This window comes from Neoarius graeffei, chromosome 16, assembly GCF_027579695.1.
Source record: "Neoarius graeffei isolate fNeoGra1 chromosome 16, fNeoGra1.pri, whole genome shotgun sequence".
Classification (NCBI taxonomy): Eukaryota; Metazoa; Chordata; class Actinopteri; order Siluriformes; family Ariidae; genus Neoarius; species Neoarius graeffei.
In genome coordinates this window covers 13895711-13967799 of record NC_083584.1, presented here as the reverse complement: position 1 = coordinate 13967799, position 72089 = coordinate 13895711, and the positions used below count along the sequence as shown (strand labels likewise).

Sequence of the window (72089 nt, the reverse complement as noted above, 5' to 3'; positions counted from 1 at the left end):
AGCGAGAACCTGACGAGCACAAAGACCAAGAAGTTGTTCTTGAGTTTGAACTCAAGAAAGATGGGAGGAGCTCCGTGCCTAGAACAGAAGCACTGCAGTTGGAGTCCAGACTTTGTGAGAAAAATGCATCAAAGTCTGAACGAAATGCAAGCTTCTATCTTCTACAGCATACATCAGTGGTGCTTTGAACTTGTGTGGGGTCGCGATGTCGAGCCATTTTATTACTTTTTGACAGGGGGAGCTGGCTGTGGTAAATCGCACATAATCAAGTGCATTCACCAGGAGGCAACGAGGATTCTGCGTGAGCTCCCCAGATTCCGGGACCAAGCAGACATGTCCCAGCCTGCGGTGCTGCTGACTGCCTTCACTGGCACAGCAGACTTCAACATCTCTGGCGCTACGTTGCACTCCATCCTCAAACACCCAAGATCCTTGAAGCCACCATATCAAGGTCTTGGAAACACCTTTGATGAGGTCAGAGCGACGCTGTCCAACACAGATTCTCATCATTGATGAGATCTCCATGGATTCCAAAGAGCTGTTTGCTTACGTCAACTGGCGTTTTCAACAGATCAGAGGAAACAGGAAGCCGTTCGGAGGAATTGCTGTCCTTGCTGTAGGTGACTTATCAGTTGCCGTCTCTCGGTAGAGCCAAGCCACTGTGTGTGTATGAGGAGATAGAGTTTGATCTCTGGAAGGATCACTTCAAAATGGTCATCCTTACAGAGATCATGCGACAGAAGGATGATTGAGCTTTTGCTGAGCTCTTGAACCACCTTAGAGTGAAGCAAAAGCTTGATCCTTTGAGCGATGAAGACAGAGGGTTGCTCACACAGGCAGTGGCTGATATCAAGGATTGTCCAGTGGATAGGCTACACACGTATGCTACCAACAAAGAAGTTGACCGTCACAACTCTGACACTCTAGCCTCCCTCCACGAGGATGCCAGACATTGCAGCTCAGGATTACAGGAAAATGCCTACAACTGGCTGCGTGACGATGGCGTTCGCCGTTAAAGGTAACAAGCGAGACTTGCCTGACAACATGATGACTGCTCAAGGAGTACGCGTTATGTTGACCAGGAATTTTGACGTGCAGGACGGAATTGTTAATGGAACATTTGGAACCATCTCGCACATTGTAATGACTGAGAGCGAGCCAAAATTTGTAAAAGTTGATTGGACTCCAGCTGGACAATCCCACAGCAGGACAGATTCCGCAAAAAGATCTTGGGTCCCTCAGATCTTGGGTCCCTCTGGCCTATATTGAAAGACCTGAGGAGAACCTGAGCAGCAAAAAAGGGGTTGTTCATCACCAGTTCCCCATGAAGTTGGCTTTTGCGTGTACGGCCCACAAAGTACAAGGCATGACGATGGCGTCAGCGGTTGTGTGCCTGAAACGCGTCTTTGAACCAGGCATGGCTTATGTAGCTCTCAGCCGCACAACTTCGCTGGGAGGTCTGACCGTCTGCTACTTCGACGAGAAAAAGATATCAGGGTTCTCCACGAGGGGTTTTAAAGGGGTGGGTCGCCCCCCCTTCCTGTGATTCCCGCCCCCCCTTTAATTTCTGCCACCCCTTGACAAAAGGAAGAGACGTCCCTTTGTTTTCTTTGTGACAGATAGCCTCTCTCTGTTGGAGTACCGACAAAGTACACTACAGACCAAAAAAAAAAAAAAATTACATAACTCTGTTCAGGAGAGCATTGTGGCACTCAATGTGAAAGAATTTTGTGAATATCTCCTTCCGTTCTCGTGTAAATCCCCATTGTTTGGAGCAAGCACTGAGCAAAAAGTGCGCTTTCTGTGTGATACTCTCCTCGCAGCACACGGGTGGGGGAGGGGCTGCTCGCCCTCTCTCTTACACACACAAGAGGGAGGGGCTGCTGAGCCATTGATCAACCTTTTTTTTTTTTTTTTTATGTCTGATATGTTGTAGATGGGAAAAGTAAAAGAAGCAAAAGTTTACTGAAGAAAGATGGCTCTTATTTTAAGTTATTATAACTTGTTCCTCAGGCACTCCATGTTAATAAACAGGCCTACATTTGAAATCTGTTGACCTCAGTTTTCATTCTTGCATTAGCTTTATGGAATTCATTGTATTAATTTGCACTGAAGTGTGCAAATTAATTAATACAAGTGTGTAATGTTTGATGTATGATGTGTTTTGTACCAGTCCAATTGATTCCTCTATTCTAAATGATTACTATGTGAGTATTTTATGCAAATTTTATGGAAATTTGTTTCAAGGTCATCCGATTGACCCCCACCCCCCTATATTTTCAATCCGTGGAGAACCCTGTATATGCCGACCCCGAAATCAAGACCGCTCTGAAAAGTACGACTCAAGGGTCTTTCCAGAGCTGTAGACCATTGTTAAGTCCCCCCCCCATCTGTACAACAAACTCCAAAGGTTTTGACAATCGTCCACCACAACACACAGGGTCTGCCATGTCACATGGTGGACCTGAGAGCACATCATGAGCTCCAACGAGCAGATGTGCTTTGCCTTACAGAGACACATTTGTCGGCGTCTTCTGTAGCCAAAATTTTTCAATTGGAGGGGTACACCATGCTCCCACGTAGCAGACCGCTGTCTTACAACAGTTGTGTAGACATGGCTAAAAAAGATGGAGGTGGAGTTGCAGTGTACTGTTGAGACAATGTGCAAACAGAGCCTTGCAGGTACATGCAACAGGTCACTGATTTGGAGTTTGTTGTTAAAATTGAGGCTCCAGTCAAAGTACTATTAGCGACTGTTTACAAACCACCAAATTTTCAATTGGGAATCTTTCTCCAAAATTTGAAAAACCTCTTGGACTCATTGGCCATTTTAAATCACCAGCCCATCATTGTTTGTGGCGATTTTAATGAGGATCTCCTCTCAAAAGGAAAAAAAAAAAAAAAAAAAAAGTATCAAAGATTTGTTTCAGTCCAGAGGTTACACTCAATTAAAGAATCCACCACTGAGAAGAACACACTGATTATAGCCGACTCCCAACTTTTTTCTTAAGGTTAAATAAAAGTGCCACGCTCCGACTGATGATTCAAGTTTATTACAACAAGCAAACGCTGAAACCACCGTGAAAACTGAAAGAAATACACGGTGGCAAATACACATCAGTAAAACCATCATGAAATGTTTCACTTAATACCCATAATATTAATGCCTTCAGGAAATATGACACAAATGTGTCAAAAATACCGTGTACGCCTTCAACCCGAAGGTTAGGAGCGGCTAGCAGTCTTTGTCTCCATATTGCAGTCTCTCATACATCATACCACTCGAGCACACTGAACATGTGAAGAAATGAAACTCGCGCTTCTCCCCATAGCATCACATGACCAAATGACATGGTAACATGACGTGATTAATTGAACAATTTTCAGATTAAGTATGCAAATAAGTATGAGCAAAAACACATTTAATATTAAATATGAAACAAATACACAAAAATACTATTACAGTGTTCGCTACACTGATTGACCACATTTATATATTTCACATCCTGATAAATGTCTTCAATCAGGTGTTCTCCAAACATACTACAGTTACCACAGTCCAGTTTATTGTATTTTGACTGACTAAGCCTCTCCAGCTAATACATGGTCCATAGAAAAGTTTGAGTTTCTGTATCCTGTAAGGTAGGGAGATTATATATATATATATATATATATATATATATATATATATATATATATATATGTGTGTGTGTGTGTGTGTGTGTGTGTGTAACGTATAATATGTAGTTTCTAGGCACTCCTTGAGCCTGTTCAATGAGTAGTTTATTCTGAATGTTTATTATTGTACTCTCTGTAATGTAAAGTGTTAATTGACCTTAAATAATTTTTGTAAAAAACTTCACATTGTGTTTCATTTTGTAATAACTTGTCTGCATGGGTGTTTTTTCTTATTTAATTGTTTTTCATACATGTGTTTCAGGTCACTCATTCAGTTTGTTCAACAAGTGCCCAGCTTTTCAATTGTGTAATATTTCAATGTTTAAGTTATTGTCAAGACTAATCATTGTAATGGCATGTGTTGGCTGGAAATAGTTGATTATTATGTAAAATGTAGTGTAATTGTATTTATGTAATAAAGGGCTCAGCATTATCTTGTGTCCTCATTTATTGAGCTGATGAGAACTGTCAATGTAAAATATTATGTAATTAGCTTAGCTAATGTAATTAGCTACATTACATTAAGCTAAGCCAATGTAAACCATGTATTGTAATGTGGGTTTATGTAAAATCAAGCTGCATGTCAACCAGGTCCATTACAAGTCAAGTATCTCTCTTCCTTTGAATTATTCACCTGCATTGAGTAATGGAACTAAATCCCCCTCCCATTCTCTTCTCCAGTCTCTGTTCTCTCTTTACTGTCCATTCATGTTCAACAGGAGGAGTATCTCACAGCAGAGTGAGGAAGAAATCAAGAGGACCACAGCTGATCTCACACCAGTGTCAGCAACCAATCACAAAAAAGGGAAGAAATTTAATAACTTTTGAGCAATGTTTTAACACAATGCTTTGAAACCTGTAACTTATGTCTGGGTTTTTTTTTAAAACTGGGAACAAGATCTAGGATGAAGACCTCCAGAAGACTACAGCAGCTCACTCTTCAGTGAAGACAGCAACCCAGCAGAAGAACATAAGGGACATTTAGCATTGTATCTTCATTGATTTGTATATCAAACAACACTTTGAAAACTGCACCTGACTAATGAATACTGTTTTAATATTACAGGAAGAACAGACTCAGGAAGAAAACCTCCAGAAGACTACAGCAGCTCACTCTCCAGTGAAGACAGCAACCCAGCAGAAGAACGTAAGGGACATAACGCCAGTCGCCAAAATTTCATCATACCATCATGCTATGATGCTACAATGCTAAAATAATGCTAAGGTGATGGCATGATCAAAATTTGGCGATGCCAGTCACCAAAATTTCATCATAGCTTCATATTAGCATTGTAGCATCATAGCAAGTCACCAACAGTTCATTATGGAAGAAAGAATGAGGTGAAAAACTTCATAGCATCATGCTGTGATGCTACAATGCATCATCATTGCATCGTTACATCATAGCACTGTAGCATCATAGCAAGTCACAAACAGTTCGTCACGGAAAAAAGGCAGGATGAGGTGAAGTGAAATTTTGGCAACGCTAGTCGCGAATAATTTCATTATGAAATAAGGACAAGACAAGATAAAAAAAGGAAGTAATTTGCAATGTTGGTGGCAAATATCAAATTTCATCATTTCATCTTTTGTGATGCATATAAAATGATAATAATGAAACTGCTGTTCTATGTTCACAGCATTATAGATGAGCACAAGAGCTCTAACCTGTACCTGTGTTTATGATGGGAGAGATTGTGTACGCGCATACGCGTGTCTCTATCACATCATGAAGCCCGCAAATTAATCAGCCATCTGATTTGACAATACACCTTTGAAAACAGATGTCCAGATGTTAACTGATAAGTCAGCAGGCAATGCTCTGTGCGCGCGCTCTCTCACACACACACACAATGAAAAGTAAACACGTTTAACATGTGTTATGCTGTTGGCTTGTTGCTCACACTGACTCCAAGTAACAGGAGGACTTTTTTTTATTGCAGGTTTTCTTTGATTGTGATGAGGTTTATAAAGTACTTATTCACAGCTGAGACTGATCATCGCCCTCAAGACTCCTCGCACTCAACTCATCCTCAAGACTCCCGGAGCAGATTTGTTCACTCACACACCATCACATTTTATATATAATATAGCTGCAAGCAGCAATGTGGGGGCCAAGCAGAATATGAGCATAGTATTATGAAAATCAAAAATCCCTTGGATAACTTGTGTGGCTTACTCCAAAGATGTTATGCAATGAGTTTGGGAAAAAAAATGGTCCAAAATTGAGGGAGGAGTAGCAATTTAATTTTTTTTTACAAAATTCAAAATGGTGGAAAATCTACCAGGTGGAATATGACGCCATAGGGCGCGTTGGATTCGTTTTGACCGAAGGATTCCAGCGATACTAAGATTGACGATCAGACGTACGGTTCAAAAGTAACAAGCAGAAATGTACTTCCAACTTTGACCTGTTGGTGGCGTTAGAGAGTTTGAGGTGGTGAGCTGAAATTTGCTGACAAGAACCTTGAGGAAGCCTAGAATCAGTGTGCCAAATTTCACAACCTCTCGTCAGACAGTTCGATGGGTTGCCATAGAATTTCATTGATTTTAACAAAATTCAAAATGGCGGAAAATCCTCAAGGCAGAATATGACGTCATAGGGTGTGACGGATTCGTCTTGACCCTAGGATTACAGAGATAGTGGAATTTTGTTTCTACCCAAAAGGCATCATGAGATGAGCCAAAAAACATTTTTCCTAGTTATAGCGCCCCCTAGCGGCCAATTTATTCCAATTTTTTGGTAGGCCTTTTTGGAGGGGTGGGGCATAATGCCACCAAGTTTCGTTAAGATACGCCAAAGGGCGGCCGAGATATGAGCACACTTCCTGTTTCACGTCTGCGCAGCCAATTTTGATTGGCTGCCACGGCCAAACGCTTATGAAATTCAAAATACCGGGTAAGTTTCTTGTGCAGCTTAGTCCACAGTTGCCATGTACCAAGTTTGAGAGAAATTGGTCAAAAATTGAGGGAGAAGCATTTTAATTTATTTTCACAAAATTCAAAATGGCGGAAAATATACCAGGTGGAATATGACTGCGTAGGGCATGTTGGATTCGTTTTGACTGAAAGATTCCAGCGATACTAAGATTTTGACAATCAGACAGTTCAAAAGTAACAAGCAGAAACATACCTGCAACTTTGACCTGTTGGTGGCAATAGAGAGTTTGAGGTAGAGGCCTGAAATTTGCTGAGAGGAATGTTGAGACTGTCTAGAATCAGTGTGCAAAATTTCACAACTTTTTACCAGACGGTTCTATGGGCTGCCATAGACTTGCAGAGAGGTCTCGTGTGACTCCCAAAATAGAATAGCCTAATGAATGAACGAAAAAGTAGGCTACACGAACCAGCACGTTCGCACCTGGATCTCCAAGTGATAACTGTAAGCTTGGCAATAAGTTTTGAATATAAAGGATATTGCTGTTTTAATGTAACCAGTGCATAAACAATTTGAATGAATCACACGGACCTATAACACTAGCAAGTAAAGAAGCCATATCCCACAATGTTCAGAATTCGGGCAACAGCGCTGATCGCTGACTGCTCACTCGGCAAAAAGCTGTCAATCATCGGTCACGCGTTGCGGTCATGGCGCCAGAGTATCAGACACTCAAGACTAGGATCGTTTGCAACCGAGCAGCAGATTCAGCTAGATGGCTGCATATCAGGGCACATTACTGACAACATGGAGGATGCCCCATGCCAGTGCACCAAGGCGAGAGCTGCTGCATAACACAGAAGAAAGCTGTTCCCGCTATGACTTGATGTGAGATCAATGCAGAGCAGAAGTCAAATCCCATAAACAGCGATCGTGGACAATTTCAATTCAGAATGCTTCACGGAGTCGCAGTGCGCATATCCTACGCTGCACAGAATACGTCGTCGAGAACTCGACTCATGCATGCCTCAATCATGTTCTCATCACCTTCTGATCACGCCGTTAGCAGCATAGTTTTTCACGCCACAGTCTTTTTAAGAACAGCGTCGGAGCTGTGGTAGTCAGAGCGCAACATCAGACGAGGATTCTATCCCGGACCGGAAAATGCAGCAGCATGGCAACTCCAAAGAAGCAGTCGCGCTTTAGCCAGAACGAAAGAGAGAGTGTAGTTGGATATTTGCACAGCGCGTCACTGGTAAAAGTATAGCATAAAAACAGTCGCTACTTTGAGGCCAGCATACAGACTGGCCAAGAAGAATATAGAAGACTCGTTTGTTTTTCTCCTGAGAAGCAAGCAGTGTGCGTGCAGGCTTCTGACAATCACCAGGTGGTCAAATTGATTGCCTGCCGTAAGGCCATCAGTAAGTTATTCATCCAGCGCCTTCCTTGAATAAAGTGTAGCCCAGGCTGTAAAGTGTCAATTTTGTTAAGACTAATCCTCTTAAAATAATCCATTTTATTTGTGGGAAAAAAAAAAAATTTCATTGAAAGTAATTGATCAGTCATTAAAATTCTAAAAGCAATTCATTTTATTTTGAAATAAATAGGATGCTTTATAAATAATTCATTGAAATTGATTATATGCACTAAAAACTATTGAAAAGTGCTTAAAATGGAGAAAAGGAAAAAAAGCTCGTTCTGCAGAAGGCTATGCAGAACGAGCTTCCCAAATAGCCAATTAGTGCATCTTGTGCGCCCCAGGTGATCAACCTCGTAGGTTACATCTGGTCGTAACTTCCTGTTTTGTAGCCATGTTTACGGTTGCTGCCTCGTGCGTTGTCTGATCCAAACGCAGATAAAACCTGTTTTCACCCACGGGGTAAGACCTGAAAATAATGTTTTGAACTGAGTTGGAATAATTTTAATGATGTTAAACACTGGTTGACCAGTATATTGTTAATATTTAAACTTTATAGAGCAGTGTGAGACCGGACGATTTCTGCCGATCGGGCGAGGGTAATTGCTGGAACGCTCGTTCCTAAATTGATCACTCGGTGAGTGGGGGGGGGAGACTAACTTGTTTGGTTGATTTGTAAAGCATCTGAAAGTTATGTTAATCAGCGCAGCAGCCATGAAAAAGGTGCTAATGGGGCTATAGCCGCCTGAGACTGTGTTGTGATGCTAATGGGCCATTGACCTGAACTTAGCAGCTTAGGCCAAGTTTACATTAGACCGTAATGGGCCATTGACCTGAACTTAGCAGCTTAGGCCAAGTTTACATTAGACCGTATCTGGCTCGTTTTCTTCGCGGATGCACTGTCCGTTTACATTAAAACGCCTGGAAACGGGAATCTGCCAGGGTCCACGTATTCAATCCAGATCGTGTCTGGTCCAGTGCTGTGTAAACATTGAGAATACGCGGATACACTGTGCTGAGCTCTAGCTGACGTCGTCATTGGACAACGTCACTGACATCCACCTTCCTGATTCGCTGGCGTTGGTCATGTGACGCGACTGCTGAAAAACGGCGCGGACTTCCGCCTTGTATCACCTTTCATTAAAGAGTATAAAAGTATGAATACTGCAAATACTGATGCAAATACTGCCCATTGTGTAGTTATGATTGTCTTTAGGCTTGCCATCCTTCCACTTGCAAGTGGTAAGTGACGCGCATGCCCAACATGCACTGAGATCACACACACAGCGGCTCAGTCCCAAATCACTGCTCGTGCGCTATACTCGCGTGCTCTGTGAGCTGCGCAGGGCCGGAGTGCGCACCCTCCAGAGGCCACTCGCTGTTCAGGGCGGAGTGATTTGGAGCACAGGATGCCTGCGGAGCCGAGCGTATCCGTGTATTGGCGTTGCTGTGTGCAGGTGAATCGTGTATTGGCGTTGCTGTGTGCACACTAATCGTTTTAAAAACGTTAATCTGATGATCCGCTGATACGGTCTAATGTAAACCCCACCTTAGCTTGTTGGTGTCATCTAAATAATCATTTCAGTGTTTGTTATTTACGAAGGAATATTTTTCTAAGCTGTTCACTGCGTATGTAAAAAAAATAAATAAATAAGATATTGGTGAGACTGCTTGATGAAAGTGCGCGCTTGTGGTACTTAAAGAGGTATATATTTAGTGCAGTTTCTCATTGTTACTGGTGCAAGGAGAGACAATTAAGCACGTTAGGCCTTAATGCCTCTAACTACCATGGGGTTTCTGAATTTAATGCAGCTTTCTACCAAATTAAAGGGTACTATGCAATATATATTTTTATTTTAATTTTGAAAAATTATATATGTTACTAATGTAACAAACTATTTCAGCTCTTGAAACAGTTAATGCAACTACAGTACTTGAATTAAAAAAAAAAGCACTTCGAATGTATTTAGTTTCACAACTACAAATTAATACTTGAACTCGAACTAGAGATAGATTTGATTTGTTGTACAACTAAACCTTTTGAGAGCATGATATAAACTGGTTAATGCAAATCAGTATTATTGATTAATGATAATCAACATGCTATTTGGATCTGCTTTGACCTCTCTGTAGGTCAGGTTTTTTTTTTTTTCTGTGACTTCATTTGATGAGGTCCCAGCCAAGGTCCACCGTCTATCGGGGAGTTTCCAGCTGGGTTCGTGTGAAGTTTCCAGAGATCCAGAGAGATTGTTTCTAGAGTCCATGATCCATAGATTCCCAGTGTGAGCTGGGTGGCGAGCCACATTGAAACCACCAATATTGAACTGAGAGTGGTGAAGGATTCCTTCATTCCCCCTTCCTCACGGACTCTGTGGTAGGACAGAATACACATACACTGATACACCTGACACAGATCTGAAGAAAAAGGGCCCCAACGCTAACTTTGGGACAGTGTTTTATTTTGCCGGCTTATTATTTTTAGTTATTTTTCATTGAATGCCTTGCAACAAATTGTTTTTTTTATTTTTCTTGTTATTGATTAACAACAAGTGCACACAAAGAAAACCTCAAACCATTGTTTCTTGTGTTTTTCCAACTACTCAACAACAAAGGCTCTCACAAGCTTATAGTCTTCTGTTACTGGTCCATCTATTAATATTGACTATTTACCTGTGCCCTGTTGCTACAATCTGTAACAAGGGGGTTACAAAAGCAACGGTTGATGGCTAATGAAATTGATGTTAGTAAACTGATGTTTTTCTTTTGTCTGGTTGCAGGTCAAACCGATGATGGCAGTTTCGACGTGTTGGTTACAAGCAGCACCCGAGTAGAAGCAGCGGACAATCCACCGTTCGGTTGCCGGGAGCTTCGCTCCTCTGACAAAAAGACGATTGCGGAGATTTTGTCCATGGGTCCTCGCCAGAAAGTAAGTACTCTAAGAAGTACTCAGAAATGACACAAATAGTGTTGAATTTCAACGCATGTGCTGTGTTTGCTCAGGAACACACGGTGTCCATTGTTGTGTCATCTAGGCTGTGTAAGCAAGGGGTAATAGTGTAATAAGGAAAATGAAATATAAACAGAGTCATATTCAAGCCACATTCCTGGTTTGTGATGAGTAAATGTTAGTATATGCAGCTACGTTGTAAATTTAAAATACATTTTAAATAAGAAAAATTAATGTGTAATTTAACACAAAATGTGTCAGATATTTTAACTGAATAATACCCCTGTGTCATATTCTGCACAGTATATATAAAACTATCCTAACACAATGCATGTCAGAAAAATGACGCATTCGGGGCGTTTGACGGTGCAAGGCATATTATTAAAAAAAAAAAAAAAAAAAAACAGAAAAAGGTTCACACAGCTTAAACTTATGCCCTGTGTTTTTTTGCAGGTCGGCAGCGTTGACGCGAAGGTCCTGCAGGCCACAGGCAGCTGTGTGGTGCCCCTTAACAGTGAGGAGATGGAGGTCAAGGACTTCCCTGTGTGCGACCCAACTGGACAGACATCCCTCAGTGTGTGAGGCGGCCAGATCGTCTCCTTGCAAGAGGGAAGGTCCTATTGCTTTGAGGGCCTGGCCACCAGGAAGAGTTCAGACTTGACAGTGCTCACCACCACTACCTCGACTGCGATTTCGGGGATACCGGCTGTCGGACAGCCCTCGATGGCGCCACTGTCTGCCAACGTGGAGCAGACGATCCATGGACAAGTCACCGGTGTCCAAATATCAGCGAAGCCCTGTTGTCGCAGATGCCACACCCCCCAGGATACCATGGCCCGGAGGAGCACCATGCACCTGTGCGAGAAATGCCAAGTTCTGCAGCTGACCCCGTCCTATTCCTTCACGCACAACGAGAACACCAGTGTACAGCAGGGTGATGGCATGGAGTTCTCTGGCACCCTCACCAACTCTGCAGTTTTTAAATATGTGCATGACAACTTTTTGGCTGCATCATCTCACGACGGCTCGGTGCTGGAGGAGCACGTAATTGGCCAGGGTGAGGCAACAACCAACGGAGAGGGTCTGGTTTTGGGTTTCCTGCCTGCGCGCTCAGGGAAGCCCGCTCTGCCATCGCTTGGAGCAGAGGGCAGTCAGGATGACTCAGCTCTGGGGGAACTGCTTGACAACTCTGAGGACATTGATGAGGAAAACCTTGATGGGTGAAGCAGGCAACAGACTTTGCGGTTTGTTCATCTTTTTATTGTGTGGTTATGCCGTTTCCTGGTTGACTGTTCTGAAGAGGTCTTGTATTTCAGTGTTGTTCAGTTTTGTTTGTTTTTTGCAAATTTGTTTAAAAAAAAACCTGATGCTCTTGTAGATTCTGGCTATTATTTGTGATGTTAATGTTATTGCTAATTAAACTGCCGTTTGTCTGCAGACTGGTTTTTGGTGTTTTGTGTCAGGTGCAATCCATGACTTAACCACTGAAAACAAATGCTTTTGCAAAGGGACATGGGAACAGTGAAACTTTTGAATCTGAAGTGGTGTGAGTATTTAGCAAGTCAAACTGTCATATGCTGTGACTTAACCACTGAAAACAAATGCTCTTGCAAAGAAATTATGTCTTCAATCTTTGACATTGGGAAAAGTTTAACTTTTGAATTTGAACTGGTGTGAGCAATGAGCAAATCAAACTGACAACTAATGCAATGGCTCTCGCAAAGAAATAAATTTGCCTTCAGCCTTTGACTTGGGAAAAGTGAAACTTTTGAATCTGAACTGGTGTGAGAAACTAGCAATAACAATAATAAATATAGCTGCAAGCAGCAATGTGGGGGCCAAGCAGAAATTTTGCTAATTGCAGCACCCCCTATGGGACAAATCTCACCAACTTCAATTTGCATGCTTTGGAGAGGGTACTGGTCATATGTACCAAGTTGGGTTCCAATCCGTCAAAGGGCTGCCGAGATATGACCTCACTTCCTGTTTGGCGACTTTTAAGACGCGTTTGATTGGCTGTCACAGCCAAACAATGAAAGATATCAAAAATCCATTCACATTTTTTGTGAGGCTCAGTCCAAAGATGCTATATACCGAATTAGAGAAAAGTTGGTCAAAAATTGAGGGAGGAGTAGCATTTTTATTGTTTTTCACAAAGTTCAAAATGGCGGGAAACTATTCTGGCAGAAAATGACGTCATGTCAGTCAAATGGCTCGTCATGGCCCAAAGATTCCAGTGATACCAAGTTTTTGAAAATCGAACATGAGCAATTCCAGCGTTATGGACGTGACACTTGAACTCAAAATGGCAACAAATGACCCAGTGCGTGTTTTATTGTCTCCCAGTATTTAAAGTGTTGCATATTTTAAGGCTGTACCATACTGGAGAAGTGACAGAACAAGAACAATTCCCATAGTACATCTAGGGCATGCCAGAAAATGCCAATAAAAGATGCGTTATGGATGTGACAGAAAAAGTATCACTTTTCTTGGGTGACTAGATTTCTATCAAACTCTGAAATCGTAAACCTAATGTCGAAATGGAGATATCCGTTTGATAGAGGGGTCCAAGGTGAATATTAAAAAAATCTTTGTTTAAAATATTTTGTATTTCATGCAGAGTTTCGGAAGGAAAAGTCAGCGTTATGGATGTGACGAAATTCCGTTATGGATGTGACGCGTCTGAAATAGACATGGCATATGTTTAGAAAATCAGCAATTTAACCACCATAACCCTTTGAAAAACTCTAAATATCAGCTAAAACTATCAAAGTTCTTAAATAATATTTAGGATGGCTATTGTTTTGCTGTTTTGTGGATTTTAGCATACATTTCTGTGGCTTGTGGCAATAATATAGAATTGTACATGATCAAAGTTGATTTTAGCTTGGGTTTTACATTATAAGAAAGACTGACAGTGACTTATTAGGTTGGTTACAAATTGGTTACAAATTGGTTCAGCTTGTTCACATCTGTAAAATACAGGCCTAGGTGATCTCTGGGAGTGGTTTTGATGTATTACATGTTGCTTTATTTTTGCATGGTGAGGTTGACATTTACATGGAATTGCCCACATACAGTTCAAAAGTTACAAGCAGAAAATGTACTTGAAACTTTTCACCTGCTAGTGGCGCTAGAGGGTTGGGGTGGGGACCTAAAATTTCTTGAAGGCAGTCATGAGACTGTCTAGAATGTGGGTGCAAACTAGCCTAGTAAACTAGACCCACCCGCCTAACAGCCAAAAATATTTTTGCCTAGCGAATGGGTCTAGCCTCGCACCATATAAACAAACACCCCAGGCATCAAATTGTGCCCGCCAATCACAACGCAAGGTTTTTGTTTGGATTCTTTGGGCGGGCTTTTGCAGGAGTGATGACAAGGCTGCGTGACTTTGGAGAAAGCGCAACAGGAAAAATGGCTACCGCTAGTGAACAGCGCTCGTTTGACTAAGCTTTGGAATCAGTTTTAGAAGAATTAGACTTGGAGTTTTCATTGAAACATGAGCAGGAAGAGGCTCTCCGCTCATTCCTTTTCAAGAAGGACGTTTTCGCTGTTTTGCCGACCAGCTATGGCAAAAGTCTGATCTACCAGCTGGCTCCGCTCGTAGCCAAAAGGATGGGGCTAGTTTGTGCAGTACGAAGAATTAATAAACAGCTTTGAAACATTACTTTGTTTCTTATTTTCCCGTTATTTTAAATTTAAGGGAAATTATTTCACCAAACACCACTAAATAAAAACTCAAACAGTTTAAGCAAACCCTTGAAAAACATTTGAAAAAAAAATACGAGTATGTTAAGTATGTGGTACAGACTCCAAACTTGTGGTCATTATCTCCAAACTTCTTAATATCTAGAACCTGTTTATTAATACGCATTTTGAAAAATTATTTCAAGGTCTCTGCCACTGCACGCTCTGTCACAGTTGCGCTGATTGGTCAGAGCGTTGGCCTATATGCACAGTTTGAAAGACAGCAGGTTGTCCCTCCCCACCCCCGTCGGAAATGTCTACAGATTGAGGCCAGACTAAATATTCACATTTAGTCTGGCTTGCCAGGCTAGGTGCAAACCACTTTTTGGGAAAATCCGACTAAACTTGCAGGAGAAGCATTTTATTGATTTTCACAAAATCCAAAATGGTGGACATTCTATTCTGGTGGACATGACGTCATAGGGTGCATTGGATTCGTCTTGGACCAAGGATTCTAGGGATACCAAGTTTTTGACAATCGGGCGTAAGGTTCAAAAGTTACAAGCAGAAATGTACCTCAAATTGACCTGTTGGAGGCGCTAGAAGGGTTGAGCTGGGGATCTGGATTTTTTTGTGGGGAGTCCTGGGATAGACTAGAATCTGTGAGAAAAATTTGAAAAAACATTCCTATGAAGGGTTACCGAGATATGAGCTCACTTCCTGTTTGGCGACTTTTAGGACGCGTTTGATTGGCTGTCACGGCCAAACAATAAGAGATATCAAAAATCTTTTCATGTTTTGTGTGAGGCTCAGTCCAAAGATGTTATATACCAAATTAGAGAAAAATTGGTCAAGAATTGAGAGAGGAATAGCATTTTTAGTGTTGGACAAAATTCAAAATGGCGGGAAGACTATCCTGGCGGAAAATGACGTTGGATTCGTCTTGGCCCAAGGATTCCAGGGATACCAAGTTTTTGAAAATTGGACATACGGTTCAAAAGTTACAAGCAGAAATGTACCTGCAACTTTGACCTGCTGGTGGCGCTAGAGGGTTGGGGTGGGGACCTAAAATTTGTTGTGGAGAATCATGAGACTGTGTGTGCCAAATTTGAGCATTTTCCTACATATGGTTCTATGGGCTGCCATAGACATCCCTAAGGAAAAAGTTGAGTTGTGAAAAATAAGAAAACCTACAAACACATTAGGGGCCTTCGCCAGCTTCGCTGCTTGGCCCCTAATTAACCTTTTAACATCTTTACAGGCGAGCGTCAAGGTAAGTGCAATGGTAAGTGGGGGTCAGTCTGTCGCTGTTAGGGCTAGCCACAGTCAGAGAGACATGAGGTACAGTGAATTCTCTAGGAATCAGTGTATCTGCATGTCCCTGACTTTTCTTGCTTTTGAGAATAAGGGCTGTCACTTTAACACAGCTGCCCTCGATAGAGTGCTGGCACAGGGAGATTCACTCTACGTAGCAGTGAAACAGCTGATCCTGGAGAGAAGATACAATGATAACCATCTTAGCATTGATGAAATGCCAAAACAAGTCCTGACAGACACAAATATGTATGATGTCCCCATGGTCCGACGCTAAATGTGGACTCAAAGCCAGCAGCAACGGAAACCAGGGTCTCATTTCCCTTGCTGAAGAGCTTCAGTGTCTGTCACGTCATGTTAGACATGCGTTTATCATTGTATCTCCAGAGTGTATTGCAGTTTTCCATGACAAATCAGGGAGGTATGGTGTGTTTGATTCACACGCCAGAAATTGGTCAGGTCTACCACACCACTACGGAACTGCAATCATGAAGACCTTCACTGAAATCAGTGACCTGGCTGAGCACCTGCTCAAACTCTTTGCAGGTCGTGGACCTTCCGCCACCTACGAGTTTGTGCTTGTGTCATTTGAAGCCGTCGGTTCCAGTGAATGTCTTCAGCAATCGTCGGTAGAAAAAGTCTCCAGGACAGCTCTCCCTCCAACAAATGAAAAGATCGTAAAACTAGGTAAAAACCAGCGACAAAAGGCCAGAAGAAAAAGTAGCAGCAAAGACCAACATGCACCAGTGTGCCACGTCAAAAAAAGGAAGATCAGTATATGAAAAAAATAAGTACGACAATTGCCCGGAATTTAGAATGGAAAAAATAGAAGCAGACAAAATATTCACAAGACAGTAATCATAGGAAACAACAGTTACTGTCTTTCAGACATTATTCAAAAGCTCAAAGAAAGGAGAGAGAATTCATTATCCAAAAGATATAAGGAAGATCCCACATTCCAGAATAGACAAAAAAAATTACATTAAAAGACAAGTATAAGGCGGATCCTGCTTTTCAGAGTAGACAGAAAATGTATATGACGACAAAGTACATATCCAACCAGAGCTTTAGGCAAAAGAAAAGGGAGCGTTTCAATGCTAGGTACCACAGTGATCCTGAGTTTAGGTTATGCTGTATCCAACGCTGTAGCCAGCACAGAGTAACCAAACTGTCCACAAATGCTACTTTTTGCATCTTTAACAAGATGCAGAGAGCATTAAGGATCAAAAGAAAATATAGGAAGATAGTGCCCCCAGGGCCCTACAGTGCGCACATTTCACTCACATTTGCGAGCAAATTTTTCGGCATGCAGACGGGAAAAAAAAAAAAAACAAAACAAAAAAAAGCATTCGTGCAAGGGCTTCTTGCGGCCGACAATTTAAGAAAGCACTGAGCACAGACACGACGAGTTTAACATTCTAAAGTGTATCAAACGTTAAACTGCAAAGTATGTCAATCCAGTGCTGGATAGCCTACCTAATATAGTGTAACGAGTAACAGCCTGTATTGTTCCAAGTGTGTGTGTTCTGCCTGCGCCTTGCTCCCTGTCTGTAGTTGCATGCATTGCCCCTGTCTTGCATTGCGGTGGTTCCCACAGTGGCCGGGGGGGGGGGGGGGGGGGGGGGGGTTTACATTTTTCTTGCCATTCTGCCATGCTAGTGTGTTTTACCAGGACATGAGATTTCAGCATTTTTATTCTTCTCGGTCTGTAGCTTGAATAAGTTTAGGCTACTGAATAACACTTTCAGTTAAAGTTGAGTCTGGTGCTTTTGTGCCGACGCTACAATAGCCTACCATCACAAATATCCCCATAACATTTCCCGTTTTCTACTCATCTTTCTGTGATTGCTCCTCTTTCCCATGGTTGTGTGTGTGGCATTAGGTGGGAAAAGTGCTTTTTAGGGATTAATCAGATTAACAGAGCTGGTTTGGACCGAGCTGAGAAATATATTCGCTATGCAGAAAATAACGTTTTTTAAAAGCAATGATGGGGTGGAAACAAGAATAAAAGAATGGACGAGGAAGAAAGTGTAGTGAAGAAAGCTAAAACAACGGGAGAAGGTGCAGGAAAATTATAAATTCAACCCTCAGTGGTTAAAAGATTGAGTGGCTGGAATATCATGCTACTACGATGTTGTTCTGCAAATTTTGTAGGGCAGCCCCGTCAGCAATGGCAGGCTCCACATTGTGACCGGGAACCCGAAGCGCGATGGAGTGGTGAAGCACGGCAAGTCTGGTAGGCATTGTCGCTGTCGCGATGTATATATTAACTGTACACAGACCAATAATGCAGGTACACTTCAAGCTGCTGTCACCAAACAAGTGGCCATAGCCAATCAGGAAGCGCTGCGGCAACTAAAAATCAAGTTCAACATAGCATACGTGATTGCAAAGGAAGAAATGGCAAAGTTCCCAGCATTGATTGCCCTGCATCATAAAAACGGACTAGATATAAATCCGACTTATGACAGTGACGTCAGGTGCGCCGAAATGATCGGCCAGATAGCTGAAGATATGACACGCTCTGGCTGCCCAGGTACAAGCGGCATCCTACCTCTCTATCCTTATTGACGGCGACACAGACATATCCAACCAAGAGTGTGAGATAATCTACGTGCGGTTTGTAGAGGATGGCAGACCAGTGATGCGTCTTGTCAGCCAGCAGGCTCTGACACATGCTCATTCTCAAGGTGAGTAGCTTGCACATTAATGCTTGCTGGTTCCTTAGAAACAGTGAATTTTTTTTTTTTTTTTTTTTTTTTACAGCCAATACTATCTGCATTATTTTCCCCAACCATTGGGACATGCAAATTATGTCATTTAGAGAAGTCAGCCTTTTAGCAACTTTACTCACCGAGTTGGCAACACTGCGCACACGCGCGCACGCACAGTGTGCATACTCACAAATAGATAAGTACACAAATAGATACATAATAAATGTATACATAGATTATAAATAACATTATTCTAAGTATTATAAATAGGTATTGGTTTAATTACATGATTCAGACCTACATGGACAAATGTACATAGTCAATTAAAACAGCTATTGAGATTGAATTCTCTTTTATATAACTTAAGGTGTCCTGGATGGAACAAATGCAGCATTTGATGCTCTAAACGCACCCAACTGGAAGGCCAAGTGTGTGGCTTTTGGGGCAGATGGGGTGTCAGTGAACATGGGTGTTCACAGGGAAGTGAGCGCTCTTTTGAAAGAGACAGCCGGGAATCACATCATCCCGATTCATTGCATGCCTCACAGGTTAATGTACAGTTTATCCAGACTATATTACAGAATCTCATGGTTGATGTATGCAGTGATTCATTTTTCAATTTCTAGGTTGGAATTGGCCACTCTCAACCTTCAGACGAGTGAGCCAATGGTGGCCAAGGTCTAGGACCTTCTCCACCTTGTGTGGAAAATGTACCACACCAGCCCCAAATCGAGGCAAGAGTTAAATACACTGGGTGAGGAGCTAGGAGTTAAGACCCTAACTCCTTCCAGTATAAAGGGGACAAGGTGGATACCTCATGTGCACCGGGCACTGTCTGTTCTCCTCCGGTCAGCCAAAGGAGGGAGCCTGGCCACCGACAGTGGCCAGTATGCCGTAGTGCTGCACCACATGGAGCACCTTGCCTGCTCAGCAGACAGTGCTGAGGTCAAAGGTCAGGCAAAGGTGGTGAGTTCTGAAATTGTAAGACATCCCGTATGATAGTTGCTTGGTATATTATAATCAATATCACTACTGTTAACAAGGCATTTAACTTTTTTTTTACCTATTCAGATTATGAAGGAAATGCAGGAGGTAACCTTCTGCACATTTAGCCATTTCCTGGCAGATGTTTTTAATGAGCTGGCCTCTATAAGCTGCATCCTGCAAAAGAATTACCTCATTCTACCTCAGGCCATCTCAGCAGTCAGGAAGACAGTCATGGTACTGCAGGGAATGAAGACAGCACCTCAGAGAGGAGGCATGCTATGCAGGTTCCTTGACTGTCAAGGGCAGGAAGAGGTCTCATTTCAGGTTTGTTAGGGATACAGTAGGGTGAGCGTAGTGCAGCAGCTTGATGAGGATTGATGCCTGTCTAGTCTTTGTTACATCTCTCGACCTACAGTTACATTTGAATGTTGTTGTTGTGAAAGTTAACAGATGCCGTACAATTCCCCTGTGATGAGTAACTAGGTCTGTATGGACAGACAGACTCAGACAATGTTGATCAGCCTCAAGTTAGAACTCTACAGCACCACTTTGCAATACAAATTGTTTTGTTCTTTTTTCTTCATTATTTTGTGAAGGGTGTACCACTGTCTGGGGATGTCACGGCAGTGCAAAAAAGGCTTCAAAATAACATCACCACAGCCATCACCACCACCGTGGAAGCCCTCAACTCCTGATTTGGAAGTCTTATAGATGATTCCTGTGAGGAGTTCAGTGCTGTGGATGGATTCAAAATATTTAGCATGACGCGTGGCCCCTCCTAGAACTGCCACCTTATTGTGGTGGAGGAGTTTGTGTGCTTGAATGATCCTAGGAGCTACAGTAGGAGCCTTCTACTTTTTTCCTCTCCGTGCGGATTCCTGCCGTCTCCCATGCGGTTTCCATGAACCCCCCTTGTTCTATGCAAAGTCTAAACACGCCCATTCATTGCATTACATAGTGTCGCCATTAGAGGGCGCTCCTCTCACACAAAAACCAGAGCCGTGTATCCATTCAGGACGGGAACAATAACAAAGCCCCTAAGGTCAATTGATCCCAGGCATACTTCCAGTGAAAGTTAAACAACAGTCAGCTGTACCCTACATGAGCATTTTTTTTCTGCTGCATGGTCTACATTTCCTTGTTGTTGGTCATGTAGTCATTTACCAATTCTGGCAACATGTGGTTGAAGTAAAATTTACAAAGATGCTGAATTTGTTGGTTTGTGTAATTTGGGTGAAATGGTATGTCTAATTCCAAGTAGGGGCCTGGACAAATGAAACACTTTACTTAATGGTTATTTTCAAAGATAATGAAGCAGATTAAAATTACTTTGTCATAGATCATACAACCCACATGTGTATTCTATTAGTTGCAGATGTAATTTCACACAGCCATTAAGGTATCACGCTGATTTTAACTTTGAACGCAACATGTTCGTTTCAACCGTCCCGCACTGTCGGGACAATTGAAACACGTATGCGGGATGAATGAAACATCGTGTTGTAAACAGAAACCATTCACTGTACTCAGAGCCAGCCCGTGGCATAGGCAATATAGGCAAATGCTAAGGGCGCTGCGTCCATCCAGGGGTGCAGAAACGGGGGGAGAAAAATTATGACTTCCACTATTCTGAAAACGAGTCAGCATTATAATGTCTTAGCCTAATTTAATTGTACAGCAAAGCATGTAGTCGGGGTGCGATTTGTCAAAAAAAGCGGGGTGGGGTGTGGTGGTGGTTGTTAATCATGAAACAATAAGCGCTCAAGTGCGCATCTGCAGCTATTCTCTGTTTTGGCCATGTAATAGCCTAAGTGTTGCTGGCTAGAGAGTGTTTTTGCATAACGTAGATAACTGACAGATCTGTTGCTTGTTTTGAATATGGCTGCACTTGGAGCAGTCTGTCGGTGCCGTTGAGCAGTCTGGGCTGAAGTAAAGGTCTTTTATGCACCGAACACGTTTCGCAGCGAGATATTCCAATGGTGCCTGGCACTTTTTTTTTTAATAAAACAAAGTTCCTTTGTTGATCTGTGTTCTCATTAAAATGACAGTTTAGCAGCTCATTCAAACAACCATGTTGCAAAGAGCTTCCTGGAGGAAAATATAATAAACGCGTTGAAAACAAGAAACAAATCTCAGTGCGTCAAGACTGCAGGGAAACGAAACAAGCACTCAGATGTGTTCTCTTTACCAGCGCCAGCGATTGCCTAGAGCGCAGTGTGCCCAGGGGCGCCAAGGGCGACCAAAACCCCACCAAAAAGGAGGGATGGAGTTATTGAATGGAGATGTTACCAAGTGCATCAGTGGTGTACAGTGTTTTCAACCACTGTGCTGCCAAACTCTAGTACCGCGGAACACTAGTGTGCCGTGAGAGATCACCAAGTGTACCGTGGAAAATTATAGAATGACTGTATATTGTAAATATTGGCAACAGCGTTTTAGTTTCAGTCAACATTTTCTACTGGTGATGTGCCTTGAAATTTTTTCATTGAAAAAAGTGCACCCTGGCTCATGAAAGGTTGAAAACATTTTTTAAAACACCTCTTATGCGGCTGGGGATGTAGAAATACGCGCTCCTTACCTCTGCTGTTACACTACCTGTGACAGTAGCTTCTGCAGAAAGAAGCTTTTCAAAATTAAAACTGCTGAAGACATACTTAAGGTCAACAATGAGTCAAGAACGTCTGAATGGGCTTGGTCTAATGAGCATCAACCAAGAGATCTCAAGAGAAATATCATTTGATGATATCAAGGAATTTGCCATTAGGAAGACCAGACGAGTCCCATTGTAATGTTACTTCCATAACAAAGTACCCATAATAGCACTTTTGTTTGAAAATACAGCCCATTGATGTCCTAACAGGGTTAAGCCAAAAAACTTGATTTGTGGATTCGTCCCCATTGCGGGGACTGGTGACTTGGCCGCGATCCGTTGCAAGTGGTCACAACGGATTACAACCATTGTTAAGCCTATGTAACTTGGAATCCCACAATCCGGTTCGGGGAATTGGGATAGCTTAGCATAGTCGGCTAGGCCGGGGGTATATTGGCCTGTCGGTGGCGCTCTAACAACTGAATCATGTTTTCTGGGCTCCAAACTATTTTTGGAACTTGCCCCAAACTTAATTCTGATAGGCTGGGACACACCCCTGGACCCTAGGCCACGCCCCCCCACTCGATTTCCAGATCTGAGACTACTTTTTTTGGAACTTGCTAAAAACTCAATTCTGATATGCTGGGACATGCCCCCGGACCCCAGGCCACTCCCCCAAAGTGTTTTTTTGGGAAACCGGACAACTTTAACGGGAAAAAGGCCCATAACTCGGTCCACGAAAGACACCCGAGAAAACTTTTACCATAGGGCCGGACAGACCCAGCTCCTCTACCAAAACCCAAAGGCGCGAAACCTAGGCCCAAAAAAATTGACCGTTTTTGGAGGGAAAATGAAATTCCAACCTGCAAGTCTAAGCAATGAGTTAGGTTAGGACTCGTTCCGGAAATGAAGTCTATTTCCTAACCCGCTAACTAATTGTAACTCCTTCACTTCAGAGCGAGCCCTTTTGCAGGCTGAAAGTTGTATGTGTACAAAAAAGGATGCGTGGGGCTCAGGGTAACCATATTTAACGGATTTTTGGGAAAAAAAAAATAATTGGCCTCGTTGCCAGCCCCTACGGATGGGTCAAAGGTCTAATACCCTTACTTGACACCGTGGGCCTAAAATCATCCAATTTTTTTTTTTTTCCCCCCACTCCCAGGGCTTATATGGGATGCTGAAACAATATCCCATCAGAAATGACTTTTCTGACTTTCAAGTGGGTGAAATGACTCTGGAAAATCACTCAAAATGACGGGTTAGGACTTTAGACTTCATTTCCGGAACGAATCCTAACTCATTGCTTAGACATTGCCGGTTGGAATTTTGATTTTGTCCAATCACGGCCTGCCTTTTCGGGCTAGGGTCTCACGCCCCCATCAGTAGATAGCCCTAAGCAAGACAAAACGAGGGATACTCGTCTGACGTCTGCACGACCTTCCTGTCCGGAACAGCGGCCCAAAACGCACTCGGCCAAAGGCCTCATAAAAATAGTTGGAAATATTCACAAAAAAAAATAAAATAAAAAAATAATCAGGAAAAGGTGCTATTGACTCGGAATCAAGTCTACCCCCCCCCCCAAATCGAGGGCGCTGAGCATGCCTGACTTGGAACCGAGTCTCTAGCACCTTCCTGTCCCGAGACACGCCCAAAGGTAAGAAAAAAAAAAAGTGTAAAAATATTCGTGAAAAATTACCCGAATGTCCCCGCGGCTTCAAAATCGTCGCACACCCTAACTTGGGGTCCCCGATCGTGGCTGAGGCGTCCGCGAAGCCGTAGGACCTTTAGTTTCAGAGTTATTCAAAAACAAACCCTAACCCATTCATTTCAATGGAAGGCCGGTAGTGAAAATTTCCCAAGTCCCACTTGCCAAAAAACTTCCCGGGGGAAGGTTAGGAGCACGTTTCAGCCCATTTGGAGTCTACCTATTTTAGAGAGACATGATTTTTTTTTTTTTTTTTAAATGTTTTTGAAAGGTTATGCCTCGTTCCGGGTATAGGATACTGTCAATAGGCCTAATTCCGGAATTTAAGTCCAACGTCCTAACCTGGTCCAAACTCAATTTTGACATGCTGGGACGTGCCCTCGGACCCTGAGCCATGCCCCCAAGGTGTTTTGGAAAATCCAGTCTGGGGCCTTATCAAAGAAAAGCTCTTAGAAGAAGCTCTCTGCTGCTACTGCCCATGCCCCCCCACACACAAAGAAGCTCTCTGCTGCTACTGCCGATCCCCCCCACACTTCTTTTCACAAACAAGAGAAAGGTAAGTCAAACATGGTCTTTTATGTAGACTATTTTTTACTGTTTAGTCAGTTAGGAGATTAATCTTGAAGTAACAATCTATTGTGTGCACTTTTTCTGGAATGGAATATTTGTTGGACTTCAAGACTAGGGAATCGTATGTTATCACATCTGTAACAACTTTTTATTCATATTTTAGCATGCAGGTGTGTCCATTATGCGATGTGGACTACAAATACCTCTGCCAACACCTCAGGAAAGACCATCGTGTGGTAAACAATGATGAGCTGGACCTATTAATGTTGTACGCGAGTGGGCGGTGAGTTTTTTTTTTTAAACAATATTGTATCAACTCAATGTCTGATATAATAGCATTTGATGTTTTTATGAGTTTAAGTTATATTTCTCTTTATTTACTTCAGAGGAGTGAAGGGAAGACTATTGTATGGAGTACCAGATAAAATATGTCCGGCTGGACAAACATTTCCTCCAGTCACACAAGAACTGGACAGTGAGCTTTTTGCACAGATATTTGCACACACAAACATGACATTGAGACACTGAGCTTTTTAAAAATGTATAATTGTACACAAAAGAATTCTGACAAGATGAGAACAATTCTGTTTAAATCACTAAAACACTTACCATTCTTTATTAGGCTGAACAACAGAAGGACACGTACAACCAGGGGATTTAAAAAAAAAAAAAAAAAAAGCACTTGATGGCCTCAGGGCTCTGAGGTTGACTTTCCCGGTTGTTCCAATGGTCAGCCAGCTGGACATCACAGAAGATCTCAGGGAGGTGCCAGCTGACTCAATCCCGCCCGCCTCCCGTGATGCCCCCGCCGATCCTGCTGCCTCCCGTGATGCCCCCGCCGGTCCTGCTGCCTCCCGTGATGCCCCCGCCGGTCCTGCTGCCACCTCCTCTGCTACACCCGCAAAAGGACGCGCCATCCTCTCATGCCCTGGGTGTCGGGCAAGGGAATTTGCAATCCGGCGCCTCCGCCATAACATCATTCTGCTTCGGGGCAAAAAAGCTCCTTATGGGGAAAAAAGAAAAAAAAGGAGGGTGAAGTTTCAGAAGAGGAGGGAAGCTGCCACTGAAGATGACAGTGGAGAGCCTGGATATGGTTTGTATATTTTTTTAAATGCTTTTTTCCCCACAGCTCTCCAAAGATTCATTTCCTTGCTAAACGGAGGCAGCTGTGACCTAATGGTTAGGGAGGTGGAGTTAAGATCAGAGAGTTGCAGGTTCAAACCCCACCCCTACTTCTCCCTACACCTCGATCCATGGCTGAAGTGCCCTTGAGCAAGACACCCAACCCCACATTGCTCCAGGGACTGCACTCCTTCCAGAAAGCAGGGGACGCGCAGTCCTTCCACACTGCAGGGGGCGCACACCCCATATGTTGAAGGTAGTCATCATTTACCCATTTCCTAGATAGATCGGTTCCAAGTCACCTGTCCCCGCAATAGGGTCGGTTCCACAAATCAAGTCCATTGGCCTAACCTTGGAAAAAACTGTCAGCAAAGGGTAATGTAATTTGTCAACTTCCTGCTGCATTTTTGTAGAAATACTCCTCTCAAAATATAAGGAACGCATCACCACCGAGAATGCCACATGCAAAGAGCAGAGCAACACGCAGCAGCGCGTGCAGTCGGTGCGCCAGTTCCTTATTAACAGTGCGGTGGGTGGCGTGCCACATGCTGACCTGTTATATCTGCGCGACCACAGCAGGATCCGGGAGCAAGTACTGCTTTGTTAAATGTGCAGTAAACAGTATTTCATTGCCCTGTATTTATACTGAGCAATCACAAGGTTGAATCTATTCTGATAAAAAAAGTGTAATGTCAATGTAATGAATGTTGTGATCACTTGTGGTCATGTGTGTCAAAGAAGTTATTTTTGTGTCAAATCCCAAAAAAAGTCTTTTTTAAACTTTTTTTTTTTTTAGAGCTGTGAGAACATGGGTTGCATCCGGCCTGAAGCCCACCACGGTGAAAAAGAAAACTGATACCATGGATTTTCTTAAGTGGGTGCTTAAGTTTGCACAATTTAGAACTGTAGAATTTTTTATTCATTTAATTTGTTAATTCTTCACAGATTACTTAACTTTTAATAGCAAAAAAAAGAAACTAAAAATAATTTGTTTATTGTCCATGCACTACACTTTGAACAGGGTGCAGAAGAGTTTTTGCCCATTATATGGAGATATGTATTGAATTTGTGTGGTCATTTTACTTTGAGACACTTTGTGAATAATGATTAACAATAATGAAAAAGATAAAAATGACTTCTTGTTTATTGTCCATGCACTGTACATTGTTTAAAAGTAATAGAGTGACTATATTAAAAGTGTTATTTAGATGTTAGAGGGTTTTTTTTCGGGGGGGGGGGGCTAAAACTCAATCTCGACTAGGGCAGCCAAAGACCTAGAGCGGGCCCTGTCCAGAAGTACACATCTTTGATATGCAGCGGAAAATCGCCGGGGGGGGGGGGGGGGGGGGGGGGGGGGGGGGGGGGGGATTTTGAGGTAAGATTTGTTTCATATTGACCGGGCATTTAAACATAACTACTTTTCCTGATATATATGAAACATATTAAAGGCTACACACCCTTTATTCTGTCATTATTGGGCGTTACATTGATTCCGATAGGCGTAAGCAATATACCCCCTCTGAAGATTCTCGACTTGCCTACAGATTAACTCATGGTATTGAATCCCATTTTCATGCATCTTTCTAAAAATTGATTTAGCTGTTTACACATTCATTGTTAAAAGACATGTTCTTGAATTCAGCACCTTTTGTAAGGCATAAAGCTCATCAGGAATCCCATTTTCATGTGTCGTTTTAAAATTTGTTTTCTTTGTTGAGGACGTGTTCTTGAATTCAGCTCGCCTTTGGTAATGCATACAGCTCGTTAGGCTGGAATCCCCCACTAAATGTTCACATTCCAGACCATTCTCACCTCAAGCTGGACCTCCCACAAAACCTGTCCATTTGTAATAAATAGCAAGACGTTGCACATTTGATTTATTTCAGCATTTTGATATAGGACAACAAATTTCTTTGGCGACAATGGAGACTGCTGAGTTCTACATGGCACGGACTGTCGACAGACCAAAACGTCTTGTATCCAAAGTAAGTTCATGTGCGCAACTTTCTATGCACTGCAAAAAAATTCTAGTTAAAAAAAAAAAAAAATCCAATTTAGGACATCCAGGACTCCAGTAGCCTATGCTATTCTAAACTAAATATTGCTTTGCTTCTTCTAGACAGCGCAGCCCTTGCAACACGCTGCCAAAAAACAGGGGTCTGCTAGGCCAGCTGGCACTCCTGCAAAATCCAAAGTGCGCCTTGTAAGGAAGAAATCGGTAAGTTGTCCGAGTTAAGACCTTCCAAATAAATGACCCTAATGAAGCCATTGTGTATATAATTTATAGGCCTATCTTTTAATGTTTATGAATTGTGACTCACATCTATCATTTTCATTTAGGCTGTGACAGTGGTAACAGCCGGCGGCAGAACAGACTGCTCTGGACTTTACAAGGAAGAGATTAGGATTATGAAAAAGCAGCTAGATGACATGGACAACCGCTTGAAGACAGTGTCAAGAGAATTGGAGGTGGAGAAGCAGTTTAGAAAGGCTGTGGAGGAACGTCTTAACAAGGCAGTGGAGGACCGTGCGAAGGCAGAGGAACGCTTCAAGAAGGTGGAGGAACTTCTGCAGCGGCTGGTTAACCCCCCCACCTGCGGCAGCGCAGCTCACAGCTCACCAGGCCACACCAGCACAACCACCAGCACCGCACACAACTGCTAGTGCTAGACGGCAATTGTCTCAACGCCACCCCACCAACCCTTGGACACAGGGTCCCGGCTGGAACTCCCCTGCCGGACATTGAGCTCAGGGTCCTCTCTGCTGAGCAAGACGATTACCTGTTCAGGCAGAGCCAACAAAGAGGCCAGTACAGGCCAGACATTTATGCCGCGAATGTGTTCATGGCTCTGACGCCATTCGAAGAGTATCAGCGGTGGGGGAAAATGGTTAATTGGAGTGGGTCACAAGGCAAGGCCACCTTGCCACACAATCTAAAGAAAAAAGTGCATCAATTAACCACAGAACGTTTTCCTGATTTGTCTCCGGACAACTGGGTCAAAATCCGAAACCGGATCAACGAAAGACTGTGAAGCCCCCGAAAAGTAGACCCTGAGGCGGAACGAATTGGCCACTGACATCTTGGTTTTTTTTAGGCTACAGCACTTGTCTTGTTAAAACAAAAAGTGCTTTTGCGCACATGTCCCCCCCCAGTGACAACCATTTTTATACCTTTTGCCCATTCCAATTTTGTCGTCAAGTTTGCACTAGCTAATAAAATGCACAAATGAAAACACCTTTCTACTGTCGTTCATAATAAAAGCCTGCAGTCTAAGACATTAGGAACATAGCTGATGAAATAACACCAGTGCAGGTAGTTATGCCAAAGGGCAGTATAACGCCTATACAAATATGGATAACTATCTTTTTTCAAGAGTGGATGGGTTCAAAATGTTGTCGTATGGTGGTGGAGGTGAAAAACCGCATCAAGGTGAAAAACCATCTGTCTTCATAATCAAAGCAAAGCAGTAAAAAAATATCTGGATATCCTGATCTGCACAGTCTTCGTTACCCCGGAATGCAAGGTAGTAGAGCCAAATATTAATTGCAGTCCATTACTTTATCATGTTTTCAGTGAAAAAAGCATGAGAAATGAGTTAAATGTTTAGAGAAGTGAATATGTGCAGTCGTAATGCAAGCAATGTTGCATATATTTTCTACATTTCTATAACGTAGGCCTACTTAACGTATCTGATCAGTGAATATGTTCGTTTGTTATTGTAATTTTAAATTTTCGAGTAAGCCAGGATTCCCCTGGCTTCCATTACGACACGCCCCTGAATCAGTCAGAAACTAATTTCAGGCACTAATTTCACTCGAATCAACATGAACGTTTCGTTCATGTTTTCATCTTCATCGCTCATGCCTCATAATTTGAAAAATTCACGTTCGTTCTGTATTTTAGAAATGTGTTGCGTTCAACACAACCAGGGCCGGCTCTAGGTCTTTGGCTGCCCTAGGCGAGATTGAGTTTTAGCGCCCCCCCCCCCCGAAAAAAAACCCTCTAATAACATCTAAACACTTTAATCACTCTATTCCAATCCCAGATTGCAATAGAGTGATTAGATTCAGCGCCAGATGTAGGCAAACAGTTGCCAATAAAATGAGCAACAACTCAAATAACCCGATGTTGATACATTGCCCAACACAAAGGGAAAGTCATGCCAGTTTTGTAGGAAACCTGGAACATGTTAAAATGGACGTTTTGAGACGTGTTTATGTTCGTATTGTTTTCCCCACGCGATGCCTGAATAATCCACATCAACTGTCTAACAAATTAATGACAGACATTACAAGGCCGTACAGCTAACTAATATTGCATAGTTAATCATCGGGACTCAGTGTAAACAAATCAGCATTATTGAACAAACGAATAACAACCCAGATATACCAACGTTTAGAGCAATGCGCCATATTGGTGTAATATCGCCTCAGCTCAAGTCAGGTTTTGGACATGGCAAGCGAGAAAACTGCACTTTTCAGCGGGACTTAAACTCTGGTTTATTGCCATCCTCTTCAGAAACATTGATCTGGCTTGTCAATGCAACTTCACAAATCACTGCTCTTACCGGTGGAAAAAAAATGGTACTGCAGCTGTGTTTAAGGGGCGTTGCCAGTCCAGGCTTCATCAACATGTGTGGGGGATTACGATACGGGCACGGCCCTCGCACGAACCCCGCACGGACCAAGCATGGTGCGGGCATGGAAACAGGCAAACAAATGAATGGCTTCTACTGTATGTTGTCGGGGGCATTATGCCCCTGTGAGGGTTTCCCAAGGCAGACAGGTCCTAGGTGACCGGCCAGACCAAGAGCAGTTCACCAAAAACCCCTATGGAGGGGGGAAGAAAAAAAAAAAAAAAAAAAGGACCGTCACGTCGCCCGGTATGACACAGCCAGGGCCCCACCCTGGAGCCAGGCCCGGGGTTGGGGCTCGTATGAGAGCGCTTGGTGGCCGGGCCTTTGCCCATGGGGCCCGGCCGGGCTCAGCCCCAAGAGGTGACGTGGGCCCGACCTCCTGTGGGTTCACCACCCACAGAGGTAGCAGTAGGGGATTGGTGCAGTGTGGATTGGGTGGCAGTTGAAGGCAGGGGCCTCGACGACCTGATCCCCGGACACAGCGGCTGGCTGTTGGGACATGGAATGGGGCAATTCCATGTAAATGTCAACCTCACCATGCAAAAATAAAGCAACATGTAATACATCAAAACCACTCCCAGAGATCTCACCTAGGCCTGTATTTTACAGATGTGAATAAGTTGAACCAATTTGTAACCAACCTAATATGTCACTGTCAGTCTTTCTTATAATGTAAACCCCAAGCTAAAATCAACTTTGATCATGTACAATTCTATATTATTGCCACAAGCCACAGAAATGCTAAAATCTACAAAACAGCAAAACAATAGCCATCCTAAATATTATTTAAGAACTTTGATAGTTTTAGCTGATATTTAGAGAGTTTTTCAAAGGGTTATGGTGGTTAAATTGCTGATTTTCTAAACATATGCCATGTCTATTTCAGATGCGTCACATCCATAACGGAATTATGTCACATCCATAACGCTGATTTTTTCTTCCTAGACTCTGCTTGAAATAGAAAATATTTTAAACAAAGGCTTTTTTTTATTTTCAGCTAAGACTCCTTTATTAAATGCATGCCTGCATTTGGATATTATGTTTGCAATTTCACAGTTTGATGAATATGTGTAGTCACCCTGGAAATGGGGTATTTTTTCCGTCACATCCATAACGCATGTCTTTTTTGGCATTTTCTAGAGTTCTAAATGTACTATAGGAATTCTTTTTTTCCCATGACTTCTCCAATATGAGAGGTCTTAAAAATATACAACAAATTTTAAAATACTGGAAAGGAATAAAAATTAGCTAGGTCAGTTGTTGCCATTTTGAGTCCAAATGTCACATCCATAACGCTGGAATTGCTCAAATGTCACTTCGCTGGGGGGGAAAGAGCCTGAGCTTGTGCGGGAGATTGAGAGGTACCGGCTAGAGATAGTCGGGCTCACCTCCACGCACAGCTTAGGCTCCGGAACCCAGCTCCTCGAGAGGGGCTGGACTTTCCACTTCTCTGGAGTCGCCCGTGGTGAGCGGCGGCGGGCTGGTGTGGGCTTGCTTATAGCTCCCCAGCTCAGCCGCCATGTGTTGGAGTTTACCCCAGTGAACGAGAGGGTCGCCTGTCTGCGCCTTCGGATTGGGGAGAGGGCTCTTGCTGTTTGTGCCTACGGGCCAAATAGCAGTATAGAGTATCTGGCCTTCTTGGGGTCCCTGGGAGAGGTACTGAGGGGTGCTAGACTGGGGACTCCATTGTGCTACTGGGGGACTTCAATGCTCACGTGGGCAACGACAGCGACACCTGGAAGGGTGTGGTTGGGAGGAACAGCCTCCCCGATCTGAACCCGAGTGGTGTTTTGTTATTGGACTTCTGTGCTAGTCACGGTTTGTCCATAACGAACACCATGTTCGAGCATAGGGGTGCCCATAAGTGCACGTGGCACCAGGACACCTTAGATCGGAGGTCAATGATCGACTTTATAGTCGTTTCATCTGATCTCCGGCCCTATGTCTTGGACACTCGGGTGAAGAGAGGGGCTGAGCTGTCAACTGATCACCACCTGGTGGCGAGTTGGATCCGCTGGCGGAGGAGGAAGCTGGACAGACCTGGCAGGCCCAAATGTATGGTGAGGGTCTGCTGGGAACGTCTGGCCGAGCACTCTGTTGGGGAGGTCTTTAACTCCCACCTCCGGGAGAGCTTTTCCCAGCTTCTGAGGGAGGCGGGGGACATTGAGTCTGAGTGGACCATGTTCTCTACCTCCATTGTGGACGCAGCTGCTCGGAGCTGTGGCCGCAAGGTCTCCGGTGCCTGTCGTGGCGGCAATCCCCGAACCCGGTGGTGGACACCGGAAGTAAGGGACGCCATCAAGCTGAAGGAGTCCTATCGGGCCATGTTGACCTCCGGGACTCCCGAGGCAGCTGATGGGTATCGGCAGGCCAGGCGTGCTGCAGCTCTGGCAGTTACGGAGGCAAAAACTCGGAACTGGGAGGAGTTCGGGGAGGCCATGGAGAAGGACTATTGGTCAGCCTCAAAGAAATTCTGGCAAACCGTCCGGCGCCTCAGGAAGGGGAAGCAGTACTCTGCTAACACTGTTTACAGTGCGGGTGGGGAGCTGTTGACCTCGACTGGGGACATTGTCGAGAGGTGGAAGGAATACTTTGAGGATCTCCTCAATCCCACTGTCATTTCTTCCATTGAGGAGACTGAGGCTGATGACTCAGAGGTGGACTCGTCCATTACCCAAGCCGAAGTCACTGAGGTGGTTTGCAAGCTCCTCAGTGGCAAGGCACCAGGGGTGGATGAGATCCACCCTGAGTATCTCAAGTCTCTGGATGTTGTGGGGCTGTCTTGGTTGACACACCTCTGCAACATCGCGTGGTGGTCAGGGACAATGCCTCTGGAGTGGCAGACTGGGGTGGTGGTCCCTCTTTTTAAGAAAGGGGACCGGAGAGTGTGCTCCAATTATAGGGGAAAATCACACTTCTCAGCCTCCCAGGGAAGGTTTACTCCAGGGTACTGGAGAGGAGAATTCAACCAATAGTCGAACCTCGGATCCAGGAGGAACAATGTGGTTTTTGTCCTGGTCGCTTTACCGGTCTGTCGTGGTGAAGGAGCTGAGCCAAAAGGTGAAGCTCTCAATTTACCACTCGATCTACATTCCGACTCTCACCTATGGTCATGAGCTTTGGGTAATGACCGAAAGAACAAGATCGCGGATACAAGCGGCAGAAATGAGTTTCCTTCACAGGGTGGCTGGGTGCTCCCTTAGAGATAGGGTGAGAAGCAGTCACTCGGGAGGAGCTCGGAGTAGAGCCGCTGCTCCTCCACATCGAGAGGAATCAGCTGAAGTGGCTCAGGCATCTTTTTCGGATGCCTCCTGGACGCCTCCCTGGGGAGGTGTTCCAGGCATGTCCCCCTGGGAGGAAGCCCTGGGGAAGACCCAGGACACGCTGGAGGGACTATGTCTCTCGGCTGGCCTGGGAACGCCTCGGTGTTCTTCCCGAGGAGCTGGCCGAGGTGTCTGGGGAAAGGGAAGTTTGGGCTTCCATGCTTAGACTGCTGCCTCCGCGACCCGGTCCCGGATAAGCGGAAGATGAGACGCGTGGCCTGAGAACAGCACTGAACTGGCTGATTATGGCAATGCTCAATTGGAGGCCTTAATAGAGCATTTCGGTCACGTTCTTAACAGGCATGTTGATGTCTAATATATCATGGCTCTGATCAGTAAAGTTCTGAAACAGATGAGTGACAAGCCCATGTTTTTCTCTCTGTAGCTCTGGATGCCAGATGGATGCTGTGTCAGGGGGTGGTAGAACATGAAAACCATGGTCAGCCACAACTTCAAGGAAAGGTCCAACAGCAGCTTGTGGCAAACAGTTCTGACAAAAGAGCCATACAAATCTGACAAGGTAACATACACTTAACAGGCACTTTAAGCTGCACATCTGGCCATCCTTAAAAAAAAAAATCCGTTTCCTGTCCACCGGGTGAGCAAAAAAATTCAGTCGGGAGGGAGGGATTTTTTTTTATATATATGGATGGATAAGAAATCGCAATGCTGTTTGCCTTTTCTTTCAGTACTTTATTACAAAAGCAGACACACTTAATAAAATGACCGTTTAATCAACTGAAACTTGTACAAAACCTTTAAGTTAGCATTTTAAATGCTGACTGCAACATTTGCAAAACTTTTACAAAAGGTACTTAATGTCCGACACACGGACCAAAGCGCTTCAACTTCTGACCTATCTGATCAGCTGTTGTAGTTGCTCTACACCCTACTCGTCCTTCAAAGCCCCACTGCGCACAACACGCCATTTCTTGGCTTTTGGGCATATTCATCCTACAGATCAGCAGGCAAGGTGTGCTCAAAGCTCAAGGTGAGCGTTCAATCTTTCCTACTTAATCTAACAATGCTGATTTCTAACCGTTGCATCAGTCTTGTTTGAGTCATTGACAGACTCAACTATTTCACATTGGCTTTTGAATTATAAAAAACCTGTCTGTACAAACTGTACACGTCTGTCACGCAGTGTAAGTACAGCCAAGCCATCGTTTGATAGCTAGCATCAATAAAAGTTCTGTTGGCTGCAACATGGCATCATGAGTGTGTTAATAAATACAACGCCAATTTTAACCATCTTCGCGTTTGTCTCCGACGCTTTTGCATATTTCCGCGTGGTAGTGGTGTAAAGATACCCGGTTTTGCATCGGTTATCGTTCTGTAACTTATAAGATACGAGTGAATCGGCCCATGACGCCCAGATCGGTTCGGATGCATTAAGAACAGTTCGATAGCCCGGATTTATGACCATGCATCGGTTTTGCATTCAAGTTGTGCCCTGTCCTATGCATAAACGCTGCCTCCAGTGCATAAATATATTCTAACGTTGCCGCCAAGCTTTGTAATGCGCGTTCTATTAAAATCTCGGGGCTGTGCCTATACTAGCAGAAAAAGAGCTGCTACTGGTGCGTGAACTCTCGTGAGACTCCAGTGTTGACCCCTTTACCCATGACGTTAGTCGGTGTAGTAGTCTAGCTTTGATAGCAACATGACGGAGAACGCGGATGAGATTTACAATTCAACAAAACTCAAGTCAAAGGTTTGGAAGTCATTTGGTTTCTTAAAGAAGGAGGACGGAAAGCTCGATAAAACCCACGCGATATGCAAACTTTGCAGAGCAGCCTTTAAATACACTGGAAGCACAACTAACCTTAGTAATCACCTGGCAAGACGACATGGCGTGAGCGATGCACACGAAGCTAGTAGTGGGGCTAGCACGTCTAAGACGGATACAAGTGGCCAGGAAAATGGGCAGAAAATTCAAACTTTCTTCCAACCACAATTCAGCCATGACTCGGCAAGGTCCAAGGCAATAACTGAATCCATCGCACGCTTCATAGCAAAAGACTTGCGACCGTACAGTGTAGTGGAAAATGGAGGCTTTCGGGACTTGATGAAAACAGTCGAGCCGAGGTACAAGATACCGTCCAGGCAGCATTTTGCCGAGAAGTGTGTGCCTGAAATGTACAACAAAATAAAGAAGAAGAACTTATCGATGCGGAGAGAGTGGCACTTACCACCGACGCCTGGACTTCATGCGCAACTAACTCGTACGTGACTATAACGGCACATCATATTTCTCCAGACTGGGAATTGAGAAATCATGTCTTGCAAACGAGAGTTTTCAATGACAGTCACACGGGAAGAAACATTGGCGCTTTACTTAAGGATGCATGTGCTGACTGGAACATTTCTGATAAACACCCCGCTCTTGTAACTGACAACGCCAGAAATATGATCGTAGCTGGAGCTGAAAGTGAAATGAGCCCGCACCTTACGTGCTTTGCACATACATTAAACCTGGCTTCCCAGAAGGCTTTTCACGTCGACATTGCTGCACGGTTACTCGGGAGAGTTAGAAGGGTGGTTGGATTTTTGCATCGCAACATTAGAGGTGCCGAAATTCTCCGTGAGAAACAACAACTCCTCTCCTTGCCAAACCACAAGCTCATACAGGATGTGTGCACCCGCTGGAATAGTTCCCTCGACATGTTGCAGCGTTTCTTGGAACAGCAGCCAGCAGTGTTTGCCACTCTCATGTCCAGGGAGCTCAGAAAGGGAGAAGAGGTGAACACACTAAATGAGAGAGACATCTGCAACTGTGAAGATATCGTGAAACTGATGGCTCCAGTGAAAGTGATGACCACTGTCCTGTGTGAAGAGGAGCAGCCAACAATCTCAATGATTGCCCCACTCAAGGCCAAGCTGGAAAATCACTTTCAGCCCAGTGATGAAGATCCACCGCTCATTGTGGAAATGAAGAAGGCCTTCAACAATGACTTTGGGAAGCGATATGCAGATGTCTCTGGACTCCTGCACACAGCATCAGCTCTAGACCCACGCTTCAAGGCATTGCCTTTTCTCAGTGACCATGACGCAGAGAGGATCTTCACCAGCCTTTCTGTTGAAGCTGCACTTATTCACGAGGTAAGAATGATTGAAAAAAAAAATAACCATGACATTTTTATATTATTCTATATTATTCTGTTATGTTAAGTTAAAGTGTAGCTAGGTTAAGTTAAGTAATGTTGCTGTCGTTGTCATATTTTCATTAATAGGAAGAAGAATCACAGCCAGACCAAGGAGCCAGACAGACAGATCTGCTCACAGGCCCTGGACAAGGCAACGAGGAACACATTTGTTCCCAGATCCAGGATGCACAGAGAGGTCAGTTGTTAAGCTGAATAGGATGTGAGAGTTGTCGAAGTAGGCTTAGTGTATCTACCTCATTTTGTACTGTAGATGAAGTAGTGTATATGTACGATCATGTCTATAGTGTTATTTAATTACATCAGCAACCATATGCCTGCCTCTACTTTTCCCTCTGACTAAGCAGTTTAAAGCAGGTTACACATTTGTTGGTAAGATAAGGCAAAAGAGACCGTAATTCACAAAACACCAGTAATTATTGGTATGTCTCCTTCAGATGAGGACCAGGTTCCCTGTAAGAAGAAAAGAAAAAGTACAGCGCTGGACCTACTGTTTGGAGAGACCTTTGAAGTGAAGGAAACAACAAAATCTTCACCTGCGAAGAGGGCCAGTGAAGAAGTGTTGAGGTACAGAGAGCGTGATCCATTGCCCCTCAAAGACAACCCACTGCAGTGGTGGAAGAGACAATCAGACCTCCCAATGCTGTCATCTCTTGCTAAAAGGTACCTCTGTATACCAGCAACCAGCGTAGCATCAGAGAGAGTTTTTAGTACAGCAGGAGATATCATTTCAGTGCAACGCAGTGTTCTCAGACACGACCATGTTGACCAGTTGATTTTCCTCAAAAAGAATCTTGCCCTGCATGAATGAGCTCTTGAGTTGTGCAATGTAAACAGGGGTGACACACACACACACCTATTGCAGTTTGAACAATTGTTTTTTTTTACTTGAAGGAGACTTATAAAATGACAGGATAGGAGAGGAGAAGAAGAGAGGAGAGGAAGAGAGATGAGCAAAGGTGAGGAAGCGGAGAGGAGAGAGAAGGAGGGGAGAAGAGAAAGTAAGAGGAGGTGGTGAGGAAATGAGGAGTGGAGTGGATTGGAGAGGAGGAGAGACGAGGAAAGGAGAGGAGGGGAGGAAAGGTGAGGTGAGGAAAGGAGGGGAGAAGAGAAAGCGAGAGGAGTGGAATGGAGAGGAGAAGAGGGGAGGAGAGGAGGTGAGGACGCACACACACAGACACACACACACACTGCACTGAAAACAAATGGACTACTTTTGAGGTGAGGAGAGGAGGTGAGGGAAGCAGGGGAGAAGAGAAAGTAAGAGGAGTGGAGAAGGGAGGGGAGGAGGTGAGGCAATGAGGAGTGGAGTGGATTAGAGTGGAGTGGAGGAGAGACGAGGAAAGGAGAGGAGGTGAGGAAGAAGGGAGGAAAGCTGAGGAGAGGAGTTGAGGTGAGGAAAGGAGGGGAGAAGAGAAAGTAAGAAGTGGAATGGAGAGAAGAAGAGGGGAGGAAAGGAGAGGAGGTGAGGACACATACACACACACAATGCACTGAAAACAAATGGACTGCTTTTCTTGTTTTGAAGCATTGATTTTTATTTTCTTTTAAGACGGCAAAAAAGTTTTTCAGTTGAGCATTTTTTAAGCTTCCAAATTATTCTTATTATTCTAATTTTTAAAATTATAATTTACCTATTTGCCTGTACTTATAATAACATATAAAGGAAAGAGTTTGAAGTTTAAATTGTTTGAATACTGAATAAAGAAAAGTTGTTTTGAAGATTCACTTCTGTTTTTCTCTTTTTTTATTACCAAAACGCCTTGGAGTTAGTCAATTGTCAACTTGTAATCGAATCGAACCGGATCGCACCGAATCGCTGAAATGTTTTTAATGAATCGTCCCTGAATCGAACCGTAGCCTGGGAATCGAGATCGAATCGAACCGTTATGTGGGTGAAAGATTCACACCCCTACCGCGTGGTCTACAAGACTTAGCATTTTTCCGTCTAGCAACAGAATTTTCTATCAACCGCGAGAAAAGCTAGCTTGCGCCAGGTTGGTAACGTGACAAAGTAGGCTACTTCTCAAACGCGTTGCCTTCCACATGGTAACAAGATAATGCATTGAACCAACACGCGGAATGCTCCAACATGGACACAAAACGCTTTATGAGATAAGTCTGCTGTTTGGAACATTCTACTCTGCTGCAAAGACAGCAAATTTCTGCTCGTAAGATCACATCATAATGGCCAAATGCAATCAAACATGTGAAGAATAATGCCATGACATTTCGTTTGTAAGGTTAATTGTAAGCATACAGCATGTCATGTGTCGTCATTTACTTGATTGGCTTTTGCAAAACTGGCAATCAAGCACCATCCATTTTAATGCATCAGTCTAGATAGAGTATCTCAGCTCTGTTTTGAGGAGCATTAAGAAAAAGGATTTACACCCTGCAGTACTCAACACACCAGTTTTTTTTTTTCTGACTGTACCAAAAGTTTATGCGCAACTGTCTTTGTAGGTATGGAGGCCAAGTACGACGAAATACATGGGTTGCTGTCTTTGGGGTCATACCCCAAAGACTATGATCAAATGCAGCGGCAGGATCTTAGGAGGTATGCCTCCAAATTCACTTTGAGAGGTCAGTAGTTTCCATAAAATTGTAATAAATTTGATATGTAGTACAATGCATTAGTGATTAATTTCATTGTAATTCTTCTAATTATAATTATCATTTTAATGTAGATGGAGAGCTCTTTTTGGCACCAGGAGAGCAATTCATGGAAAAGAATAGGCCAGGAGTATATTTGAGGAGTTCCATGCCTCGCCCATGGGAGGGCACACAGGAATACACAAAACCCGAAGTGCCTTAGCGTCAAGGTTTTACTGGTTTGGGATGTCCGTAGACATTGAAAAATGGGTATGTATTACTGTTTGTTGCTGAAATTAAATGGAAAGCAGTAATCAGGACCTTGGGAGCAGCTGTGAACACCAATTGCACCGTATGTGTTTAAGATCCAGGAATGTGACCAGTGTCAGAAAGTGGGCAAGCCCCTTACAGCGGTGCAACCTCTGCAGTGCATCATGGTAATAAAATGGCTACATTACATTGGCACTATGCATACTATAAAAATGATTATATACATACATACTGGGGCTACTTTATTTCCATATCAGGTGTCAGCTGTATGGGAACTTGTGGGCATAGACCTCACTGGTCCCCTGCCCAAGACACAAAGTAGCTTCCAATATACAGTATACTGACAGCAACTGACTACTTTTCTAAGTGGGTTGAGGCTTACCCACTGAAGAGCAAGTCGGCTGCTGAGGTTGCAGAGAAGCTGGTCAGGATGGTGTACAGACATGGCTGCCCATTGCGAATACCATCAGATCAAGGCAGAGAGTTCGTCAATGAAGTAAGCTCACTAATCATAATTAGTCATCTTTGGAAAAGGACGACCATCTGCCTCAGTGGTGTCAAATAGTCTGCCTAGCATATATCCATGTCTACGAGTGAGTTAATTTCTAATTAGTTTCAATTGTATTTTGAAGCTCAATACAGGACTGCGTGAATTACTTCACATTGAGCGATCTGTAACAGCGGCCTACCACCCACATACAAATGGCCTAGACGAAAAAACAAAATATAAAAAAAAAAAAAAAAAAAAAGGTGCGCGCTATCATTGTCATACACTACCGGTCAAAAGTTCTAGAACACCACACTGTACCCCCACCACACTTTTTAACTGACACTTTAGCTTGTTCTGTTTCAGTTTAAAATCAGTTCATTGTGGCATCGCTCTCAGAAATGAATGCATACAAGCAACTTGAAATTGAAAAACGTAATTGTGGAATCAATGCTACATACAGAATAGACCAAAATATATTCTAAACTTTTGACTAATCAAAGTAGCCACTTTAATAGATAGATGACTTTCAAAACAATCTGACCAATTTTTTGTGCTTTACCATGCCTGCATTTTGAGCCCTTAGGAAACTAGTGAATGAGGAGCAAACCAACTGGGACACCTTGGACACCACGCTCTTTTCATTAAGGTCAAAGGTTCACACAACCACGAAATATACCCCATTTAAACTAATGTACGAAAGGGAAGCCCGTTTCCCAGTGGAGGTGCCAGCCGAGTTGCCGGTGAGTGGTGTCTTCACTATACTATCACTGAGATGTAATTAAATGCAGTGATGTAGTTAAATGTAGTGTGTGTATATTAGTCATTGCAAATATTTGTATGTCACCATAGTACAAATACTTTTGCAGTATTTTCTGAATCAACTGCTTCTGCATTTGATGTGGTACGCAGACATTATTGGAAATATTTTTTCATTTTTCCATTATTGGAAAAACTATGGCATGAAAATAATCTGTTGTGGCTTTAGCTCTTTCACATTGCACCTCACGTGCAATTTGTTTTAAAAAAAAAAAAAAAAAATGTATTTGCATATAGGCTATTCCTTCCAAATATTACAAGGTAACGGAAATTCATGAAGTGAATCAGATTTTTCTTCATATTGTAATTGTTAAAAAAAATATCTAGATTTCAACAATCACATTGCCAGTCTGTCAAAGAGAATGTTAGAAGGGGGCAGGAGACACAAATGGCTAGATATGCAAAAAGACTTCAAAAAAAAAAAAGGAGGTCCAGTACAAGGCACGGGATGAAGTTCTTCTTAACGTGAGAAAGCGTGGGAGGAAAGGCGGAAGACTTCAACCCGACTTTACTGGTCCCTATGTGATAGAAGACATCATTGGGAAAGGTCACTCTCCGATCTGATGGAAAAACCTTGCGAACAACATACAGCATTGACCATATCAAGCCATATCGGAGGCCTGCAAGGGAAGTGAGCCGAAGCCCGAGCCCTCAACCAAGCCCACTCCAAATCCCAAGCCCTCGACAAAGCGCACACCCACTCCAAATCCCAAGACCATCAGTAATAAGGTTTGCCACAAAATTGGAGTCGAGCCCTGTTAAGCTTCCACCCAAGATGAAGGTGGCCCTAAAAATATTTGTTCTTGACCGTTTGGTCATCTGTTGCCAGTTTGGCCATCATAACAGTTGGTCCATGCTCAACCTTTAAGGCTGAAGAGGACAAAGGTTCTAGAGGATATTTGACTCCATAAAGTACATTACATTTAATAGAACACATTAATTTCTATGGAATATCAAAAAAATCTTTCAGCCTTAAAAGGTTAAGGACCTATTCATTTTTGGCCCATTGGCCCCGAGTTTGATTTTGGCCCGTTGGCCTTGCTATTCCCACAGAAAATACAGTAGACTGACATGACTAACACAAAGCATAATTTTCTTTAGGGCACAGGATTTGTAGTCTGGCTAACAACTTCAAAGCTCTGCGAGCATTGGTCTGGCATAGATATTAAGCCCAACTGTTTCCCAAAGCGCGTGGTTGACCCGCCTCCCTAAAATGCCTCAGTTTGCTACTGGTCGAAGCCAGAAAAGGCTGTGACGAAGCTTAAACCAATCACATCACTCTTTCCTCTGACGTATGTGACGCGATGGAAACTGCTTGAGTAACAGGAAGGAGGAGCTGAAGAGAAAGGACGATAAGAACACGAGCAGAAATGGAGAAACTACTTTTGTCGAACATGTAAAGTTAACATGCGAGTGGCAGGTGTGTATTCGCATTGTAGTGTCTTATTTGAAAGAAGGACAAAGCCGCAGTCGATAGTGGAACGACTCGAGAACATTGGCCTCACGGTTTCCCCAGGACATCGGAAAGTCAGAGAGGATGTGTCCAAGGTATGTTAGTACTCTCACGCGGCTCGAACGGGACCTGCCTGTTTTTCGACAATGGGAGAGCGAGTTTGCGGGAGCCACCGGAGCCACGTCTGAAGCCCCCACAGAAAAAAGACCACGAGAGCCAACGCCATCCAAAACGCCACACAAAATAAAGGGACGTCCAAGCTCGGCTAGTCCTGGAGCCCCTCAAAGCTCCTCTCGGAAGAACATTACACAGGTGAGCTTTCCTTAACCCGATACATGAGCTGAGAGTAAAATGTAAAACCACAAAGCAGCCTAGTCTGTTTATCATGGCACTTGTATGACATGTTATCTCTGATGTTTGATACTACCGAAGTTGACCTAAGTGTGGTTGATTATGATCAAGGGCTTGACATTAGGCTACCTTTTTAGTTCACTAGCCACTGTGGCTAGTGGTTTGTAGTAGCCATTGAGCCTTTCTACTAGCCAGGGCAGTCGCCTCCCAAACCTGGTTCTCCATTAGCGCGATCAAAGGCAAGACGACCACAACAATAGGATTATAACCGAGAGGAGAAATAGAATCAGCCCTTCCAAGCTGAGACACTTGGTTTTCCTCAATGCCAATCTCCACTAAAGACTTATTCTGGGAGTTTGTGCAGCCTTAATGTAAATAGTTTGTTATTGACACTTTGTAATTTTTACTTTTGTTCACTGTACTTTATACTTTTTATACTTATTTTATATACTATTTAATTTAATAAAATATTTTGTTGCACATTGTTCTGTGTTTGTTAAAATAATTTCCATCTTTGCTTCATAGTTTCTTAGGCCTGATTTATACTTAATTTATTTTGTGGCATTTTGTTCAAGGTCGAGTGTGAAATAAAGCCATAAAGGATAAACAGTTGATGTCTTCTGTGTATTTTATATTGGTAATATAACACAGTTTTGCATTATGTTTGTGAGAAAATAATTTAATTGGCAAGTAAGTTTTATTTCTATAGCTAGAACATTGTTACACTGCTATACTTTACAAAGCTTTACAGTGGCTACAAAAACTAAAAAATACAATGGAAAACATCCTATTGATAAAATATAATAATGTAATTAATTTACTAGTTAACTGCAGCAATTAAATCAAATAAAATCTCAGGAGCCGTTTGGGAGCCGAAAGAGCCAGCTCCTTATAGTAAGAAGAGCCAAAAGAGCCGGCTCCCGAAAAAGAGCCGAAATTCCCATCACTACTACTGTTGAATTTTCCTACCCTCCTGGATTTCGCGCATGCGCAGTAGGCTTGGTAGGACAAATCCAAGAGGTAGGATACGTCACATGGTACACAAGAAGGGGAACCTGCCGATGACATCACGTTTCACTACCGCGCGGAAATTAAAAGGGTAGGTGACTTTGGTCGCAAAATTAATATACTTGTCCTCAAAAAATTATGTTTGATATATTTTGAAGCTAAAAGATTTCTCTATCTAGTGATACCGTTTATACATGTTGTCGTATTTTATGCCAAAGAATACATCCAATGGTGGAATGGCACTTTAAACATTGGGAATTATAAACAAAGAATCCCAAATAGCATGCTATATCCCTTTTGACTTGTAGCATTATATTGTCTAGATAACAGAAAAACCAAAGAGCTATAGCCTATGTCTTTTAAAACAGACACCGGCAGTCTGCAAAATACACATACACACAATCCTTTTTTCATAAATTTTGTTTTGACCGTAAAAGGGATTCTGTTGCTCCTCGCTACACTTTGAACTAGGCTATACTAAACATCGAAAGTAAATATTCCAGAGTACCTATATGAATATACATTTTTCAATATTAATATTTAGTAAATGCAAACTGATAACACTTGCAGAAAAGTTTACTGAAAATAAATTATTGGCTACTCTGGCCTATCCAATAACATAGCCTTTATAATATTCATATTCACTGACTTGGCCCAATTTGGAAAAAATAATGGCCTATGTACATGTTACCAATATTGCCTGTATTTCCTTGATGGCTAATGTCAAAATCATAATTGCACACTGTGCAAAACGCATGATTAGGCAGTTTAGAGGGGTGGAGGCATGGCCATTGATCTTCATACTTTGTTAGGAACTTCTGAGGGGCATAGACTCACTTCTTTTTAGATTTGCTTCCCTCTGTCAGTATCCTCATCTGACGTCATGTGTATTATTAACTGCAAAGCACGCACATACACAAACATCATCCACCACACGCACTTACATGAAAACACTTTATGCGCTGCTCATTGAATCTCACATGCACGAGTAGCCTAGTTCAGAAGATTTTAACGCGTCTATCGGTTGACTGGATGGAAACGTCAGTAGGCTACTATATTTTCACTAGGCTATGCAATATTTTTTGGATTGAGAAGCCTGGGTCAAATATCAAAAGCTGGAACAAATATTTCCTTCAGATAAGGTGGAACACTGCTTTGAACTATGACGTTAGGACAGTTGTCCTTGCTTTATTCACAATACCCTTGCCCTGCCCATTTACCTTCGAAACGGTGTTTAGCATCGCCCTCCCTTGTAAAACCAGTCACAATATGAAGATCGGCCGAGAGGGATGAAAATCAATTTTGTTACTTTCGTTTTGACAGCTCCTCAGCTCTCCGCTTAGCCTCATAGTTTAGGCCTATTTGAAGAGTTTAAAACTAGCGCTATTGGTCCAAGTCTTCTTTTCTCTACAGGTTGCTGGTCAATGCAGTTACACCCATAGACGAGTTGCCTAGTGCGCGAATGCACAGACAGCTGAACCGGTATATTAAACATCTTTGAACTCAAAGCCATCAATGGCTTTTTGCATATTTTGAAGTATTAAATCGTAGCAGCGTAGTTTGATGTCTAAATGTGTATCTGCTACGCAAAATGCATAAAGGTTGGCAGGTCTGTGAGTACCTTCCCTGCTTTTGTTGATTTTTGCTGACTCATCAGGTGTTTTTGTATGCCTTGATTGCTTGTGTTTTATGGAAAAATAAACCTAATCTCTGCTGCAAAATGTCTGTTTATGGTTTTATTACTTATCTTACAATTTTAGTTTGGGGTGACTTGCTATGATGCCATGATGAAATTTTGCTGACGCTAGTCGCCAAAATTTCACTTTTCACCTCATCCTGTCTTTCATCCATAATGAATTGCTGGTGACTTGCTATTATGCTATGGTAAAATTTTGGCAACAGTAGTGATCATAGCATTGTAGCATCATAGCAAGTCACCAACAATTCATTATGGAAGAAAGACAGGATGAGGAGAAAAGTGAAATTTTGGCAACTAGCGTTGCCAAAATTTCATCATAGCATCTAAACGTAGTATCATAGCATCTAAGCAACGTAGTATCATAGCATCGTAGCATGTTAGCATCATAATATCATAGCATTGTAGCATGTTAGCATCATAACACCATAGCATCGTAGCATGTTAGCATCATAATACCATAGCATTGTAGCATGTTAACATCATAATACCATAGCATCGTAGCATGTTAGCATCATAATATCATAGCATCGTAGCATGTTAGCATCATATAGCATCCAAGCAACGTAATCTCATCAGCCAACCAAGTGATTAAAAATTCCCTACCTTGGCACACTTCAACACACACTATCATAGCATCGTAGCATCATAGCAAGTCACACATTCACACAATATAGTACAACTCCTGCAATAGCGACTGCTACTGCCACTGCATCACTCCTGCAATTTCCCTGCAGGGGAATTGTCTAATATTTCAACATATTACAATATCAAAAATCATTGTGCATTTTGTCTGCAACAAAACGCACAATGCTAGGTCACTATTATTGTGTGCGCGTGTGTCTGTTCGATTATTTGGTCCGCACCAGGCAGTTAAATAGTTACATTGTAGCATACAGACTGCGTGTGGTCCGTGTTAACAGATGCAAACGAACCAATGCATCAGAATCGTATTACAAGATATCAAGTTCAACATTCAGCAATATCTTGGCACATTATAATATTTCAACAGATCAAAAATCCCTTCACAACTCAACTTCAGCAATATCTTGGCATCATGTTTGCCAAGTTTGACATGAATTTGATGAACCATCTAGGAGGAGTACGTTAAAAATGACCATGTGTAATTTCACTCCAAATGGCCTTATGACGCATTCCAAAGTTCTACCCATTCATTTCAATGGGAAATGGAAAAAGGGGCGCTATGAAGTCCCTGGGCCATGCCCGGGGGCAAGTCTGTGGCTGAGTAACAAGGACAATGACTGATGTATCGAATTTCATGAGTTTTCGTGCATGGGAAATGCCTCAAATAAGGCCAAACACGGCAAAATAATAAGAATAATCCTTCGAAAAACAATAGGGTCTTCGCACCGAATGGTGCTCTGGCCCTAATAACCCTTCGAAAAACAATAGGGTCTTCGCACCGAACGATGTTTGGGCCCTAATTAAAGCTGCTAGCGGCCTGGATGGGCCCTCGCACATGTGGTTCTGCAACCCAGGACATTCCGCCACCCAACAAAACAGTCACATGTCATATTCATCAAATGTTCAAAGGTGATGTGCATGTTGCAAATGCCATGACTGCTTGACAGATGAGAGATAGATAGACAAAGACCAAGTGTGTGTTTCTGTAACCCAGGACATTCCGCCACCCAACAGTCACGTCATATATTCATCAAATGTTCAAAGGTGATGTGTGTCATCTCCTTATCTCTATCTCATGCTATAATCTTAAGTCATCTTAGCTTTCCTGTGTGTGTGTGTGTGTGTGTGTGTGTGTGTGTGTATGCGCTGTAACGATGCACTCAACTCACGATTCGAATCGCGATTTTTGACCCACGATTCAATACACCCACGATTTTTTTTTAAATGTTTTTTTAAAGTAGTAAATTTGACTTAACATTTACTTACTTACATTAACTATTTAATAAATAATTCAGACCACTGCAGAGAATGAGTAATATGTATGCAAAAATGAGCAAATGCATATCCAAAGATTGTTTTATTTCTCAAAATAATACTGTTGAGCCAGAAGCTCTGTTTTTTCGGTTCTGAAAGTCATTTTTCCAAATCGTGTAAATCCGTTAAGATTTTTTTTTTGGGGGGGGGGTATAGGGGTGGCTCTCTCACTGTCTCACTCTCATCAGGCCAATGATTTTCTGTGATCGCAGAAAACAGATGGAAATTACGGAATTTTTATAGTGAAACATTGTTCACGTGTCAAAGTGTAACTGCCGCAGAAGGCTTCCGCCCAAGCAGATGCCTTCAGTGTTGCCAGATATTGCTAACGTTTTCCACCCCAAAACATGTTCAAAACCAGCCAAAAAGCACTTAACACCGCTCAATCTGGCAACACTGCATGCCTTTCCGGTCAAGTGATTGTGATTGGCTTGTGGCACACCTAGCCAGCCAATGAGCTGCTTGTTTACAGATTCACTCCCCACGTCGCAACCAGAATGGTGACCGCTTAAAAGAAACGAATGCTCTGCCAGTGGCGAGTGTGGACATTGCGTGACTCGCAGAAGCTTGTCGCAGGTCGGCGAAAAAACGACTTACTAACAGATATAAAAAATAAAAGTAATTTAAGTAAGTTTAAAATGTAATGTAAATAAAAAAGTATTCATAAATTTAAGTTTGGAAGCACCTCTGTTTTTGGGCTGAGGAGAAGTTTGAAAGGGTGTACCGCGATTCTGCCTTGTATCACAACACGGATCGTGGCTCTGCGTATCGCGATTTCGATACGCATGTTGTAACAGCCCATATTTTTGTTTTTTTTATATATATATATATATATATATATATATATATATATATATATATATATATATATATATATATATATATATATATATATATACACACACACACACACAGTTTTCCTAAGTCAGCAACAAAATGCACAATGATGGTAGGTCACTAATATATAGATTTAGCCACTGCCTACAAGTGGACCACCCATCTGTTTCTGGGTTGTAAAATTTTCTTACATCCTAGCCAGTCTCTTGCTTTATTTCTTTACTGGCCAACACTGGCCACTAGGCGGTGTGTATGACTGATAATTACTAACTGGCCACTAGGCTGTGTATGACTGGTAATTCCTAACACTGGCCACTAGGCGGTGTGTATGACTGGTAATTACCAACACTGGCCGCTAGGCAGTGTGTATGACGTGGTACATGCACACCACAAAAAAAAAAAAAAAAAAATCAACTCCATGGGTTTACCATTTTTTCTTAGGTATGGTGCTCCGCTGGAGCTCCGCTATTATTGTGTGCATGTCTGTCAGAGGGAGGGGGGGGGGGGGGGGAGAGAGAGAGAGAGAGAGAGAAAGTGTCTGTCAGAGGGAGAGACAAAGTGTGTGTGTGAAAGAGAGTGCGCGCTCATAGATGCTGTGTGCATACTTGTGAGAGAGAGTGTATGCATAAATATGCATATGACTGTGTATGAGCATGCACAGAATTGTATATCAGACTCACGATATCCAATATTTTGTAAAGTTTCAGAACAATCCATCAATAAATTGAACAATTTTTTCATTTTTCCCATTTCCTGCTTGGCCAGATGGTGGTGCTGTGCTAGGCATCTGAATTACACGTGAATATCATAATACACAATATTTTGTAAAGTGTCAGATCAGGCACTGCCAATTTCTGGCACATTTCCTGCTTGGCCAGGTGGTGGCGCTATAACAGGCAGGCCCATTGGGCATCAGGTTATCATAATATCTATTGAAGTAAGAAGTGTCCGACCATACAGTCAATGCACTGTGGCTTTCTGACACGTTTCCTGTTTATGTGGCAAGATATTAACATCATAAGGCCATTTCAACATTACAAGATATCAAAAATCCTGTCAATTTAATATCAGCGACATCTTGGCATCACGTATAACAAATTTCACATGAATCTCATGAACCGTCTAGGGGGAGCGCGTTAAAATTCATCATGGGTCAAAACACACATTCAAAACCCTATTCTTTCCTTGGCCAGTTGGTGGCGCTATACCAGACAGGCCCATAACGGCTAAAAAGGAGCATCAGAATCAGATTACAAGATATCAAGTTCAACATTCAGCAATATCTTGGCATATGTTACAATATTTCAACAAATTACAACATATCAAAAATCCCTTCACAATTCAACTTCAGCAATATCTTGGCATCATGTTTGCCAAGTTTGACATGAATCTGATGAACTGTTTAAGAGGAGTACGTTAAAAATGACCATGTGTAATTTCACTCCAAATTGCCTTATGACATCATTCCAAAGTTCTACCCATTCATTTCAATGGGAAATGGAAAAAGGGGTGCTATGAAGTCCCTTGGCCATGCCCGGGGCCAAAAGTCTGTGGCTGAGTAGCAATTACAATAACTGATGTATCAAATTTCATGAGTTTTAGTGCATGGGAAATGCCTCAAATAAGGCCAAATGCAGCGGAATAATAATACTCCTTCAAAAAACAATAGGGTCTTCGCACCGAATGGTGCTCAGGCCCTAATAATTAAAACCCCTAGCAGCCTTGACGGGCCCTCGCACGTGTGGTTCCACAACCCAGGACATTTCACCACCCAACAAAACAGTCACATGTCATATATTCATCAAACGTTCGAAGGTGACGTGCATGTTGCAAATGCCATGAGTGCTTGACGGATGAGAGATAGACAAAGACAGTGAGTGAGTGAGTGTGTGTGTGTGGTGTAAAAATGTACATTTGTATACGTACAAAACTATACATGTCTCCACCTTATCTCCATCTCACGCTGTAATCTTAAGTCATCTTAGCTTTCCCGTGTCTGCAGTGTGCGTGTGTGTGTGTACATGCAGAGTTTGCATATGTCTGCAACAAAATGCACAATGATGGCAGTAATAATACATGATTCATTCACAAAGAAAATTGGTGTCCTTAAAGGTTGGATTTTTCCTCGTTTTTCAATTAAGACATTATATTAAGATAAATTCCCAAAAGATGATTTTTATTTCTCGTTTTAGTCAACTTTAGCATGTGTATGTAAAGCTCTGGTTTCAACTGTAAGTCCGTCAATTATTAATTTTTTTTTGCAATTTCCTGCCTGGCCAGATGGTGGCGCTGTCCGAGGCGTGTAGATTACACATGGGAACATCACAATCATGACATACAATATTTTGTAAAGTTTTCGATCAATCAGTTATGGCAATGCCAGTTTATGGCATATTTTCTGCTTGGCCAGGTGGTGGCGCTATAACAGGCAGGTCCATTGAGTGTCTATATATCAATCATAACATCTATTACACTAAAGTTTCTGACCATACATTCAATGCACTGTGCCTTTCTGACATGTGGCAAGATACTAAAATCATAAGGCCATTTCAAGATATTACAAGATATCAAAAATCCCTTCACAATTTAACCTCAGCAACATCTCATCATGTATGCCAAATTTCACATGAATCTGATGAACCGTCTAGGAGTAGTGTCTTAAAACTGATCATGTGTCAAAACACACATTCAAAACACTACTTTCCTTGGCCAGTTGGTGGCACTATACCAGAAAGGCATATTGGGCGTCTACATGTTATCATCATGTTATCTACTAACCTGAGAAGTTTCAGACAAATCATTAACTGTACTATTACTTTGACACATTTCCTGTTTATGTGGCAAGATATTAAAATTCATAATATTGCCATTTCAACATATCAAAAATCCCTTCGCAATTTAACATCAGCAACATCTTGGCATCATGTATACCAAGTTTGACATGAATCTGATGAACCGTCGAGGAGGAGTATAGGGAGGGAAAGTGAAACACAGCGATCCTAGTGGTAGCGTTACTAAGCCGAGAGCCATACTACTGAAAATCCCACAGACCTGATTTTTTTTTAAAAAAAATCCCACGAAGTTAAGACGTGGAACTTGTACACCCCCAAAAAATAGGTTGTACATGTTGGGATTATCTACGAACTGTGAAAGTATCAGGTGAAATTTCGCTGTCTTTTAAAAGATCGAAATTGGGCCCAACCTGTCAGAAACAGACTACAACCAAACTGTCTAGTCAGAGTCGCTCATATTACGTCAGCAGCCGGCCACTACCTGCTACAGATTTGGGAAGGCGCTAGACTTGCCGTGACGTCACATACCCGATATCGGATCAGTGTAGTCTTTGATCAGCTTATTAAAAAACATTCAAAACAATTCAAATCGGTGGAAAAAATAAAGTATGATCACCAGGATCGATAGAGCTGCCCGACATGCACAACATATGGAAGCCTTTGTCTTAACTTTAAAGCGTAAGCCAAAATGTAATTTTTTGAAAAGATATTCCCATTCATTTTGCCATAGATGTTGGAACACACCCAGTAGGGGGCGATGAGATTACTTTCCCCTCCCTATATTAAAATTGATGATGTGTCCAAACGCATATAAGCCCAATTACCTCGCTTCGTGTTGGGCGTGGCTAATGCAATGTATATAGACCCCTTGCACTGACGTCACCCGAAACCAGAAGTAAACAAACCCTGCGCCATATTGGAAGACCAACAAACTTGTGATTAGGGGGAAATAACAGCAGCGGTATGTGAACCCACGAGAAAAGTGGAGTGGCAAACAACTTAAACAAATCTGAGCTGTTTTATTTATGATTTATTGGCCCAACAGTAGACTTGAAAGAAACCTGTGTGAGACTTGGCAAAAAACTGTGGATATAATGGATAAGTCTGTGCATGATCTGTGGACATGGCAGACTATTTCAAAACCCTGAAGCCTGCTGAAAGGAAGCGATATGTTGAGAAACTGACTGATTGGTTTTGTCCCTTGGCTGCGTTTATTACAGCCAGCCACTGACACATTTAGTGTGTCTAATAGGGCTTTGACCTTGGCCCAAAAATCATATTCGAAGTTCGTTTGGAAATTAATCTAGACATTCGAATAGTATTCAAACTTTTATTAATTATATTATTCTTAAATGCCTCACTAACACCTCGGCATCAAAATTAAATGATATTCAGTCCACCAGGGGGCAGTGTTCAGTCAATGTCAATAAGATTACGTGCAGGAAATATGAAATATTCAGGCATGTTTTTACAACCACCACTAATGAAACGTGCAGTGTCGTAGTAATTGGCATTATACCGGCTGACACTTAACGTTACATAATCCACAAACTTCGTCGTTTGTCCGTTGCCTTTTTTGTGTGAAACACTGTTCCTTCGGTTTCCTGGTTGCTTGTACTGATGAAAGCCTCTAAACTGTAGCCTCACTGACAATCCAAGGGGAACGTTTACAAAATGAGCAGGTACTGCTAGGCCTACACCTAATCTGTGAGTTTATAACACTGCCGTTCCGAGCCCATTCGTGTTGGCTTTTGAGAATGTTTGTTTTGAATGAGACCGGTGTCAGCTGTCATGTCACTGCTTCCTGCTCGCGTCTCTGATTCACAATTCAAACAAACACAGACACAATATGTTATAAGATCACAGATTAGTTTTACATGCTCACTTCGTTAACTTATGAACTTCATGGTATGTAAATTCCACCATGTGTAGGCTAAATTAATTTAGGCCTATAGGCTACTTGCGCAAGTAAGCTAATAATTTTTTTTTTAGCAACTATCCAAAGTTGACAAAAATAACAGCACATGAAAGCATTACTGCGCAGTGTCGCATAGTCTACGTTAGTAATTTCATTTATGTTATATCAGGTGTACAAAAACCAACCAAATATCTGCAGAAAAAAAAACTGATATTTTCAGAAGAAAGTCACATTTTATATTGCATTTAATCACATCAGCAGTTACATTACACTTCATTTATTGTAGGCCTATGTTGTACTTAATAAAGTCAGACTCTGTCCAATCTCGCAAAAATGACTGACTTCTGATGAGGAAATGAAAAATATTAGAGTTAATATTAGGAATTAGAGTGTCTATCTTCACCTGCCGGCGTATCACAGACCCCTCTCGCAGCCCCCTCTCACCTTCTAGCGCTCCCACATGCAATGTCTTCAAGTGGGCCCTCAAGTTTGAAGTTGTTGATTGATAGGCCAATTTGTTTCCACATATTTTACAGGTAACCTTTTTTTTTTTTTTAATCGCATTCTCCATCTTTTTTTTCAAATCCAAAATAGCACCACGCATCACTTTTTAAATTCTCTGGAGTGCAAATCTCCAACATGCTAGCATCTGACTCCATTGTTCAATGCGTGCCAGCTTGACGCTAACGTCTACAGGTGCCCAGATAAGACAAAAGACAATGACCTTCGCGATTCACATAAATTCCACAGACGTTTAAAAAAAAAAAACCTGCGACCTGAACTGAAAACGTTTACAACCACATTCACAAAAATAAAAGAATTATGCCTAATGATACTATATACAGGTTCGAATATTTAGAGCTGCCTAATATTCATTCGAACATCACTTTTTTTCCACAACATTCGAATTGTATTCGAATATCAAAGTTCGAAGTCAAAGCCCTAGCGTCTAATGACTAGGGTGTTTTCATTAGAATTTCATGCACTTGGTTCATCAAGCAACCTACAATGGTAAACTTTTGTGCTGTGTTAGGGTGTTCTAACAAAGCTGATGGGAAAAGTGAAAAGAAGTCTTTCTACAGAATACCAGCTGTGATTGAGACACAGGGGGAGCAAACCAAGGAGCTTTCTGCCAGGAGACAGAGTATTTAACTGCTTTATGCAGAGCTGATCTGAATACTTCAAATCTACAACAGTACAGAATATGTTCAGACCATTTTGTTACTGGTAAGTCACTAGGCTAGAGTGTTAGAACATTTTTTTAATGTTTACTGAATAAAAACATCCTTAATTTTATCACATTTATGTAATACATTTCATTTCTCTCTTTTGTTTTAATTGTCCTCCCTCCATCCCTCTTTGGATTTTAAATATAGTTTTTCCCCCGTCCAAATAATTCAAAGATATATAAATAAAAACAGATAAGTAGTAAAAAACTCGCTCGTGGTTTGTTTTATATTGTGAGTATGCATGTATGCATAGACATCCTATTATTACATAGACGGAGCGTTGGCTGTTCTGACGCGAGAAATACGGTCACCATCGGGGAGTGGTGAGATAAGCGCGAGATCATAGACATCCTATTATTATTATTATACTGTCTGCAAGGGGGTGTATGGGGGATGCAAGTGACCGAAAGGCAATGGAGGAATGGGTGGCCTGCTGTAAGTGTGATAAGTGGCTTCACGAGTCATGTTTTAATGTTGTATGCTAATATTATATATATTATTAAAATGTTTATTCATATACTACCTTTATTTATTTACTAGTTTATTCATTTACTACATTGTTATTCTTTATGTTTGACATTAATTTGTTAAATAAATGTTTTGATATGCTTTAAAACAACAAAAAAAAAAAATGTTTGTGGTCAATATATGGTCATCACACATTGTCCTACATACCAAACAAAGTGCCCCACTCAACCTGAATACATCAGCTTTGGGGGGGGGTCAGATTGTGTTGAAGGATGTAAAAGGCTCTTATAAATTCACTGACTAATTTCCCCTTTGATATGTTCTTAATCTATTTACACACATTTGAATCATTATAATGGATTTAGACTGTTAAAACCACTTTTTATTTAAAAAAAAAAAAAAAAGTGTCCCACTTGACCTGAATTTACCCTCTCCATTGCAACAGATTGGTGGTTGTAGCCGATAGAAAAACGTTAAGCTGTTTATATCTAATGTATTTAGTATTCACACATTTTTTGTAGGATATTAATCACTGTTGAAGTTGAGGAAACGATCTCTGACGTCTGTTCACTTAATATCAGGATATTCTATTAACGTGAAGCCAACTATGAATAATAACCCCGCCGCTATCCTTTATCATAGCTACATGTATGACAAAAAATGCGAGCCAGCGCATTACACTGAGTGCAGCGTATCACCACTCCAAGATGGCAGCCCCGCGTCTCGTCAGCGCTTTTAGAATCTACGTTGGATGCTCCGTCTATGTATGTACTTGAGGTCTTCCAATATGGCGCCCTAACAAAATCTCGCGGCACGGTGACGTCACGCGGCAACCCTCTATATACGAAAAGGTGTTGTTCTTGGGGAGCCATATAAAATGTGACATTTTATATTAAACTTTGGTCAAATATCGAAGATAAATTACATTGATCTTGCTCCTGAATTTACCCAACATGTGCCCTTTAATGCTTTATTTTTCTGGCGGTGAGCGCGAGAACATACAGGGACAAAAATGGCGCCTGGGCGGGAAAAAAAAAAAAAAAAGGCAGCACGAGGAGAAAGAACAGCCAGCTAGCTAATTAGCAAAGCTCGCGCGGGAATACCGACAAATAACCTGAAGAACTCCACAACTCATTTATGAAACGCGTTTAGTGAGTGGAATATTTCACAGTTGTTTAGCGGAGCTTTTTGTTGTTTTTATCAGGTTGTGTTATGATAATATTGGCGCCAAGCGTTAGCGCGATAGCCTAGCCGGCGCCACAAGTTATTTCTCTGACCCAAACATGGCCGCCGGGAAATACATTTACAAAAAAGAAATTAGTGTGTGGTAAATCACACCATTTTCACCCACTAGTGCACGATTTAAAGAGTTCTAGGGAAAAAAAAAACATTTAAAATCCAAAATGGATCCCACTCACCTTTGATGCAGTCTGCGCCAGGAGTCTGAGGAGAAATCTGAAAAGTTGCTATAGTAACTCCCGCTCGTCCTCTGAAGGAGTAAAGGGCGCGCGCAAAACGAACCAATCAACGCACTGCATTAAGAAAGTTATTGTATATAATTATGCTGAGGGGGAAAAACTATCAGCATTAATATCTGAGCAGGACTGGATGTGTATTAAAATGATACCGTCGAAAAATACAAAATCTATACGAGGAGTGAATCAGTTTTGAGCCTCACCCAGAAAACAGTGAGATTAGAAAATTAAATTTAGTCCACATAATCTGCCAAATAACATTATGGTACTACCCGAGTTTCAGTCATAGCTTTATTTATCTTTGATATATACGACGAGTCAAAGACTCCTAACAAATACATTCAAACTAATAAAAGTTCTAAATTAAAAATATATTTAAAAAAACAAACCCAGGACTCTCGAGTGTCCCGCATTGAGCGTGACAGTCGGTCTTTTGTCGCGCTCTCCCGCTACACATGGTGTTTCTCATGCTGAAAAACAACATAATCTGCCGCTGCACCCAACATTTCTCGCGGGCTCTCACCACGGAACAAGCGCCTCTCCGCTGTCGGTCTAAATAGAGCCTGTAACTTACCAGCCAATCAAAAAAGAAAGGGGCTACACAATAGCCAATCAGAAAATAACATTGTAGTATCTGGGTAAGATGTAACGTAGCAACCAATGATAAAAGCTCGTTCGCGTGATTCTGCTAATGCTACACCGGTGGGAGTTTATTACCGGCCTCCCGATCAGACAAACTTTTATGACCTGTTGGATGATGTATGTTCGAAATGTTTGGACTTCATAAATTCGGAAGTTCTCGTGTTGGGGGACTTTAATACGGATGTTTCCAGAGATGAACTTTCAATGTCTGAAGCTCTGATGAACTTTTGTAGTAGCCTTAGCCTACATCAGCTGATTAAAGAACCGACGCGTGTTTGCATTTCTACTCAAACCACGATTGATCTTGTTCTAGTTTCTGACAAATCAAGAATTATAAACAGTGGGGTAATACACTATGGGTTAAGTGATCGTTTTATGATTTTTTTTCCACCAGAAAAGTAAACAGTATTTAGTGCTCACAATACCATAAAAATTAGATCTATGAAAGGGTATAGCAAAGAGGCATTTATAAATTGCTTAAATGCCGAGGTGGAAAAACCCAATTCAATGAACCAGCTGACCCTCATTACCACATCCCCTAAGCCAGGTTGATGAGCTAATTGGTGAAATCACCTGTGTTGAGAGCACAGGCAGAAGGAAAACCTGCAGGACTTTTACTCTGTCAATCCAGTTTTTCTACCTCTGCTTAAATGAAGTAAACCGGTCATCCGTGTTGCAATGTAAAGATGTTGATCAGGCTTGGCATTATTTTAAATGATTACTTTTGCAATCTATAGACAAAATTGCACCTTTTAGAGATGTAAGAGTAAAACAGAGAACAGAACCTTGGATAAATGATGGTATACTTGAGGCCATACGAAGGAGAAACAGACTATATGAACAAGTTAGGAAAAATAAGGATGATCAAAGTTGGACAGAGTATAAAAAATTGAGAAATGAAGTGAGTAGATTAGTTGTTTGTTCTAAAAAGACCTATTTTAATGAGAAAATTATGGAGTATAAACATGTCTCGAAAAAGTTATGGCAGTCATTGAAAGAGTTGGGCTATAATAAAAGGCTGAAAACTAAAACGTAATATTATCAGACAAGGATAAAGTAGCAAACAGTTTTAATACATATTTCTCAACAATTGCTAGTAAGCTGGTTGAAAAGCTTCCTGCCATGTTGAAACAATATGAAGAAAGTAAAGTTTCTGAGTTTTATTCCCAGCGAGGGGTTCAGGCAAATAAATTTTTGTTAGAGAAGGTGTCAGAGGCAGATGTACTTATGAAACTTAATAAATTAGATAGCTCTAAAGCTACAGGTCTTGATAATATTCCATCTCGATTCTTGAAAGATGCTGTGGAGAACATTACTCCAAGTATTACTCACATTATAAACATGTCTTTTGAGTATGGATACTTTCCTAAAGATCTTAAGCTGGCGAAAGTGATTCCACTTTATAAGAAGGGGAGCAAACTGGAGCGGGGTAATTATAGACCCGTCTCCATTTTGTGTACTCTATCAAAAATAATTGAAAGACTTGTTTTTGAGCAGGTGAATAAGTATCTTTTATCTCACAATTTATTATATGAACTCCAATCAGAATTTCCTAAATTACACTCCACTGACACATGTTTATTGTGCCTAACTGACTATATCAGAAAGGAGGTTGACAAGGGAAATTTCTGTGGTATGGTCATGTTGGATTTGCAAAAGGCTTTTGATACGGTAGATCATAGTATCTTACTGTCAAAATTGAGGGCTATTGGCTTTAACAACACAGCAGTTAGATGGTTTGACTCATATTTGAGGAATAGGAAACAAGTGGTGGATGTTGGGGGAACTTTATCCCAGTCACAAACTGCGCAATGTGGGGTCCCTCAGGGGAGTGTTTTAGGTCCTCTTCTTTTTCTTTTATATATTAATGATCTTAAATCAAGGGCGGTACGGTGGTGTAGTGGTTAGCGCTGTCGCCTCACAGCAAGAAGGTCCTGGGTTCGAGCCTCATGGCCGGCAAGGGCCTTTTTGTGTGGAGTTTGCATGTTCTCCCCGTGTCTGCGTGGGTTTCCTCCAGGTGCTCCGGTTTCCCCCACAGTCCAAAGACATGCAGGTTAGGTTAACTGGTGACTCTAAATTGACCGTAGGTGTGAATGTGAGTGTGAATGGTTGTCTGTGTCTATGTGTCAGCCCTGTGATGACCTGGCGACTTGTCCAGGGTGTACCCTGCCTTTCGCCCGTAGTCAGCTGGGATAGGCTCCAGCTTGCCTGCGACCCTGTAGAACAGGATAAAGCGGCTAGAGATAATGAGATGAGATGAGATCTTAAACCAGTTTGTTCATGTGAACTGTTTTTATTTGCTGATGATTCTGCACTAGTGTTTTCACACAAGGACAAGTTCACTGTTGAATCGACCTTAAGTGTTGAGCTTTTAAAAGTCAGCCATTGGCTATCATTTAATAGATTATCTCTTAATATAGGAAAAACTGAATACATCTTGTTTGGGTCGAGAGTTAAGTTGAACAAAACCCCAGGCTTTGAAGTATTAGTTGGTGACACTGCACTTAATGCTAAGGACTCAGTCAGCTATCTTGGGTGTGTACTGGATAGTCAGTTGTCTGGAGCTGGTCAAGCCCAGAAAGTAATTACTAAAGTAAATCAACGAGTACGTTTTCTGGCCAGAATTTCCATGTCTCTGGATAAGAAGGCTATGTTGACCTTAGCAGGCGCTATAATTCAGCCCTACTATGATTATGCCTGTTGCTCTTGGTATAATGGCCTTACTAGGTATTTCAAGAACAAGCTCCAGACCTAGGGGCGGCACGGTGGTGTAGTGGTTAGCGCTGTCACCTCACAGCAAGAAGGTCCGGGTTCGAGCCCCATGGCCGGCGATGGCCTTTCTGTGCGGAGTTTGCATGTTCTCCCCGTGTCCACGTGGGTTTCCTCCGGGTGCTCCGGTTTCCCCCACAGTCCAAAGACATGCAGGTTAGGTTAACTGGTGACTCTAAATTGACCGTAGGTGTGAATGTGAGTGTGAATCGTTGTCTGTGTCTATGTGTCAGCCCTGTGATGACCTGGTGACTTGTCCAGGGTGTACCCCGCCTTTCGCCCGTAGTCAGCTGGAATAGGCTCTAGCTTGCCTGCGACCCTGTAGAAGGATAAAGCAGCTAGAGATAATGAGAATGAGCTCCAGACCTCACAAAATAAATTAGTAAGGACCATTTTGGATCTGCCCCCAAGAACTCACCTTGATCCTCATCATTTTAAGAGGCTGGGATGGTTGAGGGTAGAGGATAGAGTCTCTCAAATTGAATTGAGCATGGTATATAAGATTGTAAATGGAGATGTCCCTAAATATTTAAAAAAAAAATTTTAGTAGAGTGAGGGACATTCATAGTTACTTCACTAGGGGGTGTTCCACAGATTTTGTTCCTCCAAGAGTGCAAACTAAAATAGGAAAGGACTCCTTTTTATATGTTGCAACTAGTCTGTGGAATAAGTTACCAGGTAATATTAAGGTAATCATTAGTTTGGATGGGTTTAAACGTGCTGTGAAAACATGGCTTAGAGATCAGATAGTGTAGGGCTTGCACTTATATAGTTGTATGCAATGTTAATCTGATGTGTATACTGTCTATGTAATTTTGTTTTACAATTTTAGTAATGTCACAGTGCCATTCTTGTCAATTTTACATCTGCTGCCATCCAACATCAAAGGACCACAATGGAAATAAGCTTTCGAGCTTTATTGTGTTATCCTGACTCTCTGTTTTTAGTTTAAGTATGTGGTGTGGTTTATTTGAAACTAAATCATGTATTTATTTTTTTATACAAGAACTGAGAATGTCAAATAAAATCAATCAATCAATCAATCAATACAACCAGCTTACAGTTTGGACCTGGACCCAGCCAGAACCCAGGAGCTCCAAGCATCACTTCAAGCACAGAGTAAGTTATCTCCTGTGTTCATGTTACAACAGATTCACAACTTGTTTGACACAAACAATGACAACTTCACTGCTGTTTAGGAATGTTGCCCAGATAATTGGTAACATTTTTCCCAATGCTGAGTGTCTGTAGCCTTAACTTAGCCAACAGTTTTACAGCCTGTTCACTGACAAGACCTGTTCAGAACAAGTAGTCTAGGCCTAGTCATATTTCGTTATCACAGGATGACTGACGTATTCTCACATTATAATCATCTCTCTCTCCAAATAGGGGAAATAATTTTATTGACACAAAATAAATTAAAGTGTAGGCCTATTGCATAGTCAATTTAATAGGTCACTTTTAAAATCATGTCATGTTTTATATATCCTGCTCATAGATGTATTAATTATTGCTGTCTTTCTAAGATGTCAGGAAAAAAAACAATTAAGCATCCTTTCATTTGCCGTGAGTGGAAAGCTCCCTAAAAAGCCCAGAGAGGATGCTGGCCCAGATGTGGCAAAAAGAGTAAGCCCTTTAGAGGAGGAGACGGTGCAGGTGGAGGAGGAGGAGGAGGAGGAGACAGTGCAGGTGGAGGAGGAGGAGAAGGAGGAGGAGACAGTGCAGGTGGAGGAGGAGGAGGAGACGGTGCAGGTGGAAGCGATGGTGCAGGTGGAAGAAGAGGAGACTGTGGAGGAGATGGTAGAAGAGACAATGGAGGAGATGGCTAGGGTGTCAGAAGAGACCATCAAAACAAAAGCGAAAAAGGGACCAGGAGTGGCCACCTACAAGAGCTCTTTTAATAATGAATGGACATCTGAATGGCCATTTATTACAGTAGGAAGCACCAGCTCCTAGTACTGGTGCTCTGTCTGCCACCAAGAGAACTCCTGTGCCCATCAAGGTGTGCGGGATGTGACAAGGCACATAGAAAGTAAGGGGCATCAGACCAAACAGCAGGCACTTAAGTCAACCAGCACAGTCAAAGACTTTTACTTGCCAGTGACTGCAGAGATGAGCGTGCAAGAGGTCAAGGTACCTAACACATTACATCCAAAAGGCTGAATACAATGTTCATGAATACCATTTTTCCTAAATAATACAACCGATTCTATGGCATGAGACATTCACCCACGACATGGACAGAATACTACTCTGTTGTGTATTTTTGTTGTTACTGAAATCCGTAGATTTTAATGGACATAGACATGGGGTAAATCAGTGTTAACATTCAAATCTGTTTTCAGCATAGCTATATCTTTATCTCTTTGATTCTGTTGCAGACAAGGAGAGCCGAGGTGAAAGTTGCCGTAGCAATGGTTCAACACAATGTCCCTGTGATTGGTAGAAGAGAGCAACTGGACTTGCTTGAAGATTCTTGAAAATGTTTCACCTCTCATCCGAAAGGCTTCCTCAGTTCTGTCTGACTTATAGGGAATATCAAGTATTTATCCTGTCATGGATCATAATACTTGATATTCCCTATTAGTCAGACAGAACTGAGGAAGCCTTTCGGATGAGAGGCGAAACGTTTTCAAGAATCTTCAAGAAAGTCCAGTTGCTCTCTTCTACCAATCACAGATTACTATGTACCTGGATGACTGAGTATCTTCACAGATATGTTTCTACTCACTTTGGGATGAGATCCCTTCGACTGGTGCAGGAGTATGAGAGGACTTCCAGAAAACTGGCAGACATCTTAGCCAGAGAGGATCGTTCATTTTTGTCAACCTGGAACGACCATCACTGAACAGAGGTGGGTGTCTATGACATCTTTTATCAGCCACCAACAATGCAGCCATCAGCATTCTGATTCGGATTCTATGATGATCCATGAGAGGATAAATACTTGATATTCCCTATTCGTCAGACAGAACTGAGGAAGCCTTTCGGACGAGAGGCGAAACGTTTTCAAGAATCTTCAAGCAAGTCCAGTTGCTCTCTTCTACCAATCACAGATTACTATGTACCTGGATGACTGAGAATCTTCACAGATAAACACAATGTCCCATTTGCTGTGGCTGACCATTTCAGCCCCTTGTACAGGGAATGTTTCAAAGACCCTCCCACAGCTCAAAATTTCAAGAGTGCCAGCACAAAAACGATGTGCATCATTAATGAAGCAGTTGCACCACATTACAGGAATGAGCTGGTGATGATGAGAGAAAATCCCTTTACGCTGCTCACAGATGGCTCAAATGACACAGGTATACCTCTCACAGCTAAATTGCCTGTTTCTATGTCCTCATGTTCATATCACACATACTGAAATAATACACATGCAGTACATGCTTGCAGAGTTAGTTACGTACCTTATTGTTACAGGACTAGAGAAAATGAACCCCTTAACTGTAAGGGTATTTGACACCACAAAAGGGGTGCACAGATTTCTTGATATGTGCACCACAAGTGGTAGAAGCTGTGGCACAGCTGATGTAATTTATAAAAAAAAAATCAATGACGTCCTGAAAGAGCATCAGATACCATGGGATAATTCTGTCGGCCTGTCAGTGGACAATGCCCCGGTTAATGTTGGTGCCAAAAATTCAATTGGAGCAAAAATGCTTCTGGAAAATCCGAGCATTTACATCCATGGATGCCCCTGCCACATAATACACAACACTGCCAAACACACAGGGCAGAGGTTTTTGGAAGTAAGTTCCAACATGTTTGTTTTTGCATTAAATATCTCATCTCATCTCATTATCTCTAGCCGCTTTATCCTTCTACAGGGTCGCAGGCAAGCTGGAGCCTATCCCAGCTGACTACGGGCGAAAGGCGGGGTACACCCTGGACAAGTCGCCAGGTCATCACAGGGCTGACACATAGACACAGACAACGATTCACACTCACATTCACACCTACGGTCAATTTAGAGTCACCAGTTAACCTAACCTGCATGTCTTTGGACTGTGGGGGAAACCGGAGCACCCGGAGGAAACCCACGCGGACACGGGGAGAACATGCAAACTCCACACAGAAAGGCCCTCGCTGGCCCCGGGGCTCAAACCCGGACCTTCTTGCTGTGAGGCGACAGCGCTAACCACTACACCACCGTGCCGCCCGCATTAAATATCTCATCTCATCTCATTATCTCTAGCCGCTTTATCCTTCTACAGGGTTGCAGGCAAGCTGGAGCCTATCCCAGCTGACTACGGGCGAAAGGCGGGGTACACCCTGGACAAGTCGCCAGGTCATCACAGGGCTGACACATAGACACAGACAACGATTCACACTCACATTCACACCTACGGTCAATTTAGAGTCACCAGTTAACCTAACCTGCATGTCTTTGGACTGTGGGGGAAACCGGAGCACCCGGAGGAAACCCACGCGGACACGGGGAGAACATGCAAACTCCACACAGAAAGGCCCTCGCTGGCCCCGGGGCTCGAACCCGGACCTTCTTGCTGTGAGGCGACAGCGCTAACCACTACACCACCGTGCCGCCCGCATTAAATATCTGTTAAGCTAAATAAATAATTTGCTGTATAATGACAATACATCTATGCAGTCATGTCATGTTCTGCAGATCTCTGGATTTGACACTGAGGACCTTGTAGTGGATATTGGATACTGGTTTAAGGGTAGCACAAACCGTAAAGGTTACTTGAAAGGTTTGTAATTCAATTAGCTCCAGTCTTTTACACCAAAAGTGAGGAAAAATAACTTTTTGATGTCTCCTTTCTCTACTGCAACACCCCTATGAAATTTAGGTTGTGACTTTGTCAAAAAAGACTATCTAAAATTATTAAAATTGACATATTTGTTGATTCAGTACAGTAGCTACTCCCTTGATAAATTACTTGCACAGAGTGAAAAAAATAATTATCTAAACTTAAATCTACTCATAGACATTGAACTGAGTAGCAATTGCATTGATAATGCATTGGAATCTTTTATGACATTAAATTTTGCAGATGAAGAAATTCAAGAAACTCTGTTCGAGGTTCATGACACCAGGAGCGCTACGAGAGGGAGAAGTCCATGATATCCCCTACAAGGACCCACAGCACCAACTGCCAGGTAATGTTTTGAAGTCACATATGGAGATAAACTTGTAATCTATGCTTATTGACGAGAAATACGCCTTTTCTATGGATTTATTTAAAAGTATCAATTAAACCCAGGGATATCTTATAAGAAGCCTGTGTATTTGACTTGCTTTCTGTATGTCTTCTTTCTCTCTGATAGGAGAAAAACTCAGTGTGGGATTCACCACCAGAGCCACGCTCAACAGACTTCTTGAGGCTGGAGACGTCACATCCCAGGAGGCCAAAGAATTCCAGCAGGCAGCACTAGCATTCCTAGTCAGAGGTGTGGAGTATGCCATGGCTAAACTACCACTGACAGATCCTCTCCTGACACACGCAAGATTTGTTGATGTGCAGCTGAGAGCAGAGTGTGGGGTTGAAGATGCCTTGTACTTTGTGGACTGGCAAGGGTTTTCGCATACTATTTTTTAAGTTTAATGGTCATGATCACAAAACAAATCTGTCTGTCACTGTATTCTAATCAGTCTTGCACACAGATTTCAGGGACTCCTTCCTTATCACGACCCCAAAGAGCAGGACCAAATAAGTGAGGAGTTCATGGACTACCAGATTATGGACCATGCCTGAGGACAAAACATCATTTGATGTTGAGGAGTTTTGGGGGAAAATGTCCTCAACAAAGTACAAGATAAGAAATATTTTGCACACAACATGACTTGCTCATTATTAATTACGATAAAAGGAAAACATTTGAGTAATAGAGGCCCTTGGTTCCTTTTTTCAAAGGTGACTAAGATTGCGACCTTGGTTTTAGTTCTGCCGCGTTCAAATGCCGATACTGAGAGAGTGTTTTCAATGACTATTCTTTAAGTTCGTTTCTTAAGACAAGTATTTTTTAGGATGTTACCTTGTTTGTTGACAGTTTCGGCGAACACTTCCGCCTTCTTCAAAACAGTCACCAGATGTCGAGTGGTGACGTGCCTTATCAGCTGATGTACTCTATGGAGGCGTGAACGTCCCGCCCAATTTGACAGGTAGTCCACGCCTCCTGCTGTCAGGTCGCTGCCCCAGGACTGCGCTCCAGGTGTGTGACAGCGCGTACGCTCCCTCATCCCGGTTCATCGTCCTCTGTGCCCGCTTGCGTATCTCCACTGCCTCCAAAATCCAACGCTGGTATCTATTTTCTTCAGCGCGAATGACTCTGGCCTCTTCCCAATTCATAATATGATTTTGCCGTTTGCAGTGGTCTGAAATGGCTGATTTTAAGTTTTCTTGGTTTGCTTTTTCTTTTTCGGATCTTGTGAGTCTTTTTGTTGTTTCTTTTTCACATTCTATACAAGAACAAGAATTCTCAAAAACAAAAACACACCATATTAAAAAACTAAATAGGCTTATCAAAAAGAAACAAAATAAATGCAAGGACAAGCAAATAAATGAAAAATGGATTTGCAACCTGTCTAAACACACACTAACAACAGCAGAACACACTATACTCTCACGGGGACTAAACTATGCCATCACACCAAATAAAATCCCGCATGAATTCATACTGGCTACGGAACTAGCATGCAACATGTTACAGGACCAAGGCCAGAAGGCCACATTAAGGAACGAAATAGCAGGCATCCTCACCTCAGCTAAACCGCCACCCAGAAACACAACTAAACAGGAAATGGAAGCCATCAGAACATTCATAAAGAACAAGAAAATAACAATACTACCGGCTGATAAAGGGAGGACCACGGTTATCATGGACACTAATCAATATGAAAAACAAATGAATGAAATGCTCACGGACCCATACACATATGAAATACTCAAAAAAGACCCGACAGAGAAAAAGAAAAAAAGACTAAAACTATTACTCAAACCGTTAATGGACAACAATAAAATCGATAAACAAACATACAACCACCTCATCCCCACAGCAGACATCACCCCCCGGATATACGGCACACCGAAAATTCATAAACCCGGAGCACCACTAAGACCCATAGTAGACAGTATAGGATCAGTTACTTACAACCTTTCCAAGACACTGGCAGACATAATTAAACCACTCCTCGGACTCACGGAATACCACTGCAAAAACTCAAAACAACTGGCGAAAGAACTAAAGGAAATCAAGATAAAAAAGGATGAAATCTTTGTTTTACATGACGTCATATCCCTCTTTACAAAAACACCGGTCACAAACACTCTCAACATAGTAGAAAACCGGTTAAAAGCAGACAGAACCCTGAAAAAACGTACAAAACTTACAGCACAGCACAGGACATAACAAAACTATTACATTTCATTTCCACTTCCACATATTTCCAATTCAGAGGTACAATTTACAGACAAAAAGAGGGATTTGCAATGGGGGACCCGTTATCTGCCACTCTGTGTAAGAATATAATCCTGAATACTCCTAAACCTACTCTTGTAAATGCGCGGCCCAAGGGTGACTGTCGTGTAGTGTAGCAGTTTAGGGTTAACTTTAGGCCAGAGATAATACGCGCTGCTCTGTACATTTTGTACTTTTCACATGTTCTGTTCCTATTTCATATCCTGGTCAACTCACCATATAAGGAGTTGTTTTATTATACATGAAAGAGCAGACCATACACCCCCTAGAACAGGAGGAACCAGGAATGTGGTTTCAGTGAAACTAGAAGGTACAGAGAAAAGCAAAAGAGTATGTTCTCGCGGTTATTGAACTGTGCATAACTCCTGTGTGACCTTGATACTGAGTGTGCAAAACACATTCCATAACTTTCTACTGCTGATACTCCCTATGCAGAAGTGTGTATATATACGCCCTGACGCAGCTATGTGTCAGGACACGCAGAGAATAAACCAGATTGATTTAGACTCATGTGGTTCGCTCTCTTCTTGTCCTCGGAGATCTCCTGGTAACGCATCTGAACAGCACGCAGCGCAATCTTAACAATTTGGTGACCCTGACGTGATACTCTCAATCAGGTAAGACATGTTTGATTGACTACCTGGTTGGAAGTAGTTCCGTAGTGCCCTAAGGAGGGCTTTGTTTTCCCTGGTTCGAGTCCAGGAAGAGCGCGCTATAGAAATTTGTGTAGTGCCCTAAGGAGGGCTTTGTTTTCCCTGGTTCGAGTCCAGGAAGAGCGTGCTATAGAAATTTAGATAAATATCTGCTGTTTGTTTCTGTTCAGATCCGTTTGCTTTAATGTACGATGGGGGGCTCGTATCCTAAACCTGAGGTCACAGACACCCCAGCGGAATGGATGAATAAGTGTGGTTTAGGCTATTACGTTACGCCGTGGCTGGACAATTTGGCTGGGTGGACGGAGGCAAATCCTCAGATTCCATCGTATCCCCGTGATGGGACGTTTAATCCAGGCTTTCTTGCTTCAGCGCACCGTATGATTTATGAAAGCTTAGGCGATCCGGATTGGGACCGCCCTTATATGCGCGCAGGGTATGATAAATGGTTTGACATGAAGAAGGTATGGGATAAATCAAAGGGTGTTTACACCCCGAGACCTGTTTTAAAGGCTATTCTAAAACCAAAACTTTCTCAGTTAACCTCCCATGTAAAGCGAGGGAGGAATAGTTACGTCCCACTCATTCCTCATCTCACATACATGTCCAGTAAATTTGTTAGCACATGATTTAATGTGCAAATTAGAAGTAAATCTCACATCCACTCCAGATGGACTAACTATTGAAGTAAGTGAAATGTGCGGTGTGCAGTATGGGTTTGGAAGCCCTCTGTATGTGTATGTCTGGCAGCTCTGTTCAGATCAGCTCGCACATTTGAACACCTCATCAGTTGACACAGATTATATGATGAGGAGCGTTTGCTCGAAATAGTCGATGTGTTGCAACCTAGAAATGACGTCGCTATGAATATAAAGGAAGAAATAGCTCCGGCTCAGGAAGGTGGCCGTCCGCGTCAGCGCACCGTGTCGACATTTTTTTGGAGGGACACACCGAATGCTTTGCAGCTCCTGCGTGAGCAGTTAACTAGGTATTTACTGGCTATGAAACAAGCGAACCGTGATCTGTCGCAGGTTACTAACTGTAAACAGGAAAAGTCAGAAGTGACGTCGGCTTTTTGGAAACGTTTTGGTGAAGTTTGGCAGCACCTGGGTGGGTTAGAATTGGACATGACTCAACCCAATCCAATGTTCCTGTCCACCTTTTTATCTAACTGCCGCCCTGAGGTTCAGAACGTTTTGAAACATCACTTGAGCGATAGGACTCATTTGGTCCTTCGCCAAGCGGGTGAACGGTTGAGGACAATGGAAAGTGATGGGTTGTTAGATTGTAAGACTAATAAAGCATGTTTATCTGTGGCCCCACAGGGCCCCGGGTCGTATCGTCATAATAATGACAAAACACGCACCGGGCCTCGCACATGGTCGGGTGGGAACCGGAAGAAAACAGGCAGGTGCCACTATTGTGGAAAGGAGGGCCACTGGATGAGGGAATGCTATGCGCGGCGGAGGGATGAGCAGAGTAGGACGGGAGAATTAGGGGATGTGTTGCAAGGCCAGAATCCCGGACCTAAGGGCTATCGGCAGAATAACGGACAGGACCAGCGCTATCACGCCCCGCTATAGGGCTGCCCCCAGGGTACGGAATCCACAGCCGTTGCCATGTTAAATCTCTCTTTTAGCTCTCCTCGTAACGCGGAGCTCCCTCTTGTGCCTCTGTGTTTGGCAGGAAGGGAGTATCCGTTTATACTTGATACTGGGGCCACTATGTCCTCAGTAGGGAGGGATTATGAGGGTCCTTTATCTACACGGTTTGTTAGCTCTGTGGGGATAGAAGGGGTTCCTTTTGACTCTAGTTGTACACCACCCTTACCTGTCATCTGCACTCTGGACCCTTCATTGCGTTTTTCACACTCTTTCATTTTTATGCCAGAGTGCCCTTTTAATCTTTTAGGTCGCGACCTCATGAGTCTTCTCGGACTCTCGATCTCCTTTAGCGGCTCACACATGATTGTTGATACTCCGGACGGTGCTCCGCCTGATGTTTTTGCTCTATCCAGTTCTGTGCTGCCACATAACATTCTGAACGCTGCTTGTACGTCCCAAGCTTTTTCCCCTGTTCTCTCTGCTCTTCCTAACACCCTGTGGGCGGATCATAAGGACGATGTGGGCTCTGTGAGCTGCTCTCCGTATGAAGCTGTTATTAAACACTCTACACCTGTTTATGTTAAACAATACCCTCTGTCTCCTAGTAAGCTCGATGGTATTGACAATATTCTACAATCTCTTTTGCAGCAAGGTGTCGTGGTTCCTTGTGTCAGCCCGTATAACACCCCAGTGAACCCGGTCCCAAAACCGGATGGCACATGGCGCCTCACTCAAGATCTACGTAAAATAAATGAACTCATCGTTCCCGTGGCTCCAGTGGTCCCTGACGTTCCTTCTCTTATGTCTTCTATTCCGTGTGACCATGCTTATTTCTCTGTGATTGATTTGTGCTCTGCCTTTTTCAGTGTTCCTGTGGGCCATGAGACTCAGCCCCTGTTTGCTTTCACACACAGGGGAAGACAATACACGTGGACGCGGTTGCCACAGGGTTTCATTGACTCACCGGCGGTCTTCACTGCCGTATTGCGGGACGCGCTGGCTGATCTCTGTCTTCCCCGGGGCTCCACGGTGCTCCAGTACGCGGATGATCTTCTGGTAACGGCGGAGGATCAAGACGCTTGTGCTGCCGCCACATTGTCTCTCCTCACACTCCTGGCGCAGAAGGGTTTCAAGGTCTCCCGCACGAAGTTGCAGTTTTGCCTCACAACTGTTCGCTACTTGGGACATGACCTCTCCCAGGGTTCCAGGAGGCTTAGCCCGGAACGCGTTCAAGTCATTATGGACACTCAGGTACCTGCAACCAAGCACGCTCTCATGGCATTTCTGGGCCTCATCAATTACTGTCGTCAATGGATCCCTGACTGTTCAATCTATGACAAGTGTTTGCGTTCAGCTATAAGTCACTCAGATCCTTTGACTCAGCCCCTGGTCTGGACTGAGGACATGCTAACGGCCTTAAAGGCTCTGAAGCAAGCTTTGTGCTCCGCCCCTGCTCTCGGGCTGCCGAACTATCGTTTGCCGTTTCACCTGTATGTGTGCAAACAGAAGGGGACCGCCTCTGGGGTGCTGGCTCAGGAGCACGGGGGGGGCATGCGACCTTGCGCGTTTCTGTCTAAAACTCTTGACGCTGTGGCACAAGGGCTTCCTGGCTGTCTTAGGGCTGTTGCTGCGTGTGCTCTCATGGTCACGGACGCTGAAAAACTTGTTTTGTCGCATCCGCTCATTTTACACACTTCACATGACGTCGTGTACATTCTGCGGAATCTTAGCACTCAGCATTTGTCTGCTCAGCGTCGCTCTGGCTATGAGTTTATTCTTTTGGCCACAGAGCATCTCACTGTTAAGCCCTCCTCGTCGTTTGATTCTGTCGCCCACGCTCTTCAGCGTCTTCTTAACTCACAGGATGACGATGTTGCGTTTGACTCACATGACTGTCTTTCTAATATCGTTTTTGAGACTAGCATCCGCCCAGACTTACACTCCACCCCTCTTTCCACAGGCGATTCTCTTTTTGTGGATGGTTCCTGTTCCCGCCCTGCGGATGGTGTGTTCCTGTGTGGTTACTCTGTTTGTCGCCTCCCTGATGAAATTGTTGAAGCTCATTCTTTGCCTTTTTCTTCTGCTCAGGCTGCGGAGCTCTATGCTTTGACTCGCGCATGTATTTTGGCTCAAGACACAGACGGTACTATTTACACCGACTCACGCTACGCTTTCGGCGTGGCGCACGACTTCGGCCGCATTTGGGCGTCTCGGGGGTTTACGACAGCCGACGGTAAGCCCATTTCTCATTCTTCACTTGTTACTGATTTAATCACCGCCTGTCTCCTTCCGTGCACGTTGGCCATTGTTAAGACACGCGCGCACACAAGAGGGGACTCATTTGAAGTAAAGGGCAATTCATTCGCTGATCGAGTCGCTAAAGCTGCAGCCGCATCCGGTGTCCTGCCTCCAGGCTTTAATTGCGCTTTAGTTTCTACTGATCGCATGGTTAGCGCTGTCTTACCTGACATAGATCTCATTTCTATCCAGGCCTCGGCCTCTGTGGCAGATACACAGTTCTGGGACGCCCAGGGCGCGACAGAGAAGAGTGGCGTTTTGCTTGACGCACAGGGCCGTCTTTGTTTACCTCGTCACTGTACTCCCTTTCTCGTCCGCGAGTTCCATGGTCCCACTCATCGCGGCCGAAGAGGGGTAGTGGAGGATATGAACAGAACATTTTGCATTAATAATTTGCACACAGACGCACACAACATTCTGGACAAGTGTTTAACGTGCGCCCAGAATAATCTATCTAAACCAGGCGCGGTACATCAGCACCTTCCCATACCCGACACGCCTTTCCAAGAATGGCAGATCGACTTCACTCACATGCCAAAGCAGGGCCCGTTCAAATACCTTTTGGTCATGATTGACAAATTTTCACGGTG

General features: G+C 42.8%; 1 protein-coding gene and 1 long non-coding RNA gene across 2 annotated transcripts; both read left to right on the top strand.

The window, feature by feature from the left end:
- Positions 1–35994: 35994 nt before the first annotated feature.
- LOC132899943 (E3 SUMO-protein ligase ZBED1-like) lies at positions 35995–38398 on the top strand. Its single transcript, XM_060941987.1, has 3 exons — positions 35995–36671; positions 36803–36911; positions 37171–38398. Exons 1-3 carry the CDS (start codon positions 36006–36008, stop codon positions 37542–37544), a joined length of 1149 nt encoding a protein of 382 aa, XP_060797970.1. The 5' UTR covers positions 35995–36005; the 3' UTR covers positions 37545–38398.
- A 1043-nt stretch (positions 38399–39441) lies between these two features.
- On the top strand, positions 39442–39925 carry LOC132899942 (uncharacterized). Its single transcript, XR_009656738.1, has 3 exons — positions 39442–39598; positions 39694–39765; positions 39856–39925. It is a non-coding gene; the product is annotated as an uncharacterized LOC132899942 (long non-coding RNA).
- Positions 39926–72089: the final 32164 nt, after the last annotated feature.

What these genes read in the sequence shown, in the direction of transcription:
- LOC132899943 (XM_060941987.1), top strand. Translation starts at nt 36,006, where the DNA reads ATGAGCCCGCACCTTACGTGCTTTGCACATACATTAAACCTGGCTTCC. An exon ending in AAGCTGCACTTATTCACGAG is followed by an intron (nt 36,672 to 36,802) that starts GTAAGAATGATT and finishes TTTCATTAATAG; the next exon opens with GAAGAAGAATCACAGCCAGA. An exon ending in GATCCAGGATGCACAGAGAG is followed by an intron (nt 36,912 to 37,170) that starts GTCAGTTGTTAA and finishes TGTCTCCTTCAG; the next exon opens with ATGAGGACCAGGTTCCCTGT.